The 72,089-nt window shown below is 34.5% G+C and overlaps 5 protein-coding genes and 1 pseudogene across 6 annotated transcripts in view; 3 read left to right on the forward strand and 3 right to left on the reverse strand.

Moving 5' to 3' along the window:
- LOC124825749 (DDT domain-containing protein DDR4-like) overlaps positions 1 to 1,940 on the forward strand; it is an 8,665-nt gene extending 6,725 nt beyond the window's left edge. The window contains exons 10-12 of the mRNA XM_047298446.2: positions 224 to 266; positions 430 to 630; positions 715 to 1,940. Coding sequence (XP_047154402.1) covers positions 224 to 266; positions 430 to 630; positions 715 to 1,498 — 1,028 coding nt within the window. The 3' untranslated portion in view covers positions 1,499 to 1,940. The remainder of the gene's footprint in view (positions 1 to 223; positions 267 to 429; positions 631 to 714) is intronic.
- Positions 1,941 to 14,458: 12,518 nt separating this feature from the next.
- Positions 14,459 to 17,964, reverse strand: LOC124825750 (hydroxyproline O-galactosyltransferase GALT6-like). Its single transcript, XM_047298447.2, has 7 exons — positions 17,045 to 17,964; positions 16,398 to 16,630; positions 16,016 to 16,306; positions 15,802 to 15,930; positions 15,528 to 15,701; positions 15,117 to 15,224; positions 14,459 to 15,005 (listed from the first exon to the last, which is right to left on the reverse strand). The coding sequence occupies exons 1-7, from the start codon at positions 17,838 to 17,840 to the stop codon at positions 14,796 to 14,798; spliced, it is 1,941 nt and encodes a 646-aa protein (XP_047154403.1). The 5' UTR covers positions 17,841 to 17,964; the 3' UTR covers positions 14,459 to 14,795.
- A 9,481-nt stretch (positions 17,965 to 27,445) lies between these two features.
- Positions 27,446 to 30,003, reverse strand: LOC148203448 (uncharacterized; annotated as a pseudogene). Its single transcript, XR_015784177.1, has 4 exons — positions 29,548 to 30,003; positions 29,334 to 29,447; positions 28,723 to 29,013; positions 27,446 to 27,764 (listed from the first exon to the last, which is right to left on the reverse strand). The product of XR_015784177.1 is annotated as an uncharacterized LOC148203448 (transcript).
- A 468-nt stretch (positions 30,004 to 30,471) lies between these two features.
- On the reverse strand, positions 30,472 to 31,896 carry LOC124823298 (transcription factor MYB35-like). The gene is made up of 3 exons (XM_047295487.2): positions 31,664 to 31,896; positions 31,448 to 31,577; positions 30,472 to 31,376 (listed from the first exon to the last, which is right to left on the reverse strand). Exons 1-3 carry the CDS (start codon positions 31,791 to 31,793, stop codon positions 30,677 to 30,679), a joined length of 960 nt encoding a protein of 319 aa, XP_047151443.2. The 5' UTR covers positions 31,794 to 31,896; the 3' UTR covers positions 30,472 to 30,676.
- A 19,003-nt stretch (positions 31,897 to 50,899) lies between these two features.
- Positions 50,900 to 52,076, forward strand: LOC148203449 (transcription factor MYB35-like). The gene is made up of 3 exons (XM_088105636.1): positions 50,900 to 51,066; positions 51,153 to 51,282; positions 51,354 to 52,076. The coding sequence occupies exons 1-3, from the start codon at positions 50,937 to 50,939 to the stop codon at positions 52,051 to 52,053; spliced, it is 960 nt and encodes a 319-aa protein (XP_087961762.1). The 5' UTR covers positions 50,900 to 50,936; the 3' UTR covers positions 52,054 to 52,076.
- A 647-nt stretch (positions 52,077 to 52,723) lies between these two features.
- LOC124825751 (uncharacterized) lies at positions 52,724 to 55,283 on the forward strand. Its single transcript, XM_047298449.2, has 4 exons — positions 52,724 to 53,179; positions 53,280 to 53,393; positions 53,715 to 54,005; positions 54,964 to 55,283. Exons 1-4 carry the CDS (start codon positions 52,739 to 52,741, stop codon positions 55,162 to 55,164), a joined length of 1,047 nt encoding a protein of 348 aa, XP_047154405.2. The 5' UTR covers positions 52,724 to 52,738; the 3' UTR covers positions 55,165 to 55,283.
- Positions 55,284 to 72,089: the final 16,806 nt, after the last annotated feature.

Raw genomic sequence — 72,089 nt, forward strand, 5'->3', positions numbered from 1 at the left:
TACCCTGCATTGATGATAGCGGAATCTGGACATTGATAATTTCACAGTTTCATTGTGCATCCAGGATGTAACTTTACCTCAGCTTCCTGTTTAACTTTAATTATGACAAAAATTCTCCTGAACTACATAATTTTTGGTTTGGTTGGACAAAAGTAAACTCATTTCTTGAGTGTCAGTATTTGAGGCTTTAAATTGACCTAACTTGACATTGCTGTCATTGCAGATGATTATGATCGGTCCATCAACGAGGCAATTAAGATAACCAAGTATGGATTTTGCATTTTGATCTTACATTCTTGTACCTCTATTTGGCTGTTCTAGATATGTATGTAATTTTTGTTGTTGCATATATTGAGAGAACAGGAGCCAATCATATGCATTTGTCATGCTTTGTACTCATGACATGGTCTCTTTTTCTTTCTATATCAGACGGAAGCCACCGTCCCCAGAAGCTATACCGAGAAGAGAACCAGGATCAAAACCGGAAGCTTTATCCAATGGTAAATGGAGTGGTCCTTCCCCTTCTTATGACCCTCAAGAACTAAATTTTGGCATGCTGTCTCCAAAATCACCAGACTTCGATGATATGGAGGAAGATAATCAAACTGACATAATGGACTTGGATAGAAGGTTTGTGGTTTTGATTTTATCCCTTCAAATATGTTCTGATGACTTCTATATCTTACTTCACTGATAATTTTTATTTCACATCAGCAATCGACGAAGACAGAAGCCTAAACGGTATTCAGAGAAAGAGTTTGTTGAAGCATTGTCAGATAATGAGGCTGACTATGACAGTGATGATGATATTGTGGGAGAAGCAGTGTATTCTGAAGAGTATCTTCAGAAACGCAAGCAGAGAAGGAAGGCTTCTAGTAGCTCTGGCTCTGAAGGAGACGAAGAATATAATTGGAATGAAGATAACATCGAAGATGAAGAAGAGGACGATGAAGAAGATTCCATGAGTGTCAGTGAGGAGAGTGACAAGCCCCGTAAATTCAAGCGACTGGCGGGCCGAACTAGGAGGGAAACTAAACTAAGGTCTGTGGGTGAGATTCAATCAGGTCTAAGACGCAGTAAGAGGGCAACACAAAAACGTATAAATTACCGGCAGTTAGAGATGTCTGATTCAGAAACCGAGTTCGTTAAACCTGACAAGTCTAATGCAAATGCATCAGATGATCACTCAGATCCTTCTGAGAATGGAGATTATATGATGGAAAGTGAAGATTCAGATGGCAATGACGATGAAGAACAAGAAACCAAAGATGTGGAGCCTGTTACTTACCCTGCAGAAGGGAACAACCAATATCCTGCTGTAGAGGAGAATGAACAAAGCAAAATCCAGCCTCCTGAAAAATCTAGTAGTCCAGGACAGGAGGAAGTTGAAGGCACCACAAAGCGACGATTCCTTGATTTGAATGAGCTTGCCCCTAGCTCAGGTTTTGATGATGCTCCAAATACAACAAGCAAAGATGAAGGCAATGAAGATTTGTGAAGGTACCTCTTTCTTGAAAGCAATGATGGTAGTTTGCTATCAAGGAAACCAAGTGACATGTATGATAATAGAACTATAAATTTTGTTATGTGCCTCAAAGGGAAGTTAAGGGTAGATCTCTTCCTGTGGCAACCTAAGCAGCCCTTGGTGCATGATTTTCCACCAGAAGCAGCAGCATGATACTGAGTTGTGTAGATTAGGTAGTCATTTTTTAGTATTTAGTATTTCTACATCAAAGGGTCTACGGAAGTGAATGAGAATTTGTTGGGCGTTATTTGGCCCATCCAATCCAATCGGTGTACAATAACTGTTAACAAGTACTGTAACTTTAAATAGATATATGGCTTTTGATTATCAAGCCCTGTAGTTCTATTTTTTTTTCCTCATGGACTTATATTGATCAGCTTCTCAGCAAATAGGGTTAACTGTTTTTCTTTCTTCATCTGATCAGATAAAATTGGTCCCACTTTTGATTTCTCTACGTAATCACTAACCTTTTTGTGCTTAATTTGTCTGTTCTTGCATCCAAAATAGAAGTTTTGATTAGTTTGCCACATAATCTACTATTTTAAAAGCTGGCAATTAATTCAAACCATTAAGATTGATAGCGTGGAAAGAAGATTTTAGGACAAAATTAAGTTCATACTTTTTTTTATTTGAAATTTCAACTCTTTCCGTTTGAAGTTTTTAATTTTATGAAATAAAATACGGTATTCTTTGTAAACGTAAACAGGGAAAAACTGTGTAAAATTTTAAAAATATTACAGGGAGTTCTGTTCTGACTTGATTTGAGTCTAAGTTTTTTCTTCTATGTTTTTGTTCCTGTACCTCTTCCCACCCCTTTCCATTAGGATGGAATAAAGAATCAATATTTTAATATTTTCTATTTTTTGAAAAATATGATCCAAAATTAATTGAATTCAAATTTATATATAACATTACAAAAATATAGTATAAAACAATATAAAAGACTTATCACTGACATGATATGATAGAACAGTTGTAATTATTATAGTATAAAGTCTAACTTATAGTTATCCAAAAACAACTATAAATTTAAAACTTTATATACAAATTCGATAAACCAAAATATGTACAAAGCTAGTCTAAGTTAACTACACTGCAGGATCTTCTCCATCAAGCGCTTGTTCCACAAAGATCTCATCTCCCTCTGCTCACATCCACCGGATGATCATAGCCAAATAATATACATAGCCACATACAAAGACAAGCACAAATAGAAGGGTAAGTTAGATATAAAATATTCATACATTAGTATAACATATACCCATACTCAATTCATGCATATAGAATAACTAAATTCAAACATCCTAAAGTCATCTCGCTTAGCTACCTAGCTCGTTGAGCGAATAAAACTCTTAGTGGTACCAGACCCTAACCTCGCACTCAATGACACAACTTGCTAGGCGAATCTCCCAAACAGTGGTCCAGACCCCCAACTTACTCGCTCAACGACCCCATTCACTGGTCGAGACCTGAGACAGTAGTTCAGGCCCTTCAAACACTCGTTCAGCGACCTTATTCGCTGGTCGACTAAAACTCACAGTGCTCCCAAACCTCACCCTCTCGCTCGACGACCCAACTCGCTGAGCGAATACTAGAACAATGTGCCAGACTCTACCACCACTCGTTGAACGACTCTACTTGCTTAGCGAGTCTGCATAATTCTGCAGCACTAATCTGCAGAATTACCCAACCTACACCAAAAGTTACCAATTCCAAATATTTTCACTAACTTCTAATCCTCCTATATTGTGTTATAGTCTTAATTAGACTTCTACAAGTGTTTCTAAACCTTACTAACATCAATCTAAAGTGTTTCCTAACCACATTCCACTCCGAAATCTACAAAACTTCAACTTATGAACCCAATTTGCGTTCTACCACTTTTGTCACTATTTTGAGCAACTTAGGGACTCAAGCAAGTCCCGTTTAACTTACGAAAGCTATCCTAACACCAATTGAGCAACTAATCCCAAATTTATATTTTCACTACTCCACTTCCTCAAAACTAACCTTAAAACATGACAAAGTGCCTCTAATATTAAAAAACCAACCTTATTATAGATTTCACACATTTCATGCATTTAATTACAACCAAAACATCATTCTACACAATTTATCATCACAGTTCATCATTTCATACTCAAAACAATCAAATTGCACATTTTTCATCTACCCTAGAATCATGAATTCAACTCAACTAATTCAAGAATCCTACACTACCAAACATACAAAAGTAATTACTAATTATAGCAAATTCTAGCTTCCCTTACCTTAGTGTAATTATGCACAACTCTAAAAGAAACCTCGACTGCTGCTTGCACCATAAGGAAACTTTAGAAATACCTATGAATCACCGATTGGTGATAAAAAACAACCCTTAGAACCTAAATTGAGTCAGGAATTGAAGAAGAAGAACTCTTGATCCATGCAAACAAAACTCCTTTACAGGATTAAGAACCCTAAATACCAAAGAAAAGGGTTTACCATGTACCTACTCGATTCAACTAATTGATCAGTCAGATTAGTAGCCCTCGACGCAAGGATTGCCTAGACACTTCCTGATCGTTGAATAAATGAATGAGGAGTAAGAAATTGTAGAGAGAAATGAGAGAAAACAAAGAGGATAGTGTTTTAGAGAGATAGAAGGTATTTAGACAATAAGACGAATTTTAGAACATTCTATTTATATTATAATATTATTTTAAAATAAAATACTTGGTCTCATTATTTTAATACACCTATCAACTCTAATACTCTATTTTCTACATTCTTACCTTATACGTTATATTTTTTTAAAAGATGTATTGCAAAATTGATTCTTAGATTACTTTATATATAACAATTAAAAAATTATATTAGAGCATAAGCATTCCAAAATATTTAAAATTTATTGCGGAAAAGTTCAATAAACGCATAATAAACACTTGGACATTTTCCCTTACAAGTCCAAAAATATTTGTCAACCTCCCATTTTCAACTCTAATGTTTTTATTGAAAGGAGGGACGTGAGTTGAACGAGATCTAAATAACGTAAAATTTATTTTACAAGCTTCTGAAATCCTTAAGAATAAATTTTGATTAAAATGTTTAAGACTGAAGGAAAGTTTATTTATAAAATACTTTCCAAAATTCAAGTTAGTAAGAACCATAATAGTGAATAAATGAAGAGTTGAATGAATAGACGTGAATAATGAAAAATATATTCAATTTACGAAATAACGCTTGAATACCAATTTTCAGTTTTCGACATCTTATAATTGTTTTATTTGAATGAGTCTAAGCGTGTGTTCGCTTCTATCGATTTTACTATAGAAAGCGATTACCAAAGACAAAATTGAGTGTGACGTTGTGTTCGCTTTCGCCGATTTGCAATGATGGAATTGAGTGAATTTACGAGATAAGTGATTTTAGTATCACTCGCATATATGAGATGATTTGCAGTGATTGTAAAGCAAATGTCATGTTTACCCTTAGTAGATTTGATAATACCAGCAGAAGCAGTAGGGAAAAATAGGATATTTGATTCTTACATGTGATAATCGATTCCAGGCAGAGTTAATATATAATAATGCACGTTAATATGATACATTGCTTCCTACATCACGAATGTTACTGTGGCTGAAGATGGGTTGAAGAGGGGCAAGAAAAGCTTGAAGCAAGAAGAGCCGTTGAAGATGGAGAAGCAAAGGTTGAAGATGAAGTTCTATATTCGGTTCCAGACGCTGTATTCGGTTCCAGACACTGTATTCGGTTCCATTTCTCAGAACAAAAATAACGAATGCAGTGTATTCGGTTACGGGAGTGCGCATTCGGTTACGCTGCAAAGTTATAGGAATGTTGGGTGGTGTATTCAGTTCTTAGAAGGTTGTATTCGGTTCCAGGTTAGTGGTTGAGCGTGGTGTAGACCTGGATTCGGTTACGGGCTGCGTTATTGTGCTCCACCAGCTTGAAGGCGTGACAGAGTTTTTCAACCTCTTTGGACTGAAAATCTTTTTCGCGGTAAAAAAGAGTGCACCGTTCTCACAGCGTTGCATCAGCTTCTTCTCGCGCTCAAACTGCTGAGAGTGCAGCGCAATGCAGAGGTTCTTGAGAGAGAGCGCTGAGGTTCATGGAAATAAATGTGGACGTGTTCACAGAACGTGATAAGGAATTGAGGGAGAGAACGGAGAGCACTACGGTGCCGAAGATCTTTTGTGATGAAAAGGTGATAGGAAGGCTGGTGGAGCTCAACACACTATAGAAGGACGACAACAAGGAGTTGGAGAGACAATTGAAAGACGCAAAAGGAGAGGGGTCGGTGACTCCAATGTACGGTTTCAATGAAACGGCGGAGGAAGTAGTGAAGGAAGAAGCAGCCCGAGGAGACTTTGAAGGTAGTTAAGGTTTTAAGGCTGACGTTGCCAATTCAAGTGTTGAAAATGAAGATTGCAAGGAACTACTTTGTAGAGACTGAGTTGATGGAGTTTTTGGTTCGCAACCATGGCTACGCTCCTACCAAGGTATGTCAATTTGAGTTTTATTTTATTTTACTATTTTTTATTTATTAAATTTTGAGTTTAAATTGAATTAGGATAAAAATAAGAATGAATTAATTGGGACATCAATTTTATATATATATATATATATATATATATATATATATATATATATATATATATATATAAAAAGACATAACACTTTATTTTTAGATTTTAAAAATTAATTTTATTATAAATTTATTTTATTAAATTATAATTTTTTTAAATTTTAGAAATTAATCTTATTAATTATTTTTAATTTTTTACTTTTTATAAATATTTTTACAATTAAATATAACCTTAGCAATTATCATTTTATATTATTTTAATAACTAGGAGTATTTTGGTAATATTTAATTTCTACCAATTAAACTAATTTTTTAAATCTGTCACATCAATAAAATCCTACACTAATTCTCACAAATTTTACTTCTAAATCCATTCTCAATTATCCACAAATTCATTCAAAAGAACAACAAAAAATTATCCTCAAATATACTCAAATCCATTCAAATCATCTTTTCAAAATCATCTATTTCAAGTCACTTAAAAAAAAAAAACAAAGCATAAGTCTTTATAAGTAATCATGATTATGTTTTCAATACTCATATTCACTGAAAGACCTACTGATAGACCTACAGTGACATGCCTATGTGTATACGAGGGTATGTAAGTGAACCTTCTGATTTTGTTAAAACAGTTAATAAATATCCGAAAATATTTTATTTTGTCCTTTCTAATTTTTAATTTTATATATTTGAATATGTTAATAGTTATTCTATGATAAATTTGTATCTAGGATGACAACCGGTGAACATGAATGAATAATATATATTTGTTACTTAATTATAATAAAAATATTATTTATTTTGTTATTAGTTGGATAACTATTTAAAATTATCTATAAATATTTTAAAATTCATGATATACGTAGATATTTACAAATACTTTTTTTAAAAAATATTTTATAAATTTTTAAAATAAAATTTAAAAATATAAAATGTAATATAAATTAAAATTTAATTTTAATTGAATTTAATTTAATAAAATATAAATTAATTTTAATTTTAATTAAATTTAAGTTAATAAAATATAAATTGATTTTTTATTTTTATGTTTTGTAAATAAAAATACTTTATGTCAATTTTTGTTAGTTTATTTATAATCATGATATCTCTACAACAATAATCATATAATAAATATATATAACAATAATCATATAATAAATATATATAATTTTGACGTGAAATTGATCATTGATCGCAAAAAAAAAAGAATTTGCATAGGAGATGGATGAAATTGTTGCATTCAAGCACTTGTTTGTAATATAACTAAGATGGAAATAAAAGTAACAATGAAAAATTGAATAGGAAGAAAACCAAACCAAAATCATATTGATCAAATCTTCATGAAAAAATTATAAAAGAAATTTTTTAAATCCCATATAAAGTCCTCATAATATATAAAAGTAAAACGTAAAACATTTTAGAAAATGATGATTTAGCAAGCAATATTTTCTATTTTGATATTAAATGTGTATTGTTTTTAGACCTTTTAATGTGAAAATTGTGATTTGCGTATTAAGTTAAATTGTGACTATGAGAATTGATGGTCAAGTTTGTTGAAGACGAGGAAAAATTAATTTGTAAAAAAGATTTCAATGCACAAGTAAAAAGTAGTGTCGTCAAAATGGGTTGAAACCTGTGAGTCAACCCGGCTCACCATGGGTTTGAGCCGGGTTAGGTTGGAAAAAAATGTAAAAATTATGCGAGCCAATTTTGACCCGGCTTACTAAAAACCCGGCTCACACAGGTTGAACCTGTGGTGGGTCGGGTTGGCTCACCAATCCACCTAGTTTTTTTAATTAAATCAAATTAATTATTCAAATCCTATTTTTTTATTGAAATCAAATTAATTAAATTAATTATTCAAAACGCACAACCTTTACTTAACAATAGAGTCTTTCGCAGCATTGCTGTCTTTCCAAAAGTTCCCCTCTACAAATAAAACCCTAAGATTATAGATTGGATAATATTATAGATGGAGATAAAGAAGAAGATGCTTCAAGAGAGCATAATACTGTGGATTTATCCATTCAACACTCCAATTTAATAAATGGATAATATTATAGATTGGATCATTCAAGAATATATCATTTGTTTTATCTTGTTTTAAGACATATCTACAAGCATGACAATTTTATCTTGTGCTATATATTTTTGTTAACGGCTATATGTAGTTTCTTGGTTAAACGGTTGTGTATGTCTCATTAAACTAAATTGGCAAAATTTTATGCTTGATAGCTTAGAATATATATAACAATATATTTCTTTTGTTTCATTTTCTTTTATATCAGTTGGTCCAATTATTACTGTTTCAATTTAATCGATCAAAGTAACATGATATAAGAATCTCAGAAGAAGATGGTGAAAAAAAAGTTAATTAAATGAGTTAATGAGTCAACCCGTTTAACCCACCAGCTCGTGGTGGGTCGAGTCAGGTTCAAATTTTTTCGGCTCGATAATAAATGAGTCGGGTTGGGTTGGCTCACTAAGTGGCCAACCCGTGGTGGGTCGGGTCGGGTCGGGCCGGGTTACCCATTTTGATAGCTCTAGTAAAAAGGATAAAATGAAATTATAAGTATAAAAGTAAATGAGAATGAATCCTAACAATGTTATCTGATTCGACTTGAAGTTAAAACATTAATGTCTTCTATCATTAGTACAAAAACAACGTATAACGTTATGCATTCAACGTCCCACCACTGAATAAACAACGTTAAAAATGAACGGTGACATTTTTGTAAATAAATAATCAACATTAAAAATGAGCGCTGACATTTTTGTAAATAAATTCAATTATTAAACGTCATGATATATAACGTCGAATGACTTTTAAATTCGACGTCAAAAGGTTAGTAAATTCAATAAAAATTTAAGCGAGAGATTGAAAATTCATTCACTTTATCTTAGCGCACGATATTCTCTTCTCTTCTCAAACTTTTCTAGAACGAAGTTTGACGAGCATCAAATGTAATCTTTCTTTCATTTGATACAAATGCATGTTAATTAATTACTTTATGTATGATTTTTGTTTGTTTTAACCAGTTATTTTCATGCTCTTGTCCTTCGTAGGCACATTTTGTTTTCTCTCTCACTGGTGACGAAGCTTTATTCCGACGAACCCACCTTTTGAAGGTTAGTTTTTGTTTTCGTTTTGAAAAACTTATTTGTTTGTTGTTTTTTTTTTTGAACTTTTTTGATGTTGTTGTTTGGTTGAACTTGTTTGTTGTTGTTGTTTGATTGAACTTGTTTGTTGTTGTTGTTGTTTGATTGAACTTGTTTGTTGTTGGTTATTATTGTTTGTTGTTGATACTACATTACAGATTCATAGTTCATGCTTTATAAAATACCAAAATATGTTGTTTTTTTGCTTTTTAAGTCTTGTAGAGTTTTAAAAGAGGATCACAATTAATTAAAAAAACAAAAAAATTAATTAACATCGAATATTGATAAAATTCGACGACTGTCGAATTTTTTATATTCGACCTCAAACTTACGTCTCCCGCTGTGACGTCGAACTCGAATGCGTCGTTAAAAGCCAAAAATATTCGATGTTGTACTCTATTTTTATACTAATGTATGATAATAAAAACAAGGCTTAATTACCTACTTAGTCCCCATGTTAGGAGGTAATTTTCTGTTTAGTACCCGGTTTTAAAAATGTAGGCATTTGGTACCTATGTTTTGAAATTTGTATCAATTCAATCCTATCCAGTTAACGGCGTTATAATTGATGCGAGAAATTAAGGACGTTAATGAAGATGCATTCAAACATTTGATAGTTATTCCACCCAGGCTATCATTAACGTCCTTAATTTCTCGCATCAATTATAACGCCGTTAACTGGATAGGATTGAATTGATACAAATTTCAAAACATAGGTACCAAATACCTACACTTTTAAAACTGGGTACTAAACAGAAAATTACCTCCTAACATGGAGACTAAGTAGGTAATTAAGCCTAAAAACAATATTTCAAAGTCAAACATTTGTTTTTTAAGGAAATAGATATCCTTCAACCTCGATTAGAAACTTATTCTCAATAGTTTTAAGTAAATGACAATTTAAATACAATTTCCTAACTCCTTAAAATATATTTTAAGAAAAAAATTCAAATAACTAACTCTATCTTCTCTAACCTTAATTAAGGAATTCAAATTTCTATAAATACATTGATTTATTTGAAAGTATACTCAATTATTTTTACTAACTTTACAATTATATTTTAGTATTGTCTTTGAATTCTTTTGGACTCAAGTATTAAACGATCATTTACCAATTATCTCTTCTCAATTTTTACAACAACTCGACAATAAATCATTAAAATTATCTACTTTGATTCTCTTAATTATCATTATTTCCACTTTTGAGAAGTTACATTCTCATTGGATGAGGACTCTTTGATTTCTATATATAGATATGGTAAAGAATGATTTTTCACAACTCTTGAAAAAAAAATACACTCTAAAAATCTATATATAATAGATAAAGTGGGTGAAATTCATAAAGTACTTTAATTTAAGTAAATAATTGATGTATTAATCGTAACTTAATGGTGCAATCACTTTTTCTCACAAAAAATGTAGCTAAATTAGAGAAAGATAATATTGATGATAGTTTAAAGCAATTCAAACCCTGGATTTTAAAACGACACCATAGTTCATTTAAATAGGCCTTTGGACGTTAGAAGTTCAATTATTAGATCGAATATGTAACTATTATTGCATGTTTTTTCACTGTCAGATTGAGTTAAATATATATATATATATATATATATATATATATATATATGTATGTATATATATAATCGACATTAAAACTAAAACTATTTAAATGTATTCTTTACCTGTCAAACATAAACCCAAAAATCCTACCTCAAATAGAACACATACTTTTATTTTATCATATGACAGACAGAAGAATAATGGATGCTGGAGATGACCCCCAAAATTATAGCAGCATTAGTGATACACTCAATCCGATCGAACTCAAAAAAATTTGAAGGTTTAATACCTCTTTTGGTCCCTCAAAAGGGGGTCAATGTTCAATTCGGTCCTACCTTTTCTTAGAAGTTCAATGTGGTTCCAACTTTTGTAAAAAGTGTACAATCAAGTCCTTTTTGGAAACGGCGTTGAGTTTTTAACGGAACAGCTGACAGGGTGGACTGAAGTTAGCTACGTGGCTGTGTGTGGGTAATACGTGGCTGTGAGAGGGTGATACGTGGCTGTGAGAGGGTAAATGTGATAATATTACTAAGGTTAAGAAATCAGAAGTTAGGGTTTGAGGAGTTGCAGAGAAATTGGTGTTTGAGATACGAATGGCTTCTTCTGAAGGGTGTTCGTCGTGTTCGAGAAGTTGGGGCAAAGGATCTTCTCGGTGGTCCCATGGTTGTGGTGTGAGAGGAGGTGGGATAATCCCTACTTGTTACTGTGGTGAGGTGTTTGCAGCGTCTAATAATTCATCTTCTACCTTGTCTTGTTCAACTTCGAAAGTCAATGGTTATGCATCGAGCTTCTTGAACAAAACGCCAGCGAATAATACACAGACGAAAAGTCTGGTGTTTCTACCGCCGTCGTCTTTGCCGTTTTCTACCCCCAAAAGTGCATCTTCGTCTGCATCTGCATCTCCGGCTGATAATAGCGACACCACCAATTAAATAATTGGTGATTTTTCTATGACCAACTACTGTATTTTATTCTTGGATTATTGATGTAATTAATTAAGATATGCTAAGTAAAATTCAGCACAAAACACGTAAATAAATTATGGACATATTTACTCCTTTTTTGTTTTATATTTTTTGGATGAAATATACTTTATGAAACTGAACCAGAAGCTACTGCATTTGATATTGACTTGTATGAATAAGTCAGTAACTGTGGGTTCCCGATTGGATGCATGCTTTTGCTTTTCAATTGGGGAAAATTAAGTTCTATTTGGAATTTATTATTTAAGTTGTTTTGATTCATGTTTTGATGGGGATGCATAAGTTTAGAAGTTATTGTAGTGTAACTTCTTTATCAAACATAAACCCTAACCTGATTTGTGGTTTCCAATTTCAGTTTCAGATTTGCAGTATCAAATTCGCGCTTCAGATTTCAACACACTTCCTCCACGATGATAAATCCCAAATTACCAATTTCTCTATAACTCCTCAAACCCTAACTTCTGATTTCTTAACCTCAGTAATATTATCACATTTACCTTCTCACAGCCATGAATCACCCTCTCACAGCCACGTATTACCCACACACAACCACGTAGCTAATTTCAGTCCACCCTGTCAGCTGCTCCATTAAAAACTCAACGCCGTTTCCAAAAAAGACTTGATTGTACACTTTTTACAAAAGTTGGGACCACATTGAATTTCTAAAAAAAGGTAGGACCGATTTGAACATTGACCCCCTTTCGAGGGACCACAAGAGGTATTAAACCAAATTTGAAGTAAATTTGAGTAACAGTAAAATTGGATTGGATAAATAAATAAAATTGAGTAAAATGAATATGATTAGGTTTGGATATCAACTTGAAATTTTATGAATATTTCACTCGACCCAAATTTATATTTTAATATTTATAAATTTATTAATTTATTTATTAATAACTTATATCAATTTATGAATACAATATTATTATGTTAAAAATTTAATGATAAGTTGTATAAAATTATTATTAAAGTTATACATATATCTTTTTATTTAAATATTTACTATATTTTCGTTATTTATTCAAAACAAAAAATGCCTTTTTTTAAAAAGATAATAATATAAATTTGATTTTTGAAAAATTTAACCGAATTAACTTACAATCCAAATAATCTAATTAATTCGATAAATTAAATGGTTATACATAAATTTTAAAATATTAAATTTGAATTATTATGAAATCGAATTCCATCAATCCGAGCTGACAGTCTTTCATAGATGTTTTTCAAGTTGGAAAAAAAATATATATTTTACTATATAAAAGATAAAAAAGTAACACAAGCACAAATGTCATTACCCGTTTACATTTACTAATTATACATTTACTATTGCTCTAGAAGTTTGATTAACTTGGAGCTTGTGTAATAATATTTTGTCTTGTAATCATTAACTCTGATTTATTAAATCTAATTTTTTCTTGTGATGTGTATAGGAGAAGAATAATACGAATAAGATATTTATGAATAAAATACTTCAATTTTCAAGAAAAGTTTTGCAATATATTATAAAGAATCTAATTGTGAGGAATTGAAGAAAAAGAAATCTGAATTTCACGTTTATAAGAAATTGAATAATAAAAAACTATAAATTTATTAATTTAAAATTTTGGAAAAAAAATAATATTATAATTTTTATATGAATTAATGAAAAGAAATGTGAAATGTGAAAGAAAAAAAAAAGTGAAATACCATGTTTTAAGATCATTCCTCCACCTGTGCAAATAAAAGAAACTGTTTTTAATAAATTAATCAGTTATTCTGGATTAAGAATATTTTGGATTATAAAAATTCAGTGAACAATTAAAAAAAAATTATTGATCTGGTTCACACGACTGAGAATGCGACCAGGCATGGTGTGTAGTGTAACCATCATTCGTGTGCGCAAACAAATTTTAGTAAGATCAATATTCTATCTATTATGAAAAAGTTGTTAATAAATTTTGTCTGTCACTTTCAAAATAAGTAACTTACTTACTGTAATATATATTAATCACAATTCAAACAAACATGCCTATTTTCTCTTTTTGAGAATGGACTTAACCCATCAAAAGGCAAATTGCTAATTCATGGCCCACCCTTCTGTGCGTTGTCAAATATTCTGTTTAACTTTCCACAAAAATAAATTTAATTTATAAAATCGGTAAAAAAAACCGAAATTTTTAAAAAATCTAAAAAATTTACAAACTAACTTCTACAATAATTCATTTTTGTTTATGTTTTTATTTTCTCTAAACTCTTTTACAAGTAATTAGATTTTTTTTTCTGTACTTCACAAAATTCACGATTTTACTTCTTAATTTTTGTAAAAAATTTTATTTTAACTTGTAACTTTGATTTTTTTCATATACAGTGTACTTCTTTTCATTAACTTGAGTTATAACTGTTTATTAATTTATTCAATTTTCATTCCGTCTGCTACCTAGTCAATTCTGTAGACATTCCAATGTCATACATTTTTGTACTGCATCACATCTAAAATAAAAAAAATTACAAATAATTAAAAACTAAAGAATCAAAATTTCGTAAGAATTATTCAATAACTAAAATTGTGAGAAAAAATAGGCAACTTGGGAGGGATTTTACCCAATAAAGCAAACCAGGTTAAAATAGCGGTGGAGTGGAAAGTTGAAAACAAAAATAGACTGAGGACAGGCAAAAAGCACCAGCTTGGTATAATAATTGATCTATATTTTCTATCCCTCAAATGATTTTACAGAACTTGTAACATCATCATCATCATGATCCAATTCCAATCCCAATGCCGAGCCAAAAGAATTGAGGACCCCAAAAAGGGTGTGAGAAAAGAACAAGAAAACCAATAATATTATAAACTGAGAATAAAAAAGGCCATTTTATACAGGGCGATGTTTAACTAACCAAGCTCCAGAGTTATATACAATATTCGAGATGGTATATGGCTTCACTTCAAAACTTGTTTTCTCTGTCCTTCTAACGGAATCAAAGATCAGAACCTATGTCTCTTTTGTCATCTCATGTCACAGCACTGAGGCCTTGTCTCCCTTTGCAGTTTATCCCACAGACACATCATCTGCCTAGGCGATTGGTAATGGGCTGTGTAATAGTCTTCTATGCAACCAAATTGGCAGAAGTTCAAGCTATGAGAATAGTGTACAGGTTTTGAGCGGTTAAATTGCTCTACCCACATTCCCATACTCACATCTTCCATCTTAAACAACTGCATAAAGAGCAAATCACACATTCAGCCAGAGTTTCAAATGAAAGGAATTCACTCATTAAGGTAAGGATGAACACAGAAAAAAGCGCAATGTAAATAATGTTTACTAACCCTTAGTTTATGCATTTCAAATTCAGATACAATATATCGTGCAATATCTGATGACAAAATATAACCCGGGCCATTAGCATAGGGTGGGTAATCCTCTTCTGGCCATTCCTGGAAAAATAAAAGAAACAAAACCATCAATATTTTAACACACCAATATTTTTCCTGCAACTTCCTAGTTAAATCAGTCACAACAGTATGACAAAACACACTTAAGGACCACGATACACAGTTCATAAATTCACACAGCCGACCGAGGGTGCAACTGCAATTTGGAACTAAGAAAACAGGGTAACTTCAGGCCTTCTTTGGATTAAAATAGACATTACTAAAATAATCATTATTTCAAGAGTATTCTCATTCAGAATTTTTAAGGTTTGAACAAAAGCATTTCGATGGATGCTCATTACTTACTTCATATGTCACTGCCCATTTCCCATATCGCAAGGGTTTATGATAGTAATTTATGTTACCGATATAAAAACTGGTATCATCTGGAACCTTCCTTGCTTCACTGATAACAGCATCCACTCGAACAAAAGTATCATCATCCCCTTTCATGATATACTTAGCAGAAACCGTATGAACCTGTGAACAATAGACCACATCTTATATTCCATAAAAAAATCTTAAATATCACTCGAAAATTGGTAGTTCATAGCATGATTATAGTTAATCAATAACTCACCCCATATTCACAAATGGCCACTGTTTTCAAGACAACAAGATCATAGTTATCTAAGTAGGGCACTATAACAATATCACCAAAAAATTCTGCTTCCTTCTTCAACTCTACATTAATTTCATGTCTTGCATGCTGCCAAGATTTCAATAAAATAGTAAGAAAGAAACGCCAGCTGAACATCAGAAACGAAATAACAACTTCAAAAACAAAAACCAACCAGTGCAACAAAGAATCGAGCAACCACTGCTCCAGATTTGACAAGCCTATGCTGCATCCATGACTTCCTCACAGCCATCCGCTCAGAAAAATGGTTTCCAGCTGAGAGGACACCAACAAACAATTCTACGCCAGAGTCAGGAAGTGGCTGGGCACGCCACCTGGTGGAAAATTCAAGATGCCGCTGTGGGGAAAAACTGGGATGCGATGAAGGCAAAGACGCTGCAAATACAGAGTGAACATCAATGTCTCCAGCCAACGAAAGCCCAGTGGCATCCTCAAGAGTAAAACCCTGCCAAAATCAAAATGCAAAATCAAGTGATTAAGCAAATCAATCTTCAAGTCCAGGTAGTTAACATCAAGGCGATAGATATATCACTTACAGCACGATAAGGAAAAGATGCTACATGTCTCCCATCAACGGTAACATGATACCCCTCCAACCCAGCACTAATAGTAAGAACAAAAAGCTTCCCCTCAGAAAATGGGAATGGCCAGTCAACGTTTACTTTCTTGGTGCGCCCTATAAGTCTTTTCAACCACCACGTCGACTTAGACTCCTCTAAGTGCTGTTCATCATCTCTAATCCACTTCTCGCACTTCACCATCCTATCAACTGCACCCAATGTAAGCAATAACTCAATTCAATTCAATCAACCACCACAACCAGACACAAGCAGCCTCACCACACAAGTCACAAATTTCTTCAAGAAAATTACACTTTTAATTGGGCAGAAAATCAGACATCTAATGAATCATCTTTGGATGACATTTGTGGTTGAATAGCGTTAAAAAATTTCATTACGTTCTAAACAGTTTCTCCAATCCAAAGAACGAAAAAAAAGTAAATATTCAGAAACAAAACCAAAGCAAAGATCAAAGAGAACCATATAACTGAGAACACATTAAAATGACTAGTAAACTTCCACATCGTAAAACAGTTCCTAATCAACCAATTCCAAATTAATCACGTGAAATCAAACTTCCAAACAGGCAAAAAAAGTAATGTGATTTCAGTTTCGAAACTCACCGGTATCATCATCGGCCTTGGATTTCCAACCGTCGCACCTGAGAGCGGAACCCCATTGCATGCGATAGCATGTGTTGAGTTCAATCACAGGCTTCCCACTCCAATCCCCCATCAACCTCGGATTGAAGTGAAAAACCCTAGGAGGCTCTTCACCGTCCACCGTCTTCAGCCCCTGCAACTCCACCACGAACTGTGACACCATCACCGGTTCATTCTCCTTCACAACCGCTATATTCGACTCGAAATCCGGCCGCGCCGCCAACGGCTTCCCAACGATCGTCACGTGTGACCCCAATGTGAGCCCACACGGCAGCGGCACGACGCCCAATGCATCCTTACCTGACAGAGAAACCGAACCGGGACACGAACTGGACCGGTTCTCGGGCTTCGACACAACGGTCCGCAAATTTCCAGATTCAAGGTCCGCCCAGAGTCTCCGTCCCATCTGGCGTGCATGCTTTACGAGCTTGTAGAGCTCCAACGACCCGTCGTTGCCGTTGGATTCGAACACGGCGTCGTTCAAGACCAGCCCCGAAATAACGCTGCGGCGAGCGAGTTGACTCGGCGAGTCAGCGTTGGAAACCGTTTTCAAAGGACGCGCCGGGGAATCCTTCAGTAGCGAGTCCTCCTCGCTGAGGAGCTTGTGGGTGCGCGTGGCGACGGTGGTGAAGTCGGTTTTGAAAACGAGAGGGATTTCGAGTGTGACGAGTACGAGGTAGAAGAAAAACGCACCGATTAGAAACTGAATCGATCGCTTTCGTGTTAACATAAACAACGTTTGAAGGTTTCGCTTCATGTTGCTCTGTTTACTTTTCTTTTTTGCGAAGATTCTTCAAACGCTGTTTCTCTCTCCCCTCAGTTATGGAGAAGAGAACAGAGACGTGAGAGAAGGAGGAGGTGACCGACTTTATGGAATAATAGAAAAATGCAAAAAATTAAATAAGAAACGGCAACGGTTTGAAGTTTTGAAAGGAAAATTAGGAAAATAATAATAGTGGAATTGAAATTTCGTTGAAGTGGCCGAGGCTGGCCCACTCACCATTAAACTTTCTTGCCAACGGATCCTTTTGCTTTTGTGTCACATGAGACGAATTTTTCTGTATCAAATTGTTGTTCTTTATATGATTATTTAAGGAACAAATGATAAAATATTTGGTGTGTAAATTAATTGTTTAATCTAAGTTAATATTAATGTTTTAAAGAAATTATTTCTGGTTCTGTTTCAAAAATTTAAATGAACCTTAAAACTGAAAATTAGATTAAAAAACTCTAAACACGGAGTATTCTGTAATTTTAAACTTACTTCAACATTAATTAATAACTATTAAGATATGAGAATAATTACATGGACTACTTTCAGTTATATTTCTAAAATACTATTCAGTTACAATAATATCGTTACACTTGGTTTAGTAACTCAAGAATAAGTTGAATGAATTAATTTCAATTTTATCATTTTATTTTATTTTAATTAATAACTTAAATTAATGAAATATGTATGTATATTATTTCTCTCTTTACATATATTCCTAATTATTGTAATTATTTCTTCTTTATATTAATATATTAAAAATAAAGATAGAAGATATAAAAAAAAGTAAAATAACTTTTACATTTCATGAAATTATACATCTATTCTTCTTTTTTGACTTTTCTTAAGATAATTATTATGTTTAAAATATTACAATATTAAAATATAATTAAGTGTAAATATTAATATGGAATATATACTCAAAATAAGGAAATTTGTATTATACATTATTTAAGTAAGTTATAATTTAATATTATCTTTTAAGAATTAACTACTTTTTAGAAATATATTTTTCTGTTTAATTTTTATGGAATATTGGGATAATTCATTATTATTTTATTTAGATCTTCCGTTAGTATAAACATAAACTAAAAAGTAATTTATTTTGACAGAGATTCAAAATAATTTACAAAAGGAAATATGTATATTAATTAAAATTTTTACTATTATTATTATATTGTCATATGATTATTATTCCAATAACGTGATGAAAAATAAGAAATAAGTATTTCCAATATCTTTTACATAATAATAAAGATAAATAGTTATAAATTTGGTTTTAATATAATTAAAGAATCACATATCTAATATTTTGATTTCATTTAATTTTTATTAACAATTATGGTAATTGAACTTTTATTTATCATTATTATTATACAAGTTTATTAAAAAAAATTAATAATAATAATAAATTTATAATATAACATCTAAATTATATAGTATTAAAACGATAAAGTAGACCTATTAATCCCAAAAATATAAAGTTAATTTATAATTATTTAACATAATTATAAAAACAAAATTTAACAAAATTTACATGCGAAGTACTGAAATCAAAATTATACACAAAAATTGTATCTAGACCATCAAAGCTAAAACATAAATAATAAGGATAAAAGCACTAAAATTTCTAAGTCTCTAGGTCAACTTCACCTAACGCTTGTTCTAGTATCACATGATCACCTTCTTCTCACACTCACTAGATGATCATCGTTAAGACAGACAACACATAAGAACGTCCCAACAAGACAAAAACAAACAGGGTAAGCTAGTTATACAAAACAAATTATAATATGCATTAACATTTAATACGTGAGTCATATTTCACATACAATAATCCAAACATCTTAATTATGCCAAAACCTAGACTGGACTAGATTTAGTATGAATGTCGAGCTATGGCAGGTTGTGCACTTGTGGTGGTCTCTACTACTCTGCAAAGTCATTGTCAATGGGTTTCACCCTACCACACTTACAAGGTTAGTTTGTACCATATCTTAGGTCATACTAGAAGCACTAGACTAAGACCTCATGCTACTCTCACCACATGAATCTATCATCTATACTTGAGAATAATCATTAGAGTGTCAAGATAACCCCAAGACTAAGCTTCATGCATTCATACCAACAATACTTTGATACAACCATTAAGAATTCTCCCTAGAACTCTTACACACCTAATTCCATTCGAACATATGTTCCAAACCTTACCACAAATCATATAACAAACCATGATAGCTTTTTTAAAATCATACACATAAAAGAAAGAATTCATAAACACCCAAGAACTCAAACCACTCGCCCAACAAATAGCCTATGCTCACCCAACGAGAGGCAAAACAGCAAGCCTCCCAAGCTAAGCGAGTTGGCTCGCTTAACCTCTACAACTCTCTGTCAAACACCTCAAATACCTGTCCAACGAGTTCCAAAATAGCAAACTCCCCAAGTTGAGCGAGATGGCTTGCTTAGCCTCTGAACTCACTGTCAGAACTCTCCTCAACTCGCCTAACGAGCCCATTTTGCTCGGTCGACCTCACTACACAATTTTGCAGCGCCAAAACTGCATAACTAACAGTCCTAAACCGCCGATGACCTATTCTAATAATTTTGACCAACTTCTAACACTCCTAGATTGGATTATAAACTATTATAGACCTAAACAAAAGTATTTTACCTAACTTAAACTAGTTATCAAATTATTTTACCATAAGAGTTCACTTAAAAACATCTAAAATCTTTCGTTTGAGACTAAAATTGAATTCTACAAGTTCTAGCCCATTTTAAAGTAACTTAAGGACTCTAACAAGTCAAAAATGACTTACCAACACACCTCAAACCTTCCATTTGAACACATAACCTTGATTCAAAATTTCATTAGTCCAAACCCCAAAATGTACTTTAAAACCAACCAAAACACCATTAAAATACTACTAACTCTATCTAGACCAGATTTCAATTAATTAACAACTCTAACAAGTTTTAATTTCCTTATAAACAGATTCTAAGACTGAATTCGTTATTTTTAACCTTTAGCTCAAAAACTCACATACCAAAACTCCATATTTTGACCAAAAACACCTACTACTCCACCTAGTTTCATTCTCCTCCATTTTTAACCACATACAACACAACCAAAACAACTAAACACCATCATTCATCATACACTTTGAACTTAATATGAAATCATTATGCATCAGCAATCATCATGTAATCAAATTCACTTACTCAACAACAATAACACTTCAATCATAAACATTCAATATTTACCAACTACACATCCTAATGTTATCAATTCATACTTTATAATTTAACATGAAATAGGAACTAGCTTCTTTTACCTCAAAGGGAACTACTACAACTCTAAGAACTTCTAACATTTGCTTCAACCGCAAGGAATCCTAGAAATGCCTACAAATCACCGAATCGTGATCAGAATAAGTCATTAAAACCTCAAATTGACAAAGAACCAGGAATAGAAGACCAATGACACATGCAAAGGGGTTCTTATGCATGATCATGGACATAAAGCTAAAAGGAAAAAGGGGTAGAAACTTACTTACTCTTAACCAGAAATTAATCGGATAGGAATGGAGATTACTCTGTTGTGATCTCCTCAACATGTTCTAATAGTCAAACATATGATTGAGGAGTTAGATTTCTTAAAGAGAATGTGGAGAAACTCAAGGAACGAGTTTTAGAGGGATGGTTTGTGTTTTAAGTAATGATACGAGTTTAATAAATTCTATTTATATTATTGAATTACTTTAAAACTAACATACTCGATCTCGTTATTTTAAAACACATATCAACTCTAATACTCTAATACTCAAAGTTAATTATAGAATGAAGCATGTTTCTAGTTTTTAATTTTGATGAGAAACTAAAATTTATAATTGTCTAAAATTTTGATACATTTTGGTCCTCAAACTTTAAAAATGAATGGATATAAAAACTTTATTTTTTTTTACATGTTAAAATCGTTGCCAATAAAGACCTAGAAAATGAATTTTAGAAGTGACAATGACTTAAAAATATTGAGACACAACTATTTTAATATAAAAGGATTTTAATATAAATAATTTTGTTATGGATGAGACTTATATTTTTAAAACATACCATGATTCTAGGAACTACTTTTTTAGAGTTCTTCATAGTATTGATTCTTCCAGCGAGTTTTTCAATTTGGACATATCAACTTCTTCATTTGTATAAGTTGAGTTTCAACCCCTTTTCTTGGTCTTTTCCTATTATCTGTTGAATGTGGACCTTCTTTCACTTATATGCGTCTTTATAGTCATCTATGTGAGTATTTTCTTATTAGTGGTTCTAATAGTTGTCCTTATCGCGTTTGTGTTGTTTCTAGATTCTATGAGCTGGAAGGGATTTGGGATTCTTTAAAGCAAGTTCATTTGTCTCTCAAGTAAGGGAAGTTAATTGCATTGTTTTTAAGTTATAGATACTTTAAAATTTTTGAATATATGATTGTATGGTTAATTGACTAATGATTGATGTGTTGGTATGTATGATATGTTGAAATTGTGGTTTGAATTATTGATCCTTGAATCTTAATAGTTTGGACTTGGTTTTGTGAGTTTAAGAGATTTATGATCTGGACAATTGATCAAGTGGTGCAAGTTTTCATGTTTAAAACTGTTTTGGAACTAATTCACTAAGAAAGGAATGTCATTTTGATCAATTGAATAGGTATAAGTTCCCTTAAAAACACAAAAAATACAAGTGTTGATAGTTGGTATAACGTTGAGTGACTCTAGGATGTCATTAAGTCTCCAATTTTGTGAAGGGTTGAACATTGAGTGGTGTTAAGGTATCATTGTGCGTCATTCTTGTATTATATGTCTGAAGCTTTTTCACTCCAAGACACTAGGCGTTAGAAAGTGTAGCTAAGCATACCTTTTTGCGAAAAGAGTGGTGTTGAGCGCCATGAGTGACATTAGGCACCACCTTTTGTGAAAGGTATGACGTTGGACTCCACCTTTGAGCGTCATTGTGTATGTTTGGATCTATTTTCTTGTTTGACTATTTGAGATAGATTTATAATGGAATTTATGTATGTTTATGAGTATTATGATGACTTATTGAGATGATGTTATTTTTGTGGATATGCATGGTGATGATGTTGAAAAAATTTCAAGGAGAAATTCTTTGTAATGATGATATTAATGTATGCATTGACATATGAGAGTCAGAACGGATGTATCCGGAACTCTAATAATTATTCACACATAAATATAATAAAATGAGTTATGTGGTGAGAGTCGCAAAAGGTTTTAGTCTACGAAAAATGTTTGATCCTAGGTGCGAAAGGGGACTACCCTTGTAAGTGGTAGGGTGATAATCCCTTGTTTATGACTTTCCAAAGCATATACTACTACAAGTGCACGCTTATGAGTATAAATAACAACGGGTTGGGTCAGACATAAATAGTGCTTACCTGTTACTTGACCCGCAACAAAAAAATCCACATGTTACCCGTCCTCTACCTACGTGGATACTCGTATAAAAAAATACTCATGAGTATTTTAAAACATGCATATACATGTGGATACCCCACAAATATTTAAAAATATATTTTATAAACTTTAAGAATAAAATTTAAATAAAATTACAAAAAAATATAATATAAATTAAAATTTCATTTAATTTGAATGAAATTTAAACTAATAAAATATAAATTAATTTTAATTTTAATTAAATTTAACTTAATAAAATCTTCACTCGTCCGGTTTATAAACGAGTATTAAAATATTCGCTATCCGCGAATACCAACTATCCATCGTGAATTTTATCTTCAACTACCTGCGAGCACAAGTATTTTTGTCATTCCTACCTACGAGAAAACTTTATATCAAAAACATGTATCTGAATAATTGAGTTTAATGTCAAGTGTTTGTATGAATATATATAATTTATTATATTTTTATGCATGCTTAGTTTATAATCGATATAATTTATTATATTACACTTTCTTTTATGTTATTTTGTGTATGTGTTTTTTAACTTTACAATAATTATCTTATTGGTGTGATTGGATGAAGGGTAAATGTTAATGCGCCTATGGTGGAAGATGATGATGACCAAACTTTTTTATTTTTTCGTTTTGTGATAATTAGCATGTATAGGAGTTTTATAAATTCTAAGTTATCTTTAGATGTTTTATATATATTTTTATAATTATTTACTTTTTGGATATCGCTGTATTAATTCTATTAATATGTTTTATTTTAAATATCTTGCAGTGTTTTATTTTTATTAGTTGCAAACTGCTAAAATAATTTAATATACTTGAATTAATAACACTACATTAATTTTTTTTAAGTTTATAATCAAAATATATAAAACTTTTAACAACAAATGTTAGTTTCATGTCAAAATTAATAAAGTAAAAAAACCTTACACATATTAAATTTTGTTTTAATGAACAAATATAATAATTGTTAAAAGTCAAACACATATTAAATTACTTTAATAACAATGTTTAAATAAAAAATTAATAAAAATAAAAATTTTGTTTTAAGATTTTAATTTTTTTTCTTATTATATTAAAAACAAAATAAATATTTGTCATATTAAACCTCTTATTTACTTTACTAGTAATAAAGATGAGAGAGAAGAAAATAAAGAATACAATAAATGTAGTACACATATTTCTAGAGATAGAATATTATTTCTATATATTAATGTGCACTTATGACTCTTTAATTTGAGTTCATAACAGAAAGAGAAATTCATTTCAGTTATTTAAATGGACTCCCACTCTTTATTATAACATCTATATTCTTATATAAAATTACACATCATTTCATAACTTCCTTTGATATAATTTTTTTTTTAATTTGATAACTTTACTCTTTAATAAATGTCAATTTAATTTTTATTAAGAAATAAGTAATTGAATACTTTTTTATTTTAAAATAAATAAATGATTTCTATTTTTGAAAATAACGATCACATAATTTGTTAATATTATTTTTAGAAAATTATCATTTCATCATTATTATAGTTGATTCCTTTAGTTCATCTTTTAATTTGACAGTTTTAACCTAAATAAATAAATAATTATTTATTAGTTAAATACAAATATCACATAATTTTTTAACAATATTCGTGTACAACTATATATATATATATATATATATATATATATATATATATATATATGAAGATATATATTCTTATATATTGTTATAATTATAAACTTAAATATAAATAATTATCAAAACTTTATTGTAAATATTTTTATTCATTTTTAGGTAGTTTTATAATGAAAAATGGTTAATTTTAAAAATGGTCAAACTAAAACATATCGGTTAAATCTAAACAAAACTGTTAGTGTAAAATTCATAAAATATTTATTTTAATTTAATTTTTTTTATTTAAATAGTAAAATTGAAAAACAAATGTAAACATAAAAATGTAAAATCTCTTTTTATATATACTAATGAAATGTAAGTTCACTTTTTTATATTTATGAAAAATCATAAAATTATTATTGTATTATTATTGTTATTATTAATTATGAAATTAAATTAATTATGAAACTAAATGTAAATGATTTTTGTAATTTTATTATAAATACCTTTTATTTTCTTTAGTAATAGTTTTATAATTAAAATATGGTTAAGTTTAGAAAAACCATCAACTAAAAAAAAGCTAAATTTGAAAAACGGTAAAATTGATGATATACTTATCTTAATTTAAAAAAACTATATTATTTAAAAAGGTAAATTTAGAAAACGTGGACAAAAAAAGAATTTATTTTTTATTTTAATTTAAAAAACAAATGTGGATAAAAAAAGAATATATAGGTATAGATTAACAAACTTTTATTTAAAAGATAAATTTGAAATACAAAGGAGGACACTAAAAAGAAGAATTTCTTTTTTATTTTAATTTAAAAATTAATTTAAATGATAAATTTAGAAAATAAATATGGACAAAAAAGGAATATTTTTATATCTGTATTTATTTTTTATGATAAAAAAGTAATAGAAATATAATTACGAAAATAAATATAAATAATTTTTGAAATTTAACTGTACATAATTTTTATTTATTTAATTTAATAAATAATTAAATATAAGAAAACGGTTAAATTTTAAAACATAACTACGTTAAGGATAATTTTTAAAACGTGGACAAAGAAAAATTATATATATAAGGATATTTAATGTCAATTTTTTAGTTTTGAGAATGAAAATTATTAAAATATCCTTAATTTTAAGATTTAGAGTCCATCATATATAAAGATATTTTTGTCTACTAAAACGCGGTACACATTGCTAAAATGTACCAACTTAAAATTAAGCGTGCGCGTTAGCAAACCCATATATATATATATATATATATATATATATAAATATATAACATGTACGGTAAAATCTCAGGAAATTATATTTTAGAAGCGGTGATAGTATAAAAATAGTGAGACTCGATTATTTTAATATTAAACAGTTTTATTATAAATAGTTTTGTTATAAATAAATTTTATTATTTTAAAACGTATCATCTCTCTAGAAATTACTTTTCTAGAGTTCTCTACCTTCTCTTTAAGAGTTTTTGATCTCAAATCATCTGTTTGACGATGAGGAGGTGCCTAGACGATCACGGCTTCAAAGTCTACCATTCTATCCGATCAATTTGGTGTTTATAAACAAACGGAAAAGTGAAGTGCAACACAAACCATGAGGACCAACAAGTTCAAGAAATGACGCAAACAAGAATACCCTTGTTGATCAAATGCAAAAGAATATTTTGTAGCTCCTTGATCTAATCATGACCCCTCTATCACAATCAATTTCCCTTCCAATATTTCAACCACCACCCCAACCTTACAATTACCAATTTAACCCACCCCCACAAACACTCTTTGAAACTCACCTCAATAGTTAAACAACCCTCTCAATCATCAATTTCTTGCCAATTACATTAAATTTTTAACACACATTTCCAACTAACATTAAAACAAGAACGTATCAAACATTAGAAGCAATTTAAATGTTAACCTAAAACAAGTTTGCCACATAATGTTTTTTAACATAATTAGATTAGAAAGACTATATTAATTTATTTTTAAAGTTTAAAAACTAAAATGTGTCAAAGTTTCCAACATAAACGAATTCTAATTTTCTATTAAAGTTCAAAAACTAAAAAAATATTTCACTCACTAATTTATGACTATTGAGCTTTTAAATCATTTCACTTATCAAATGGATCATAAATTCTCAATTAATTGAATAGAAAATAATATTTTAAAAGCTTGAACAACAAGGAAATCGACAAAACTAAATTTATTTTAATTATAAAATGTATACCTTTATTTAATGAAAAACAACTTTTTTCCAAACCAAAAAAGGGTCAATTGAACCGAAAAAGAGTGCAGAAATAATCACCATAAACCCAGGATATTTCAGCAATGTTCCTAATGACAACCTAAACCTGTATGACAAGTCAGCAACATTCATGTTTCAATGTTTTTTAGAGGACAAGTAGATTATGACTAGAAAATCCTGCTCGAGAAACAGCAAGATAAAGAACCAGCCTGCTAGGCAGTTAAAAAAAAATGCATAGAATTCTCCGCACAGAAACAGAGGTCTTCTTATCATTACTCATTAAGAAAATTATATACATAAAATCAGAGTATAGAAATTTCGATTGATAACATATGACCAATGATAAAAACCAAAACCTTCTACTTCCAAGGACTTGGCTGTCGAGCATCTCTGAAAACAGAAGTGCCACCAGATGCGCTGGGGAAGGGGATGATGCAATGTAACTAGTTCCTGACACTGACACTTGTGGTAGATTCGCTGGATTTCCCTGATGACCTGAGAGAGCAAAGCGTGATGGACTTCCAGCAGCTCCCAAATTTGCTCGAGAAGGATTCGAAATCTTCATAGAAAAGGTAACAACTAAGTACGTCAAAAGAAAACAGGGCAATTCAAGGAAGTATTCTACTTATGGATTCGGGCTTGACCTTTACTCGTATATTCAGCTTCTTAACACAGCATAACTACTAAAGCATAATTTATCTCATTTGCAGAACATATATGTGTATGCATACATCAAGCTATTAAGAACCTTATTGGTTTTTTATAAGACTCTTGCATTATAGATACTCTAAGTAATTAGCTAAAACAGAGAGAAAGAATAGATTGAAGAGTTAAGAAAAAGAGTGACATGAATGCAGCCTAGACTCTACAAGATTGCAAGTGTACGATTATATTCAATACAAATACAAGCTAGTTCTTAGAATCATAACCATAAAAAGTATCGAACAACAAAGTACATGAAACAAGACCCTAAATTCAATTTAAAATCTGTAAATTGCAGTTTATAAAATTCAACAAATTAGGTTCAACCTAATATTTACTTGATTCAACCCTTCTCAAAACTGAGTCAGTAACTAGTGCAATGAGGCTAGTTCAAGTGCGCAACATTCAAGGTTCCGTTATAATTTGGCTTTAGTTACGCTATGTTAGAATGATGAAATGAAGTGAGCTGGAAGTAATGGTATTAGATTCTATTGTTTGGATTGTTTAAAATTGAAAGAATGGAATGCATTGCAATTTAGTAAGTATGGACCCATTTTTTTTCCCGCTGCTTTATTGCAAAATAACCAAACAAAGGAATAACTTACTTCCGCAAACTAATATCAAAATTTCAAGCACATATAACTCGAACTAGCATGCCATTCTTGACCGTCCTACTCCTACATGCACTCTATAACATATATAATTAATCACAGATTCATTCCACCAAAACAGATCATAGATCCAACCACAAGACAGTTATACAATCCGAAGCACATCAACAACATGAATTAACTGAAATAGCTAATATACGTTACCGCATTTTGTTGAACACTAGGGGTCCTCCGAAGAGGAGATTCTGACGAAGGTGACATGCTACTTGGCCGAAGTATGTGGCGAGAATGCATGGTATGGTTAGCTAAATCATCCCCGTCACCACCATCCACATCACCAGCAAGATTTCCCTCCGATCCCAATCTAGGGGGCATGTGCCTAATCATGGATCCAGTATCGTTGGTTCCATCCCCTTGAACTGGACCCGAAGGACCACGCATCCCAGCCATTTGCATACTATTTCGTCTCTTAAACTCCTCCTCCGCATTCAATATCTGCCAAGACCAAATTATCATTCACAACATGCAAGGGATACACACAGACACAATCATGGTTTTGAATTTGACTAGGGTTTCAACATGACACTTGACATTGCAGGAAAAGACATGGACATAAACACAACAAAAACCAAAACAAATAACACCTTCGCTAATTAATACCAAACCCTCTGCACACAAAAAAAAAAACATTTCAGACATTTTATCATTCAACAATTAAAAGTCTCAGACTTTCAAAACATATTCTATATCAGACGGAAATCAAGGAAGATCAATACGTCGATACAAACTAGTGTCAGTTATGCAGTATCATTTACCTGCTTCAATACCAACACCAGGTTATGTTTATTCTCATTCAAGCCGTGCAACTTCTCCTCAATTTCCTTTTTCCTTTTCGCCTTTTCGTCAGGCAGATCAACATTGTCAGTGACCTAGCCAAAATTACAAACACGTGACAATCGCAAACAAACAACGCAAAATTACAATAAACGATTTACGAAAAATAGAAAAAAAAAATCCAAAACCGGTTACCGGCTCAATCTGTTTTTCCGTCGAAAGGTCAGCACCGTCAAACGGTTTTTTCTCGGAAGCCTCAGCAATCATTGCATCGACAGGCGAATCCGATTCGCCGAGCGGTCTTTTGGCAGAACTGACGGCGACCAGTAGCGGTTCTTTGCGATCTTCGTCTTCTTGGGAGACGGCGGAAGGGCCCTCGGCGTGAGCAACGGTGACGGCGGCGTCGGGAGGTGGTTGAAGATGGGAGTCGTCGGGGAGAGTGTTGTTAGGGTTAGGGTTGGAGGCTTGAAGGCGAGATAGTGCCTTGGAACGGCGAGCGAGAAGACATTTGAAGTCTTTGAGAGAGATTTTGGGGGCTGGCATAGGCCATCGGCGAGGCACTTCCGGTACTCGGTGAAGGTTCCCTCTGTACAGTGAGATTGCCACCATTCTTGACTCCTTTTGGATTTCGTTCATTTTTGGCAACACAATTTGGGTTCTTATATAGGTTTCCTAAAGAATTTTAAATATTTCAATTTTATTTTTGTTTGGATTAACTAACATTCATCTTCGGTATCATCTTTTTATAGCTATCACTTCGTAAATTTAACGTAATTTTTATATACGTCATCCTTTTCAATTGATTTCGTCATTATTGGGTAACACCAAGCATTTTATAAATCAAATCAAATATATTACAAACTATAATATAAATGACTAAATTTTTTGTTAGAAAAAAAACAATGAAGTTGACAATAATGTTGTCTAGTCTTTTCATATATAATTTTTCTTACAATATCATGGTCTTCTTTAATTTATATATTTTTAAAAATACGTAAACAGAGAATGTAATTAAATATTTATATATTTTTTATTTTTCTTACACACTTTTATACAAATATATATATATATATATATATATATTATTTTATTTATAATTGAGATGTCGTTATAATTAAATAGTAGTGAAAAATAGTAGCAATACACATGATGGGGAAAATGAAAAATACTACTAATCATTCCCATGGTAGAAGATTCATGGTGAGACTTGATGTATGATGTTTGCTTGAAGGCAAGAAAGAACAAAAGCAGTAACATGGTAGTCCAGAATACAGGCAAGATAAGGTAGATGCGTTTCGACATTGGGGAATTATTATTTGAAAATTTAACTCAAGTTGGATGGTTCCTCCATAAGGTGTGGAAAACTCAGAAACATTTCATTTTCTTGATCAAGCATGGCTTCTATGAATGAAGTGTGAGAGGATGATGAAAATTGGAAGTCACTACTACCCGAGGCATGTTGTGACTTCACCTCTTTGCTATTCCAACTCTGTATGGTCACCACATTCTCCTTTGAAACCAGGGTGTCTGTTTCCTGGTAGTCAAGTGGTGTAAAATCATCTTCTAGAAGAAGGAAGTCATTCCAACTAAAAGCTGAAGTGGAACAAGTAGAAGGAGTAGAAGGGGATGAAGTTTTTGACAAACGATCTTCCCCTAACACAGATCCTGAGATCATCTCATTCTCAAAGTCCATTGAGAGATTATCACCATGAGCTCTGTTGAATAAAAAGTTGTTTCTAGTGGTTTCTTGGTCATTTATATTTGTAGATCCTTGTGGCATGGTTTGATGGGGTTCTGATTTTAGCATCATTGCGCTCTTGAAGTCTTTATTGATAGACCCTATTCTGGTACTTGGTTTCTGGCAACCCCCGATGTTTCCATAGTCAGCAATGAGTTTAGAAAAGGGCTTGTGGGTAACAGGATCAATCCCCATTTCAGAGAGTTTCTTTTTCAGCTTTGTGTTCCAGTAGATCTTTACATCATTGTCTGTTCTCCCAGGAAGCTGTTGGGCTATTATAGACCACCTGTCACAAAATGATTCAGAAAAAAAAGCAGAGAAGCAAGAACAGTTGAAGAATTAGGCCACAATATTCACCTGCTACCTATGGCTGCGTGAAGCTTAATGATTAGATCTTCTTCTTGGGTTGTGAAATTGTCGTGCTTAAGATCATTCCTAAGGCAGTTACTCCATCTAAGCCTACAACTCTTTCCACACCTCTTGAGCCCTGAAATGATGTCCCCAAATGCAAAACTTTAAGTAAGGAAGTGCAAAAATTGAGCTTTGGAAGTTTAAAAAATAAAGTTGTCTAACTTGTTTTCCTGGGGACAGAAGTCCAGTTACCAGATCCATGCTTGGAACCAAATGCAAGCTTCTTTGTGTCTTCTTCTGTGGCCCACACACCCCTTTTGACATTGACTTTTTCACAGGGAGACCTCACCATGTCTTTTATTATGATCCAAGGGTTTTAAAAAAGCATATGAAAGAAAAAAGAAAATGACATAAGAGAAGGAGATAGAGATTGAGAGATGTGTCGTGCAGCTTCAAATAACTATGTTCTGCAAACACTCTTTGCGAGGAAAGAGAGAATGGAGGAGATGGGTTTAAAGGTAACACAACTATGGAGGCAAGGAATGCATGAAACATTGTTATGAATTAAACTTAATTTGCATGATGATTGTTATCATTCACAACAAACTTCAGAAGAGAGATGAAATAAAGAACACCACTTTGTAGCACAACAATATTACTTACATGCTTGTATCGAATGCATTTTTAAGATCAGGTTTGAATCCGGTGAATTATTTGGTTAAACTTGATTAAATTATGGTTGATACAAGTTTTATGAGAGTATTCAACTAATTATATTGATAGAATTAATACAACTTTCCAACTGTATTTATGCAATTAATTAATTAGAAAAAGTAATTTTTTATAGTTATAAAAAAAATAGATATCAAGAGAATTTGATGGATTGTAAAGGTTTCATTGTTCTTATATACACAATTTTTTTTGTTGGAAAGTTGTGACTACGCGTGCGGTCGTTGAACTATCGAAGTGTCCCACCACATATACGTGCATGTTACATGCCAATTGTGTTTTTCGTTTCAAGATCAAATCACCCCGTTACTCTATTTTATCTTAATTTATGTTATTATTGCAATACACTTATTGCGTTTCTAACCACTTGAAGAAAAAACTACACTTATTGCGTTTCTAACCACTTGAAGAAAAAACTATCTTTATCAAGCATATGGTAAATATAAGTGACAATTGATTTGTTTGATAAGAATGAGGTTGCTATTAAATGAACAAGTTGCAAGAAGCATCATCGTGTCATCCAAAGTGGGTGGCATTTGGCTAGCTATTGGCAGTCTTGCACTTGTCTCTTGCCTTGGAAACTTCTATTTTTTTATACTTCACATAGCTAGATTTGGCTGTGTGCCAGATGTTAATTAGAAACACAACAAACAACCATGTATATGTCTATATCATTGCACAAAACAAGTTTAGATTTTTCACATAAATTCTTCATTGTTACTTCGTTATATTTTTAAAATATATTAGTATATTAAAATTTGGTAATATGTTCTATAATATTAAAGTTAGTATATTTTGAAAAAACATTTAAATGGACAACTCATAAACACAGCAAATAGATAAAAAGAAAAACCGTAATATTACCTTGATTTCCACATCTCTATAGTGCAGTGGATGTTGTCGATGTTAATAATTAATTGGGTTAGAATCTTAATTACGCTTTCCTCACTTAACTTAGACTATTCTTTTTTACAAATCTAGGTAATTTCTTTTTTATCTACACAAATACATAAGTTCCGTCGTCCCACCACAACTTCAAACGAAAAAGTTGTATAAAGATGCACGACTTCTACTTTGATACGAGAATTTATATCATTGTATTAATAATTTCTTAATATTAATAAATTAACTATATTTTATTTTTATTGTTATCTTTTTGTAATCATTTTATCAATTAATAAAATAGTTTATATTTGGTTTATGAATTTACTTATAAAGGTTTTAATTTATTTTTAGTTTAAGACAATGATACTTGTAAGACCCTAGATAATTATCTCTACAAAACATCTGTCCAATCAGATTTAATGCAATTAAACCACTCTGCCGTGCATTGAAAGACGCACCCACGTTATTACTCAGACCATTAAAATCCATTCACATTCTCTGCCACCCGTCCGCCAAGTGTCACGCTGGAACCTTCTGAGTCTGCAGTGGAAAACAGGTGTCCACATGAGAGTGCACGTCCGGTTGACCTTGGGAAGAAAACAAATTTTTCTTAAAATACTTCTCCCACTCTCTGCAAACACCTTCTTCTCCACCAAGACTCTGACCTTTCTTCTTCTCCAACTTCTCTCTAGAAACCCTTCTACTTCTCTCTATTATTACTCATTCCTTTCTACTCCGATCAACTTTCAGAGACCGTAGGGACGTTCACGGACCAGTGAGCTTCATTTTGAACCAAACCTCTTCCGATTCTGTAACCGGTAAGTTTCCAAACCATACGCTCGTTCTGGAGTTCCTGCGAACCCTATTTCAGTTGCATGCAAGGATATAAACTGAGTTCTCTGAGTTTTCTTTGGTTAGACTTATTAGTTAAGGAGCGTAAGAAAGATCTTGGAGAGTAGAAAGCCATAGTTGGGCAAATTCAAGATATACTGTTAGACGTACACTGCTATCCAGGTAAGGGAAGCTTATATGTTTAATTTATACTTGCATGTTGTATGATCTGATTTGGATGTATAAAACGTATGCTGTTTGAGCTGTCATGAACGAGCACTGCTTGTATGGAATTTATATGTTTTCTGTGGGTTGAAATGCATGTTGATTTGGATACGTATGAACGGTGTATGACTATTGTATAGTTGGTTTTATTAAAATGATGAAATCTGTATGATGATGTTGAATGTGAATTAATTTGGAAATGAAGGTTATAAAGTTTATAAATTTGAAAATCATATGAAGCATAAAGTATGAGTTGAAATGTTGAAATCTGGAAATCTGTTAAGGTTGAAAAATCTGAAACTTAAATCATTACCTATGATAAAATACGCTCGTCACCGTACGGTCTTATACCGTTCGGTTTTCCTGGAAATAACTTAGAATGGAATTCTTTCATTTGGAAAGGACTCCGCTCGAGAACGAGCGTCCCCATTTGAATGTCTGAGCGTTCGGTTCAGCTCAGCGGTATATAAATACTTTAAACTTTAAAATACGTAACGTTCGGTCTTATACCGAACGTTCGTTCTATATAGCGCTCGGTCGTATACCAAGCGTTCGTCCTTAATAGCGTTCGGTCTGATACCGAACGTTCGTCCTTAATAGCGTTCGGTCTGATACCAAACGTTCGTCCTAAATAGCGTTCGGTCTTATATCGAACGTTCGTCCTGAGTAGCACTCGATCTTCTACCAAGCGTTCGTCGAAATTGATGCTCGGTCATTTACCTAGCGTTCGTCATAGTCAGTGCTCGGTCACATATTAAGTACTCGTATTATTGAATAACCACTTGGATAAAATAGCGTTCGTTCAAGTATTTGAATATTCACATTCTTACGTTCGTTCTAATACTAGTATCGGTCTTCCATGTGCAAATTGCTTCAAAGAAAATTTCTAAGTATTATTAACCATCCTTCTTATATTGAATCTGGTTCAAAATCTTTATTATGAAATTTTCTAAGTATCAGTACTCCTTCAAATTGAGTCGTTTCATTTAACTGACCAAACAGATAGTCACGTTCGTCCATCCAGTGCCTTATTTGAACGTTCGTCCAAATCCTTCAAAGGACTGAACGTTCGTCCTTTTATGCTCTTAAAGTTAAAGATGAGAATGATGATAAATGATAATAAATTACAGAGCGAACACTATATTGAGTGATTTTATGATGATGGAATCTGAACGAGCGTTCCATGGAGGAACGTCTCTTATATATATATATATATATATATTTGAATATTAAATTTGGTAAAGTATGACTGTGGATAAGCTACGCCAGGCTTGGTCCATCCTGATATTCCGTGACACTCATCTTCACGTAGAGGGGAGTAGTTCATGTGTGGGAATGGCAGGAGGTCCTTAGTCCATAAGTTAACATGGGCGACGTAAGAACGGACTAACCTCGAGTGACAGCTGATTAGGTATATCCCGGCTATTACATCACTCGGGTGCGAGGACGCTTGTAGCTACACGGTTTCATACAGTCCGGACGGTCGTCTTATATATATATATATATATATATATATATATATATATATATATATATACAATGTTACATGATGTTATATGTTAAACTATGTGATTGTGTGGAATGATATGTCCATTGTATGTGTTGATGTATATCTTAAATTATATAAGCTTACCCTTGCATTTCCATTGTGTTGTCTCCTGTCTATGTACGTTCGTCCTGTCTTGCAATGATCATCCGTGTGGATGTGAGCAGAAGGTGAGGCCACTCTGGAGGACGTCATCCAAGAAGAAACCTTAGTTGAAGTGGAAGTGAAAGCGGAGCAGTAGGACGTCCGTCCTTCATTTTGATTAGGCGTTCGTTTCGTTTTGTTCTTCTGTTTTGGACGTTCGGTTATTTCTTTTGTAAAACCGTTCGTTCTAGTTTATTTCCTGTTTTTGTGTTACGCTCGTTATTTTGTATCCAAGCGTTCGACTTTTGAACCTTAATCTATTAATGTAAAGACTGCATGGTTTTACTGTTAATTGTAATTAATTCTGATTTATGGTAATTACTATATTTTGGGATGTTACATTAGTGGTATCAGAGCAGTTTTGTTCCTTAAGGAACGCTGTAGGTTATGAGCATACTATGTTTGTGCTGTGTACTCAACATTCGTTTGATGAGTGTATCAAACCGTCAAAATTTAACTAATGATTATTTTGTCTGCTTATCAGAGAGAACAAATGACACCAAGAGCACATCCTCAGCCTGCCGAGCGTGATGCGTCTGACCACATCAGGCTACTGGAATCCATAATAGAGGCGCTTCAACAGCAGAACGCTGCTTTGATACAGCAAAACACGGTCGCCTTGCAGAGTTTGGAGACTGCGAGGGCACACTCTGAAGCTACCCAAAGAAAGCTGATGGAGATCATAGAAATCACTAGGAATAATACTAACCCATGGATGAAGCCTTACGTTCGTCCAGTATTGCCATTTATTTCTAAGGGGTCTCAGTCACAATCTTTGGGGACGGACGGTTGGTTGGGACAGAAAAAGACCGTGAAATGTTTCAAGTGTGGAGGACCACACTTCCGATCGTCGTGTCCTCAAATGGTGGAATCAAAATATTGCCTTCAATGTGGGAGACGCGGACATGTCAAGAACGAATGCAACATGGGAGGACGAGCAGGGTTGGGGCCACAAAATGCTGGAAGAGGTCAACCAGGAAGAGGTGGCCGAGTACAAGTGGGATGAGTCTATGTCTTAACGGACGCTGAAGCAACGAGCTCAGGTACGATCATCACCTGCACTTTCTTGCGGAATGAATTGCCCTACTGTACACTGTTTTATTTATTGTGTTAAGGAAGCGGTTCGGTCTGATAATGTGAATGTCAGCAATTGGATTAGTTTTAATATTCGACTGTGAGATAGATGCTTATTATTATATTAGTGAGAGTGTAATTTTCTAGAATTGACTAACTTAGGAGAATACTTTACTAAAATGGTGTGTCGACGTTCGGTTTCTTATAAGTTAGAACGTTCGGTATCAAGAAGGTAACTGAACAGTAATAATAAATGCTTGGATTGGTGAGTCTTCCTGAAACGACGTCACGGCCATCTACTCAGAGAAAATTTTGAGTCTCTTTCACACTTATGCTAGGTGTTAGATTAACATCAGTAATTTTTTTACAAAGTAGCTTTTGCAGAGTGGATGGAACCCAAGGATCAATTAAGTGAGTGGAACAATTCGTTATGTAGTACGCACTTTTTACTAGCATACAAGAAGGATGAATCAGAATGAAGCATTTGAGAGCATTGCTAGGAGTATTAAGGATAAGAAGAGTTGTGTGTAGAACTGTTCGAAGTATGAATTACTGGATAAGCAATATGCAAACGCTAAGACGGGTGTAAGCAGTGATAAACCTAAATTTGGGTTTCGTTGAGAGTTTCAGTAATTGATATTATAAGTAAGGATACGAACGTTAGTAGAGAGTGAAACGATCGGTAGAACCGATCGCTAATACGTCTAAGATACTATTAGATTTACTGAGAGTAGATTGAACAAGAATTTTCGCTTTATAGTTATTAGTTTGAGTAGTTAATGATAAGGATTGGTTTCACAGGACAGCATGGAAGTGGTTGGATTGTTTAGAATACAATTTAGTAGCACTCCAGGTAGAGATTTTCATTTCATCTCTTGGATCTGTGCAATCATCTAAGAGTAAGTTGGGTAACCAGTTGAGGATTCGTTCAACTTATTACTGCAGATGAACGGCCAGACGGATAGGACAACCCAAAAACATGAAGACCTGGAGGTATGCTCGTTTTGAATCGAATTGGGGTCAGAGGTGAAGTCTAGTTTTCTCCAATGACCAAGAAAATCCACTCTCTGCCTAAACCTAAAATGTTTGATACTCCCTTTAAACCACTCGGGAATTCCTTATATTCCCTTCTTCAAACAGTAACTGTCATTTAGAATCAGCCTTATATTTTATTCATTGCGTTTCTTGTGATTAATCGTTCGGTTTTCGTCTGACCAACGTTCTCTTTCTTCTAAACGTTCGGTTCTTTTGGCTGCTCGGTTTCATTCGTTCTTTAGCGTTCGTTATTTATGTCCTTTATTTGGATTAACTATACAAATATATATAGTTCACCTTGTCTTGTTTTTCATTAATAATTCTATTCCACGATATTCAGATTATTCGTTCGGTGTTTCTCTTCTCTGGTTCGCTGTTTCATATGTTTCATTGTTTCACACTCGACTCCAATAGAAACAAACTCCCATATTAATTCTTTTCCTCTTGAAAGACTTGTGACTTTTCTTAATAGTGATTTTTCTCGTTCGGTAATAATGTTACCGATCGATCAACCTTTCAAAGCCATTAATTCCTTATTTAAATGTTATCAACCGTTTACTTACTTCAGAGTTCTTCTGTAGTTCACTCTCTTTCCATAACCATTCAGCCTTGAATATTTACTAAAGACGCGCGCGGGTAGGTAGAGTCGTTCGCCTTAAAAGCTGTTTCTCAAATTCATTAGTATTACCAAATCTTAAATAGAATCTGGCGAGTTGCGTATGAAGATATCATTGCCTCCTCAATAAACGAATCATCATCTAGTTTTCACGCATCACCTCTCTGGAAGTATAGTGGAGACTCGTCTAATGTGCTAGATCTAGAAAACGTTCGTATTTAGGAATACCGATTTGTATAGATCCAACCAGTATGTATTGGAGATACCCCAACCAAGTGTTTCAAGAGAAAATCCATCAGATGGGTGAGAGTGGTCTGGAACGAGAGAAGTTGAAGATTTGCAAGCAGAGACAAAGTGTTCCCGCCTACCCTTTAGTATCCCTTGATTTTCGAGGACGTGTGTCCTATATCACATGGGCGTTTGGGATGAAATTTTGCCGCTAGTGGAGTTCACGTACAACAATAGCTATCAGTCTAACATAGGAATGGCGCCGTTTGAAGCTCTCTATGGGAGGAAGTGCCGAACGCCACTCTTTTGGTTCCAAAAAGGAGAGAACGTGCTAACTGGACCTGAGCTCATCCAGCAAACGACTGAGAAAGTGAAGTTGATACGGGAGAGATTGAAGACGTCCCTGAGCAGGCAGAAATCATATGCGGATAGAAGAAGAAGACCTTTGGAGTTTGCTGCAGGAGACCATGTCTTTTAAGACTTAACCCGATCACTGGAGTAGGCCGAGCCGTTCGTCCAAAGAAACTATCACCCAAGTTCATAGGGCCGTACCAGATTTTGAAGAAGATCGGACCAGTAGCGTGTGAACTTGCCTTGCCTTCTCAACTATCAAATCTTCATCCAGTCTTCCACGTTTCCCAACTCCGGAAGTACATAGCCAACCCTTCTCATATATTGGAGTTGGAAGACGTTCCACTACGCCAAGACCGAACGTTGGAGATGAAGCCAGTTCGTGTTGAAGACGTTCGCACCAAATACTACAAAGGAATAGACGTTCGGCTAGTGAAGATGGTGTGGGACGCGAAGACTGGTGACTCAACGTGGGAAGTAGAGAATGCTATGAGGGACTTGTATCCTCACCTATTTCAAGGTAAGTGCTAATTTTCGAGGTCGAAAATTTTTGTAGTTAGGGAGAATGTAAGACCCTAGATAATTATCTCTACAAAACACCTGTCCAATCAGATTTAATGCAATTAAACCACTCTGCCGTGCATTGAAAGACGCACCCACGTTATTACTCAGACCATTAAAATCCATTCACATTCTCTGCCACCCGTCCGCCAAGTGTCACGCTGGAACCTTCTGAGTCTGCAGTGGAAAACAGGTGTCCACATGAGAGTGCACGTCCGGTTGACCTTGGGAAGAAAACAAATTTTTCTTAAAATACTTCTCCCACTCTCTGCAAACACCTTCTTCTCCACCAAGACTCTGACCTTTCTTCTTCTCCAACTTCTCTCTAGAAACCCTTCTACTTCTCTCTATTATTACTCATTCCTTTCTACTCCGATCAACTTTCAGAGACCGTAGGGACGTTCACGGACCAGTGAGCTTCATTTTGAACCAAACCTCTTCCGATTCTGTAACCGGTAAGTTTCCAAACCATACGCTCGTTCTGGAGTTCCTGCGAACCCTATTTCAGTTGCATGCAAGGATATAAACTGAGTTCTCTGAGTTTTCTTTGGTTAGACTTATTAGTTAAGGAGCGTAAGAAAGATCTTGGAGAGTAGAAAGCCATAGTTGGGCAAATTCAAGATATACTGTTAGACGTACACTGCTATCCAGGTAAGGGAAGCTTATATGTTTAATTTATACTTGCATGTTGTATGATCTGATTTGGATGTATAAAACGTATGCTGTTTGAGCTGTCATGAACGAGCACTGCTTGTATGGAATTTATATGTTTTCTGTGGGTTGAAATGCATGTTGATTTGGATACGTATGAACGGTGTATGACTATTGTATAGTTGGTTTTATTAAAATGATGAAATCTGTATGATGATGTTGAATGTGAATTAATTTGGAAATGAAGGTTATAAAGTTTATAAATTTGAAAATCATATGAAGCATAAAGTATGAGTTGAAATGTTGAAATCTGGAAATCTGTTAAGGTTGAAAAATCTGAAACTTAAATCATTACCTATGATAAAATACGCTCGTCACCGTACGGTCTTATACCGTTCGGTTTTCCTGGAAATAACTTAGAATGGAATTCTTTCATTTGGAAAGGACTCCGCTCGAGAACGAGCGTCCCCATTTGAATGTCTGAGCGTTCGGTTCAGCTCAGCGGTATATAAATACTTTAAACTTTAAAATACGTAACGTTCGGTCTTATACCGAACGTTCGTTCTATATAGCGCTCGGTCGTATACCAAGCGTTCGTCCTTAATAGCGTTCGGTCTGATACCGAACGTTCGTCCTTAATAGCGTTCGGTCTGATACCAAACGTTCGTCCTAAATAGCGTTCGGTCTTATATCGAACGTTCGTCCTGAGTAGCACTCGATCTTCTACCAAGCGTTCGTCGAAATTGATGCTCGGTCATTTACCTAGCGTTCGTCATAGTCAGTGCTCGGTCACATATTAAGTACTCGTATTATTGAATAACCACTTGGATAAAATAGCGTTCGTTCAAGTATTTGAATATTCACATTCTTACGTTCGTTCTAATACTAGTATCGGTCTTCCATGTGCAAATTGCTTCAAAGAAAATTTCTAAGTATTATTAACCATCCTTCTTATATTGAATCTGGTTCAAAATCTTTATTATGAAATTTTCTAAGTATCAGTACTCCTTCAAATTGAGTCGTTTCATTTAACTGACCAAACAGATAGTCACGTTCGTCCATCCAGTGCCTTATTTGAACGTTCGTCCAAATCCTTCAAAGGACTGAACGTTCGTCCTTTTATGCTCTTAAAGTTAAAGATGAGAATGATGATAAATGATAATAAATTACAGAGCGAACACTATATTGAGTGATTTTATGATGATGGAATCTGAACGAGCGTTCCATGGAGGAACGTCTCTTATATATATATATATATATATATATATATATTTGAATATTAAATTTGGTAAAGTATGACTGTGGATAAGCTGCGCCAGGCTTGGTCCATCCTGATATTCCGTGACACTCATCTTCACGTAGAGGGGAGTAGTTCATGTGTGGGAATGGCAGGAGGTCCTTAGTCCATAAGTTAACATGGGCGACGTAAGAACGGACTAACCTCGAGTGACAGCTGATTAGGTATATCCCGGCTATTACATCACTCGGGTGCGAGGACGCCTGTAGCTACACGGTTTCATACAGTCCGGACGGTCGTCTTATATATATATATATATATATATACAATGTTACATGATGTTATATGTTAAACTATGTGATTGTGTGGAATGATATGTCCATTGTATGTGTTGATGTATATCTTAAATTATATAAGCTTACCCTTGCATTTCCATTGTGTTGTCTCCTGTCTATGTACGTTCGTCCTGTCTTGCAATGATCATCCGTGTGAATGTGAGCAGAAGGTGAGGCCACTCTGGAGGACGTCATCCAAGAAGAAACCTTAGTTGAAGTGGAAGTGAAAGCGGAGCAGTAGGACGTCCGTCCTTCATTTTGATTAGGCGTTCGTTTCGTTTTGTTCTTCTGTTTTGGACGTTCGGTTATTTCTTTTGTAAAACCGTTCGTTCTAGTTTATTTCCTGTTTTTGTGTTACGCTCGTTATTTTGTATCCAAGCGTTCGACTTTTGAACCTTAATCTATTAATGTAAAGACTGCATGGTTTTACTGTTAATTGTAATTAATTCTGATTTATGGTAATTACTATATTTTGGGATGTTACAATACTTCTCAGAATTAGATACCAGTTCATTTATCAATTGCAAAATGTATCTACTTTGAAATATTTTAAAAATTACCTTAAAAGAAATAAAGAAAATAGAGATAATTGGACTAAACAAAAACAAAAAAAAAAGAGGGTGAATAAATGTCAATGTAATCAAGAGGGTGAAGAAAAAAATTCATCATAACCTTTTTATACATAAACACCTTTAATTTCAACAAATTTCTCCTTTAGTAATCGATTACCATAAGCCCGTAGTCGATTATCAGAGGTTTCTTCTCGAGTTACAATACTAGTAATCGATTATAGCAGGAGTGTAATTGATTACCAATAAAATCGTGATCTTCCTGCAAGACTTTGACACAGTTCCTGAAAACGTGTGAGAGGTGCAAGCCTTTACTTTTTCTTGTATGTCAAGGTAGAACATGCACCCTCTACAGAACCTTTTTATTTGAAGTTATATGAGGACAACATGACTTTTCTATTTGCATAAATAAATAAAAAATGTCCACATTAATAAAAAAAACGATTTACTTTTACCTAGATCCATAAAAAAACCTCACTCAACTCTTATCATTGTCTCTCCAATTAGTCACACAAGGTGTCTATTAGGCATTTATTTTATTTAAAAATAATTAAAAAATATGTTTTTAATTTCTAAATTTGGATATAAATTAAAATTAATTTTTGATTTAATTTTTATTTTAATATATTTTATTTATAAGTTTTAAAAATAAATTAATATAATCATTTTAACTTAATAATAAATAATTTTAAATTTGTTATATATTGAAATATATTTTACATATAAAATATTTAACAAAATGATTAAGTTTATTTAATTTTAAAAGTTTAAAATATTAATATTTAAGATAATAACAAATTTTAGTTTTTCATCAAAGTTTAAGAATTGAAAACATTTTTTTATGTATTGAATATTCTTAAAAATGATATCTATAAGGTTTTTTATACTATATATATATATATATATATATATATATATATATATATATATATATATATATATATATATATATACCATTTCTACCTCTTACTTTGTTTTTTTATGGTAACTTTTTTCTCTTATAAGTACTTATAAAATGATTAATTATGTTTTTACTTTTAAAAGTTAAGATAAATTTGTTTTTGAGTTTTAAATTGAAAATCACTCTAATTTTTGGAATTTCAGCAACTTTTACTTTCTGCGAACAAATCATGAAAAAAAAAATATGCACAACAATTTTAGCATTATAAAAATTAAATATTTTAAAATCGTAAAGATTATTATTTTTTATTTAAAAACTAAAATATGTATTTTTTTTAGTACAGTTTGATTTGTTTGGAACAAAAACCAAAGTAGATTTATGTAACGTTTTCAAGACTTAAAATTTAATTAAATTTTTATACAAAATTAACTAAATAATTACTAGGTTGTTATGATAAAGCTATTAAAGCAGACTATCTCATTCAATTCACCACAAATTAGTCACTTAGTGAGTCAATTCAATTTGACTTACTTATTAGTAAGTTTAAAAAATTAAAATTCAGTGTTATCCATCATGGGTGATGACATACCCCTAGTTATGACCAAACATACTTAAGAAGTATTGCAGTCATTTGTGAAATGTATGCGCTCAAGCTCTTATCATCATGGACAAGTAGTGCAAGATTTTCTTTTGGACTTTGTATAATAGGCCAACTAGTATAAGGTTTCTTTGGGACCTTTTATTTGAGTCTTGGATTGTAGTGTAGGGTTTTAGGCCTAGAGGAGATGAACTCTAAGAAAACACATGGATCTAGGGTAAAAACCTAGCTTGGAAAGCAAACCTTTCAGAAGCTTATGGGCCATTGGCTAGAGTGGTCTCCAAGTTGCTCTCTTTTGTAGCACATGCTCTTGCCATTTGGCATAATCCCAATGGAGATGATTTTTCCTTAGTAGTGATAACGTGTCATCATCATAATGGAAAATATTTACCTTGGTCTCTAAGTCAGAGTATTATGATTTTACTTCTACAATTTAGAGACACACTTAGGATTACATAAGCTTACAAATAAAGGTGTTTCCCCATGTAAATTCACCTTTGAATTGAGTATGGTTATGGTGTCAAAATTGTGTTATACTACTCAACTTAGGTCACCAAGGCTAGTGTTGGATACAAACAAAGTCACACATCAGATAAAATAAGAAATGAACATGAGTTTATGTACACATAAGATATCTCCATTGGTAAGAGGCATTTTGGAGTGGTACCAAAAGCAAATCCGTGAGGGTTTGGCCCAAAGCGAACAGTATCTTACCAGTGTGGAGATCTATGTGTATATGTGTGTGTTGTCCCTCCCTACAAATGGTATCAGAGCCCATGGTTCAAGTCTGGTGACTAGGCTCAATCGAGTACGTCCCTCCTTGATCAGGTGAAGCCATGGCAGGTGGCCAGTGGCAGATAGCCAGATGAGTCATGAGAGGTGACGGACAATATCTTACCAGTGTGAAGATTTATGTGTATATGTGTGTTGTTCCTCTCTACAGCTAGAATATCTATTCTCACCAACCATTAAGCCTCTGCAACCATCAACTTATTTGGAAGTTTCCATCTTACTTAGAGTCCTATATATTGGAGGAATTTATTTCATTAACAAGTTAGTGAATTAAACAAGTTGTCTCACTTATTTATAGTTTTATTTTTCTTTAATAAAAGAATTATGAATATTTTCTAATGAAAATCTGAAAGTTGAATCCAAATACAATGTAAAATCACAAAGATATAATATAATTTAATTATATTTAACAATAAAAAAACATTTAGAATTTTTGTTTCTTATATAATTTAATATTTAAAATTTATAAACGTGAAAGTGAATTAACCTGCGTGAAAATTTATAATTTTTTTAATTCAATCTGACTTCAAGATTTGACTTGCTGGTTTTCGTTGTCCAGCCATTTTAATCCAATTTTACGACTGTAGTTGGGCTCGGTAACCCTTTTATAAGATGAAAAGAATTGTTTTTGAAAAAGTCAGAAGCAGGTCAACGAATGACTTAATGGCGAAGAGATTTCATTCTAGACACCTATTCTGTGACAATAAACAACATGGAAGAAAAAACACGTTTTGCTTTCACGTTTTGAAAAGTTTCGAAAGTGTTAAAGTGGGGTGTTAACCGACATTTTATTGATAAGTAACTAACAGTTGCTTATGTCAGTCAATAAAAGGTATTGTTTAAAAAATAGGGGTGAGCTTGTAGTTACACGTTAAGAAAATGTTTTTCTCAACAAAATAAATATATTTCAGTTTATTATATGTTTATTTAATTTTTTATTTTAAAAATAAATATTTTTTTATATGTAAATATTATCTTCTTTTTGGTAAGTGATTACTTATAAACTATTTATTTCATGTGACGTTTATTTGTATGATATTATTTAATTTATTGATAAAATTTATTTTATATTAATGTAAATTATTTGAAAATGAAAAATAACAGAAACAAAAAATAAAAGTTAATTTTAGTACAAAATTTAACCATATACAATTTCGTATCGAAGATGAATAAGATTGACGTTAGGTTAATTTCAACTGAATACCTAATGCGTCAAAGATGAAAATAGGTTAAGGTGGTTGGACTTTGATATCTTGGTCGATCAAAAAACTACGTTTGAATATGTTTTTGTGATCGAGTTTTCAATTTTGATTTGTGTGGACTTATTTGTGCAATGGAAGTCTCATTCCACTGAGAATATCCTTCTCATTTGTATTACTTAATTTGTCTTCATGACTACTGCTGCTATTTTTGTTAGTGAGATTTATATTAATAATATATTAAAATTTATCACCACAAAACCTTTAAAGCTATGTAAACAAGCCTTCCAATCAATGGTAAAGAGGATTTTTGCTGTTACAAACCACACTACGATTCTAAATTCAAATTCTCTAAGATAACATAATTTATTTGAGGAATTTCTCGCATTTGAGTTCCATATTTACTACCATTATTATTTGCAAAAGACATATTACTAAGTTTAAAAGAAAAGGATATTTATAAACTATTTTTAACCTCCACTTTCTTAATATAAAGAACTTTTATCTTATACTTTAATTAGATGATCTTATCAAGATGCGTAATCATTTGTTAATTATCAAAATTAAGAGTTTATAATTATCTTCACTTTAGCATATATAAAACATAAATACATGTGTAAATGAATAGAAATCTATAGACAAGTAACATCTTATTTTAAAATATTTAAGGTGGTAAGTTATGAGTTTATATATTTACATTTATATCTATAACTATTAAAAAATTAAAAAAAATACAAAATTAAAAATTAAACAAAAAATTAAACATTAAAAAAAAAGGTGAGTCAACCTATCTATTCATCTTTGAATAAGATGAATCAGAAATTCTAACTCGTTTTGTAATGACGAGCCAACTTAACCAACTTATTTTTTACGAGTGGATGACAGACAACAAAAAATGGACTGAGTAAAAAAGGATTAAGTTAGTCTATTTTACAATTTTATCTTATATAAACCTTTGATGTAATCATCATTTTGTCAAAATGTTCTAAATAATCCCTTCCTTATTTACATGTTCTTAGGAGTCATTATATATCCCTCACGATTTCACACCAACATTCCCAAAATATAGCACAATCCATTCTTAACAAAGTCTTAACATCTTTTAATCTATTTTCTTCCAAAATTAATTCTATGGAACTATTTTCTAGAGTTGTTAATTTGAATCACTTCACAAGATGACCTGGTCCTAATCCACATGGATTGAAGTAAACAATGTCCACAGGGCCAAAAAATTTCAAATTGGAAAAGTTCACATGATCGCCCTCAAAAGCTTTATGGGTTAGGATCAATAAATAGACATTTTTTAAAACATAAAGAACTATACCGTATGCCCGTACAGGAAATTGAGAGATCGCCCAACCCGAGAATAAGGCGATTGAGTGATCCTAAATCCTATGCAACCTTAAGCACAGTCTCTAATCAAGTTTACTAGTAAGTCTTAATTATTAGGTATTGGACCGAGATTATAGTTGTGCTAATCATAAGCCTATCTCGAAACCTATAAATATAAGTACGAGATAAGGAGGTGGGTGATCTAATTTATTACAAATTTAATATTTTAGTGTGACACCCGATCAATTAGATTACTGACTTGAGCGTCGAAGTGCCTTTAACAGGTACCCGTATGTACGGTTTGAAGGAAAAACATTGAGGACATAGAAGAATTAGACTAAGTATACTCAAGATAACATAAACTGACCATAAGAAAAGTGTAAATGAGTGTTTGATAGGGATACTCGACCTCACACTCGAAACAAAAACATTAATATTTTAAAATATATTATTTTGGACTTTCAATTCACATTGGTTCATCTCGATCTTTGGCTTAAATCAACTAGTATCGACCTAGGGTCCGGACTGGCCATGTCTTGGCCTTTGGTCGGACTAGCCATTCTCGAACTTCGACATAGGCCAACCTATCTTGACCTTTGGATTGAGCTGACTCACCGATAAGACTCGTCTTGAATTTTGGTTTGGGATGGTCTGTCTCGACCTTTGCCCCGTTTTGACTTGTCTAAACCTTTTACTAGGCTCGAGTCGTCTTGATTTAGGCCATTGTCAACCTATTTTGACCTCCGAAGCAAGAGTGCTTATCTTGAACTTGGGCTTAGGTCAACCCGTCTTGACTTTAAGCCTCACGTTACCTGTCTCAACCATAGGCTCGAAGCAACCCATCTCAACCTTCATCTTAGACTAACCTGTCTTAACCTTCAGCCTAAGACGAATCATGTTGATCTTTGGCCTAGGCTTGGCTGTCTCGACCTTCGGCTCAAGAGATCTCGTCTCGACTTTCGGCTTGTGATATCCCATATTGGCCTTTGACTCGACACGATCCGTCTTGACCTTCGGTTTGGGATGGAACATCTCGACCATTGGCCCAAAATGATTCGTCTCAACCTTCTTGCAGGGTGGTCCATCTTAAATATTTGGCTCAAGTTTGACTATCTCGACCTTTGGCTCAGGCTGATCTGTTTGGGCCTTCGGTCCAAGTTAGGTTGTCTTGACCTTCGATTAGGACCAACTCGTCTCGATTTTCAACATGGACTAACCTGTTTTGACCTTCAGCTTGAGATGATCCGTCCCAAATTTTGGTCTATCTCAACCTTAGACTTGGGTTGGCCCGCCTCGACCTTTGACTTGAGACAATTTGTCTCGACTTTTGATTTGGAATGGTCCAACTTGACCTTCGGCCCGAGAGGACTAGTCTCGATCTTTGGCTTGATTCGTCAATCTTGACCTTTGGCTTGGACGAGCCATTCTCAACCTTTGGTTTAAACCGACTCGTCTTGACCTTTGATCTAGAACAATCTGTTTCGACCTTCGATTCAGGGCAGTCCATTTTGATTTTTGACATCGATCGACTTGTCTCAAATTTTGAACCGACCAAAATGATCTATCTCAATCTTTGGTTAGGACTGACCTTTCTTAACCTTTGACTCAAAATAGCTCGATTCGACCCTTGATTCATACTGAAAATATTCTTTTAAAAATTAATTAAAATTTTGTAGTGAAGTAAAACTTTCATTGACTTTACTTTTAACTATCCTTAATAAAGTGTTTTGTGGATTGGATTTTCTTTTACTCTTTTTAATTTGATGACCCTTAAAAAAACTTATTTAAAGATCTATTAGAATTAACTTCACAATCAAATTCACAACTTTATAATTTACTATACATTCTTAACAAAGCGTTTGTTGGTCATAATACAACAATCTCAAACTATTGTTGTAGTAGACTATTAGAAATTGTGACAATAGAAAAAAATTTGTTGGGACAAAGATAGAGAAATAAGAAAATAAGAAGTGGAAATTAGTGATGATATACTTTGAATTGAAATTTTGAAAATCAAATCTATTTCTAGATTTTTAATATTTCAAAAGCTTAGTATTAACGATCAACCAATCATATTCATTTAACTATTGATTTGAGGAATATTAATGTTTACTTTAAGAATTTCAAAAACCTAAAATTAATCTTTTATATTTTTCATTATTAGAAAAAATGAAGGCAGACAGATGTATGTGTTCTCAATCTTTTAGTAAGCAGATTACTTTTTGTAAGTGTTTAAATATTAACTGTTTATTAGTCTACACATTTTACTACCTATTTTACCTTTATCAACATAAAATATTTTATTATTTTTCCTTTTGAAATTGAAATAGTTATTGATAATAAAAACCATTTGCACAATAAAAGAATTAATTATAATAAAATTATAAAACTTGTTTATTTTTATAATTATTTTTGTAGAAATTATCTTATATTTTAATACTATTTTTTTATTTCAGTAATTAAAAATTATTTTATAATTTAATAATATATTTTATTTAAAGAATTATTGATTTGAAAATATTTTTTTTATAATAAAGAAAAAGTGGACAGCACCTGTGTTTCCAATCATAATAATAATAAAAAAAAGTAATAATAAGTAAGTAGATTATTTCTCTTGCATATTTAATTTTAGCCATTTATCCTATGTTCAAAAGCACTATGATAGACAATGCTGCCCCCTTCTGTATTTATAGTAGCTTTATACTTTGAACTCAAACTCTTCTTCATTAGGATTCCTAGTTTTTTTACACTAGTTAATCTCTAATAAACAATGAACAAAAGAGACTCGGACATTATCTCAACGTAATCTAATTAATCTAATTGATCTAATTGAATTCTCAACCAAATTTAAATCAATCTACACTTTGAAGAAAACAATTTTATCTTATATATCAACCTTTGATATGTAGTCCATCTTTCAAAAACCTAAAGTCAACCATCATCCAAACATATTCATTTATAAATATTAATATTTATTTGAACTATCGGTTGCATTCATTTAAATCATAATCTAATTTTAAACTATAAGGAATTTGAAAACCTAAAATTAAGAATAAAACCAAATAGTATCCTTATCTAAGGTCCTTGAATGCTGAAACTATTTCAACTAATAATTTGAAAAGCATTAATATTTGTTTAGTTGTATAACATTCTCATGCTTGGATTGATTTAAATTAAAGATTGGTTACACATCACTCGGAATACAGTTGGAAAGTTGTATTAATTCTATCAATATAATTAGTTGAATACTCTCATAAAACTTGTATCAACCATAATTTAATCAAGTTGAACCAAATAATTCACCGGATTCAAACCTGATCTTAAAAATGCATTCGGTACAAGCATGTAAGTAATATTGTTGTGCTGCAAAGTGGTGTTCTTTATTTCATCTCTCTTCTGAAGTTTGTTGTGAATGATAACAATCATCATGCAAATTAAGTTTAATTCATAACAATGTTTCATGCATTCCTTGCCTCCATAGTTGTGTTACCTTTAAACCCATCTCCTCCATTCTCTCTTTCCTCGCAAAGAGTGTTTGCAGAACACAGTTATTTGAAGCTGCACGACACATCTCTCAATCTCTATTTCCTTCTCTTATGTCATTTTCTTTTTTCTTTCATATGCTTTTTTAAAACCCTTGGATCATAATAAAAGACATGGTGAGGTCTCCCTGTGAAAAAGTCAATGTCAAAAGGGGTGTGTGGGCCACAGAAGAAGACACAAAGAAGCTTGCATTTGGTTCCAAGCATGGATCTGGTAACTGGACTTCTGTCCCCAGGAAAACAAGTTAGACAACTTTATTTTTTAAACTTCCAAAGCTCAATTTTTGCACTTCCTTACTTAAAGTTTTGCATTTGGGGACATCATTTCAGGGCTCAAGAGGTGTGGAAAGAGTTGTAGGCTTAGATGGAGTAACTGCCTTAGGAATGATCTTAAGCACGACAATTTCACAACCCAAGAAGAAGATCTAATCATTAAGCTTCACGCAGCCATAGGTAGCAGGTGAATATTGTGGCCTAATTCTTCAACTGCTCTTGCTTCTCTGCTTTTTTTTCTGAATCATTTTGTGACAGGTGGTCTATAATAGCCCAACAGCTTCCTGGGAGAACAGACAATGATGTAAAGATCTACTGGAACACAAAGCTGAAAAAGAAACTCTCTGAAATGGGGATTGATCCTGTTACCCACAAGCCCTTTTCTAAACTCATTGCTGACTATGGAAACATCGGGGGTTGCCAGAAACCAAGTACCAGAATAGGGTCTATCAATAAAGACTTCAAGAGCGCAATGATGCTAAAATCAGAACCCCATCAAACCATGCCACAAGGATCTACAAATATAAATGACCAAGAAACCACTAGAAACAACTTTTTATTCAACAGAGCTCATGGTGATAATCTCTCAATGGACTTTGAGAATGAGATGATCTCAGGATCTGTGTTAGGGGAAGATCGTTTGTCAAAAACTTCATCCCCTTCTACTCCTTCTACTTGTTCCACTTCAGCTTTTAGTTGGAATGACTTCCTTCTTCTAGAAGATGATTTTACACCACTTGACTACCAGGAAACAGACACCCTGGTTTCAAAGGAGAATGTGGTGACCATACAGAGTTGGAATAGCAAAGAGGTGAAGTCACAGCATGCCTCGGGTAGTAGTGACTTCCAATTTTCATCATCCTCTCACACTTCATTCATAGAAGCCATGCTTGATCAAGAAAATGAAATGTTTCTGAGTTTTCCACACCTTATGGAGGAACCATCCAACTTGAGTTAAATTTTCAAATAATAATTCCCCAATGTCGAAACGCATCTACCTTATCTTGCTTGTATTCTGGACTACCATGTTACTGCTTTTGTTCTTTCTTGCCTTCAAGCAAACATCATACATCAAGTCTCACCATGAATCTTCTACCATGGGAATGATTAGTAGTATTTTTCATTTTCCCCATCATGTGTATTGCTACTATTTTTCACTACTGTTTAATTATAACGACATCTCAATTATAAATAAAATAATATATATATATATATATATATATTTGTATAAAAGTGTGTAAGAAAAATAAAAAATATACAAATATTTAATTACATTCTCTGTTTACGTATTTTTAAAAATATATAAATTAAAGAAGACCATGATATTGTAAGAAAAATTATATATGAAAAGACTAGACAACATTATTGTCAACTTCATTGTTTTTTTCTAACAAAAAATTTAGTCATTTATATTATAGTTTGTAATATATTTGATTTGATTTATAAAATGCTTGGTGTTACCCAATAATGACGAAATCAATTGAAAAGGATGACGTATATAAAAATTACGTTAAATTTACGAAGTGATAGCTATAAAAAGATGATACCGAAGATGAATGTTAGTTAATCCAAACAAAAATAAAATTGAAATATTTAAAATTCTTTAGGAAACCTATATAAGAACCCAAATTGTGTTGCCAAAAATGAACGAAATCCAAAAGGAGTCAAGAATGGTGGCAATCTCACTGTACAGAGGGAACCTTCACCGAGTACCGGAAGTGCCTCGCCGATGGCCTATGCCAGCCCCCAAAATCTCTCTCAAAGACTTCAAATGTCTTCTCGCTCGCCGTTCCAAGGCACTATCTCGCCTTCAAGCCTCCAACCCTAACCCTAACAACACTCTCCCCGACGACTCCCATCTTCAACCACCTCCCGACGCCGCCGTCACCGTTGCTCACGCCGAGGGCCCTTCCGCCGTCTCCCAAGAAGACGAAGATCGCAAAGAACCGCTACTGGTCGCCGTCAGTTCTGCCAAAAGACCGCTCGGCGAATCGGATTCGCCTGTCGATGCAATGATTGCTGAGGCTTCCGAGAAAAAACCGTTTGACGGTGCTGACCTTTCGACGGAAAAACAGATTGAGCCGGTAACCGGTTTTGGATTTTTTTTTTCTATTTTTCGTAAATCGTTTATTGTAATTTTGCGTTGTTTGTTTGCGATTGTCACGTGTTTGTAATTTTGGCTAGGTCACTGACAATGTTGATCTGCCTGACGAAAAGGCGAAAAGGAAAAAGGAAATTGAGGAGAAGTTGCACGGCTTGAATGAGAATAAACATAACCTGGTGTTGGTATTGAAGCAGGTAAATGATACTGCATAACTGACACTAGTTTGTATCGACGTATTGATCTTCCTTGATTTCCGTCTGATATAGAATATGTTTTGAAAGTCTGAGACTTTTAATTGTTGAATGATAAAATGTCTGAAATGTTTTTTTTTTTGTGTGCAGAGGGTTTGGTATTAATTAGCGAAGGTGTTATTTGTTTTGGTTTTTGTTGTGTTTATGTCCATGTCTTTTCCTGCAATGTCAAGTGTCATGTTGAAACCCTAGTCAAAATTCAAAACCATGATTGTGTCTGTGTGTATCCCTTGCATGTTGTGAATGATAATTTGGTCTTGGCAGATATTGAATGCGGAGGAGGAGTTTAAGAGACGAAATAGTATGCAAATGGCTGGGATGCGTGGTCCTTCGGGTCCAGTTCAAGGGGATGGAACCAACGATACTGGATCCATGATTAGGCACATGCCCCCTAGATTGGGATCGGAGGGAAATCTTGCTGGTGATGTGGATGGTGGTGACGGGGATGATTTAGCTAACCATACCATGCATTCTCGCCACATACTTCGGCCAAGTAGCATGTCACCTTCGTCAGAATCTCCTCTTCGGAGGACCCCTAGTGTTCAACAAAATGCGGTAACGTATATTAGCTATTTCAGTTAATTCATGTTGTTGATGTGCTTCGGATTGTATAACTGTCTTGTGGTTGGATCTATGATCTGTTTTGGTGGAATGAATCTGTGATTAATTATATATGTTATAGAGTGCATGTAGGAGTAGGACGGTCAAGAATGGCATGCTAGTTCGAGTTATATGTGCTTGAAATTTTGATATTAGTTTGCGGAAGTAAGTTATTCCTTTGTTTGGTTATTTTGCAATAAAGCAGCGGGAAAAAAAATGGGTCCATACTTACTAAATTGCAATGCATTCCATTCTTTCAATTTTAAACAATCCAAACAATAGAATCTAATACCATTACTTCCAGCTCACTTCATTTCATCATTCTAACATAGCGTAACTAAAGCCAAATTATAACGGAACCTTGAATGTTGCGCACTTGAACTAGCCTCATTGCACTAGTTACTGACTCAGTTTTGAGAAGGGTTGAATCAAGTAAATATTAGGTTGAACCTAATTTGTTGAATTTTATAAACTGCAATTTACAGATTTTAAATTGAATTTAGGGTCTTGTTTCATGTACTTTGTTGTTCGATACTTTTTATGGTTATGATTCTAAGAACTAGCTTGTATTTGTATTGAATATAATCGTACACTTGCAATCTTGTAGAGTCTAGGCTGCATTCATGTCACTCTTTTTCTTAACTCTTCAATCTATTCTTTCTCTCTGTTTTAGCTAATTACTTAGAGTATCTATAATGCAAGAGTCTTATAAAAAACCAATAAGGTTCTTAATAGCTTGATGTATGCATACACATATATGTTCTGCAAATGAGATAAATTATGCTTTAGTAGTTATGCTGTGTTAAGAAGCTGAATATACGAGTAAAGGTCAAGCCCGAATCCATAAGTAGAATACTTCCTTGAATTGCCCTGTTTTCTTTTGACGTACTTAGTTGTTACCTTTTCTATGAAGATTTCGAATCCTTCTCGAGCAAATTTGGGAGCTGCTGGAAGTCCATCACGCTTTGCTCTCTCAGGTCATCAGGGAAATCCAGCGAATCTACCACAAGTGTCAGTGTCAGGAACTAGTTACATTGCATCATCCCCTTCCCCAGCGGCATCTGGTGGCACTTCTGTTTTCAGAGATGCTCGACAGCCAAGTCCTTGGAAGTAGAAGGTTTTGGTTTTTATCATTGGTCATATGTTATCAATCGAAATTTCTATACTCTGATTTTATGTATATAATTTTCTTAATGAGTAATGATAAGAAGACCTCTGTTTCTGTGCGGAGAATTCTATGCATTTTTTTTTAACTGCCTAGCAGGCTGGTTCTTTATCTTGCTGTTTCTCGAGCAGGATTTTCTAGTCATAATCTACTTGTCCTCTAAAAAACATTGAAACATGAATGTTGCTGACTTGTCATACAGGTTTAGGTTGTCATTAGGAACATTGCTGAAATATCCTGGGTTTATGGTGATTATTTCTGCACTCTTTTTCGGTTCAATTGACCCTTTTTTGGTTTGGAAAAAAGTTGTTTTTCATTAAATAAAGGTATACATTTTATAATTAAAATAAATTTAGTTTTGTCGATTTCCTTGTTGTTCAAGCTTTTAAAATATTATTTTCTATTCAATTAATTGAGAATTTATGATCCATTTGATAAGTGAAATGATTTAAAAGCTCAATAGTCATAAATTAGTGAGTGAAATATTTTTTTAGTTTTTGAACTTTAATAGAAAATTAGAATTCGTTTATGTTGGAAACTTTGACACATTTTAGTTTTTAAACTTTAAAAATAAATTAATATAGTCTTTCTAATCTAATTATGTTAAAAAACATTATATGGCAAACTTGTTTTAGGTTGTCGCAACCGGAATCGCGACGGGACGACGATCCAAATAGAAAACGGGTTTTGAAAAGAGATTTGGAGTCGCCACCATAGTTTATTATGGAAAACTATGGAAAAACCTCAAAACGATAAAGCACGGTCCACGAAAACCAAAGATTGGGTTCGCGAGTCGGTTAAGCGTGGGGAAGGTGTTAGCACCCCACAACGCCTGCCCTAAGGCAGTACCTTTAACTAAATGCACGAATATGATGTGGTTTTTCAAAATGTTTAATTATCCCCTAAAATAAAATTCTAAATAAACAAAACATATTTTTTAGTTTTTTGGGCCCGACAAGGATTGACCTTGCTCCTACGTATTCTCATTCAAAATGAGAAATCAGGGTTACGTAGTTCTAGCTGAGAGATTACTTGTAGCTGGGAATATTTTAGTATTTTTAATAAAGAAGGAAAAGGTTTTCTAGCACAAGGGCTACGCGAGCGGTCGCACGTGTGCTTAAACCTTTTCAAATATTTTTTGTAATTTTTATGGAGAATGAAACAAACAAGTCTAACCGATATAAATAAAACAAAAGCGTGTGGACTATCATAAAGGGGTTACATGCAATAAAAAACTAACTAATAAAAAGAAAACAAAAGCATAAAAGTAAAGCAAGAGAAAAGCCCAACATGAATAGGGGTACAGAAATAAAAACCAGAGGTGTGGAGTGAAATTGAGGCTCTTTAATTTGGACCAAAACCCTTTTCTCCAACTTTGTATTTGGGTGTAAGGACGAAATTTGGGGGTGCCATTGGGTATTTGCTTGTCTGGCCCAAAGCCTCTTTTCGTTCCCACATCAGAAATCCTAAGACCTAAAGTCTCTCTCCCAAACGAGCCAGCCAAAGGAGGGACGTGCCTCGTCCTCCAACGCACATGCGCCGCCGCCTCCATCGAAATCGGCCACCGCGCCACCACCTCTTCCAGTCTTGGCGTCGGCGGCAACCCCAAACGCCATCGGAACCGTTTCCAACCGCAGCGCCACTGCCTTTCTCTCTCGTCTCTCTTCGAAAATGGCAACCCGAGAATAGAAGCAACAATTGAAAAACTTAATGCACTGGAATCATATTTTAATGCAAGAAAAATGCTTGAACCAATTAAATGCAGGGGAGGAATCAATTGCAATTATCCTATTAAAACATGCAACTATTAAACTAGAGAAATAAAGTGGGTATTGTGGTCTGGAAGCACCAATGCACATCCATCACCATGCGCTCTCCAAAACAAAAATGCTTTCTCTTCTTCCAACGTGCAGCTGCCCCTTTCTCCATCATCAATCACCGTCCTCTCCTTCTAGCAAAATGAGGCAAACCTTTTTCTCTTTCAATCCATCACCGTGCTCTCCGCACACGCTTCACTCAAGTTTCATGAAGCAAATGAAATAAAAATAAATCGGCAATGAGTAATCAGCAATATAAAACTAAAGTAGAGCTTTTCCTAACACCGTAACATCATTCACATCTTTTTCTTCAAAAATAAAAACGTTCCAGCAGGCCAAGACACCACTCAAAATGACTCATCCCCTTGTGCTCTCCGCTCCAGCTCTATGTGCGGCTGGAGTCCCCTCTCTAAAAGCTACCTTGGCAGCTTCTAAATCCAAAATATTGGAATATGCGTGACCCATTTCATGCTGAATGAAAGCAAAATATTGGAATGTGCTACAGGTGGCGGCAGGGTCATCCTCCACGTCTCTCCTTCCAAAGTCCAGGACCTACTTCCATTTCCACATGCTGCTGCTGCTTCCAGCCAAAATCAAATGTGCATTCTCTCTTCAACCGTAGCCTTCCATATCTCCCTCTCCGTTCTTCCTTTTTTCTTTCTCTACCTTACATCACTCTAAAAACCTCCTGGTTCTCTTCATTCAAAACAGCGTTTCAGCCAAAGAAAAGTTCAAAAACCAAAAGCCTAAAAACCAAAGACCGAGAGAGTGATGGGAGATGTTACAGGGATGGGTGATGAAGGTGTCCCCTTGGGTGGTCCCCTTTTTAATTCAATGCTCAATCCCTTATATATGGTGGCTGCTCCCCCACGAGACCACATCATGTGCCCTACTTAAATTCAAGAAATGAATGCCCTCTGCCTCATTTTCGGTGATCGCTGGACCTACCTCCCAAGCTGCTGGACTTGTGTGGGACTCTGGACACTCACCAAAATCCTTGTTGCTGGACCGTGTGAAGGCTGGACTTGTTTTCAAGCATCTTGCTGTATGTAGCAAGTATATGTTGCCCATGGGCTGTAACATGCTGCTGGAAGTAACTCTTTAATTTGTTGGACGTGGCAGCTTTCTCTTTGCTATTACTGGGTCGTGGGCTTCTCATTCTCTGGCTTCAAAGACATGGCAGTCACTCTTTTAAAAGCCCATAAATTCCTTCAACTCGTGACACCATGTGCTTTTTATTCCCCACGCAAAAATATCCTAATCCTACATCATGAAGCACTCTCACAGTCGTAACCTAGTGTGCCTTTAATTTCTCATGTACCATTTTTCCAAGAAATAAAATCCAATCCATCACCGTGCAGCACCTCTCCAATTTAAACACCATACTTTTTTCTTTCCCCTTTTTTTTTACCCCCCCTTTTTTTTTTTGTTTTTTTTTTCATTTTTTTCTTTCTTTCTTCTTTCTTCTTTTTATTTTGCTTTTCTTCTTTTCTTCTCTTTTATATATTTTTTTTTAGAAAAGACTAAATAAAATACAGTGAAATAAACTAATATAATAATATAAAACGAAATAATGTATATAGTAAAATAAAATTAAACTAAAGAAATAAAATAATAAAATAACATAAAATAAAAATAAAAGAAAATAAAATAAGGCAAAATAAAAAGAGACTCATTATTTAGTCAATCCGGACGAAATTGGGTGTTGACAACTGCCCCTCTTTACTTAGCTATTACTGGATAATATGAAAAGTTGATATTTTTGTATTATCAGAGTAAAAGCTAAGTAAAGAAAGAAACACTAATTTCGTCTGGATTTCCAAAAGAGAAAGATGGAAGAATAAAAAACTTATCCAAGCAGATACGATAATTGAATTCAAAGAAAAGTGTCAAAATCAGAGGGCCAAAATCAGAGAACAGAAACCTGGATTTGACCATTGCCTCGCAGAGGGCCAAACTCACAGAACAGAAATTTAAATCCGACCATTGCCATGCAGAGGGCCGATAACAGCAAACTAAAACCTGGATTTGACCATTGCCTCGCAGAGGGCCAAACTCATAGAACAAAAATTTAAATTCGACCATTGCCATGCAGAGGGCCGATAACAGCAAACTAAAACCTGGATTTGACCATTGCCTCGCAGAGGGCCAAACTCACAGAACAAAAATTTAAAACCGACCATTGCCACGCAGAGGGCCGATAACAGAAAACTAAAACCTGGATTTGACCATTGCCTCGCAGAGGGCCAAACTCACAGAACAGAAATTTAAATCCGACCATTGCCATGCAAAGGGCCGATAACAGAAAACTAAAACCTGGATTTGACCATTGCCTCGCAGAGGGCCAAACTCACATAACAGAAATTTAAAATCTGACCATTGCCATGCAGAGGGCCGATAACAGAAAATTAAAACCTGGATTTGACCATTGCCTCGCAGAGGGCCAAACTCACAGAACGAAAATTTAAATCCGACCATTGCCACGCAGAGGGCCGATAACAGAAAACTAAAACCTGGATTTGACCATTGCCTCGCAGAGGGCCAAACTCACAGAACAGAAATTTAAAATCTGACCATTGCCACGCAGAGGGCCGATAACAGAAAACTAAAACCTGGATTTGACCATTGCCTCGCAGAGGGCCAAACTCACAGAACAGAAATTTAAAATCTGACCATTGCCATGCAGAGGGCCGATAACAGAAAATTAAAACCTGGATTTGACCATTGCCTCGCAGAGGGTCAAACTCATAGAACGAAAATTTAAATCCGACCATTGCCACGCAGAGGGCCGATAACAGAAAACTAAAACCTGGATTTGACCATTGCCTCGCAGAGGGCCAAACTCACAGAACGAAAATTTAAATCCGACCATTGCCACGCAGAGGGCCGATAATCACAGAAAAACTAGAGGCGCCAGACAAGACTGGGCTTGAAACACTGAACCAAAACCGTGCTTGAGGGGAACGAGGTGTACACACCTCGTGGAGGGTGTACAAACCCTGAACAAATGATGTGAGGTGTGCTAACCTCGTGGAGGGTGTACAAACCCTATGGATGAATGATATGAGGTGTACTAACCCTATGGATGAATGATATGAGGTGTACTAACCTCGTGGAGGGTGTACAAACCTTGTGGATGAATGATGTGAGGTGTACTAACCTCGTGGAGGGTGTACAAACCCTATGGATGAATGATATGAGGTGTACTAACCTCGTGGAGGGTGTACAAACCCTGTGGATGAATGATGTGAGGTGTACTATCCTCGTGGAGGGTGTACAAACCTTGTGGATGAATGATATGAGGTGTACTAACCTCGTGGAGGGTGTACAAACCCTGTGGATGAATGATGTGAGGTGTACTAACCTCGTGGAGGGTGTACAAACCCTATGAATGAATGATATGAGGTGTACTAACCTCGTGGAGGGTATACAAACCCTGTGGATGAATGATGGGAGGTGTACTAACCTCGTGGAGGGTGTACAAACCCTATGGATAAGTGAATGAGGTGTATCATTGGGTTCGACCATTGTCTTACAGAGGGCTGAAATGCAAAAAGAAAAACTCTAGGTTAGGGTGCCAGACAAAACTAGGCTTAGGGTGCTAGGCGAAACTAGGTTTGGTGGGCCGGTATGGAAATTGGGCTTGGGGCCAGTATGGAAACTGGGCTTGGGGGCCAGGCGAACTGGGCTTTCAAATTTTGAAATTCTAGTAATTTGTAATTTTGTGAAATGGTTTTTTTTTTTTTTTGTAATTTTTGACAGAAATTTGATTTTTGAAAAGGCGTCAGTGACTACTCCCAAAGCGAGGGTCCAGAGGTGAAGATGGGAGAAACAAGGTGTAAAGACCATTTTAGAATGCTGAAACCTAACTTAAAAGCGATGAACAAAAGTTGTGAGTGTCAAAACCCCAAAATGAGAGAAAAAACATGATCAACATGAAACAACATGACTTGAAAGAGAAAACCATAATGTTATTCTTTTTGTATTTTTGAAGAAGGATTCGACAACCATTCATATCAATGAAGAGGGTTTCGATCTGAAAGATTTTTTTTGATGGATGAATGCACACATATGGAAAACATTTGCTTTGTTTTGTGTTTCGCTTGTTTTTTTTTTTTTTGCTTGAGTCAGTCATCTTTCTTGCAATCATCATACTTATTCTTATTTTCAATATTTTGTGAAAGAGAGGAATGTCATACATCTCGAGGTCTAATGTCCAATATGATTATATGTTTGACTTTCTCTTTCTCGACATCAATGCACACATGCTTGAATCGTAGACAAGTGAAAAATGTGAGATGTTTAGAAAGGTTTGGAGAAGACTGGGAGAGTCATGCGGGCACGTCATTCCTTCTATAATCCTCAAAGGATATGTAGTATGTGTGTGCCAAAGCGAAACACGAGATACCTAAAAGTTGCCCCAGTTTGGTGTTTGGGAAAATGAGCATTAAGTTTGGATCCATGATAGTTCAGGTGAAAAATTCATGTAAGACCCGCAAAGCTGTTCCAGTCTTGGGATTATGGGTCAATGAGTTGCAAGGTGAAGAATTCGTGAGATTCACAAATCTGTCCCAGTTTTTTTTTCGAGTATGGGTTCTTTCCTGGAAGAGGTAGTGGGCATGAAAAGGATAAGCTAAAAGGATCGCCCCCAATTAGTTTGACTTTTTCGCATGCTTCTGGCTAGTTGGCAGGGAGATCCCCTCTTCTTGAGACATTACTTTTTTCTCTCTTTTTTTTCATTCATTTTCAAATTTTTTTGTTCTTTTTGGTTTTTTTTTTTTTTGGACACATTGCAAGTCATTTCGTCTTATCGCAAAATTAAGCTTTATGAAAATTTGAGCAAACATTATTCAATCTGTGTGGACTTTATTAGGCTTGTAATGTGGCTAGGGCTAGAAGGTATCGAAAGAAAGGGTTAAAGGCCCAAATGCATGCTCGTCGGTTATTTTTTTTTTTTTTTTTTTTTTTTGAAACAAGGGTTATCATCTGGCATTGTGTCAACTATTTGATCTTTTGAGCACTCTTCTTTTTTCTTGAACTTCGTTTTTTCATTCTTTTCATTTATCACCACTTTGTGATTTTTTTGTTTTTTTATTTTTGTTTTTCGTTTTTGTTTGTTTACCCTTTTGAAGGATTCTCTCGTTTGATCATTCAGTGCTCTTCGTATGCTTCTCAAATCGACTCATACTGATGATAACCCTTGCTTGGGAATAATTTTGAAAAAGAATTTATTTTTGGCTCAAACGGGGTAACAATGGTTATAGTTTTTGCTTTTTGGATAAAGAAAGAAGGCCACACATCATTTTGAACTCTGATTGCTTTATTTTTCAAAAGATTAATTCTACGATTAGATGACCTCAACATGAGTCATTTTTCTTTTTCCTTCTTTCAAGACCGCCCTTTCGGGTTTTCAATCTAGTGGACTTATTCTCCTTTTGAAAGTTCTTCTGTTTGTCTCAATGGATTCAGGGATCACCCAACTAGCGCAAGTGAGGAAAATTTTGGCCAGGCCAATCTGCCCTAGTGTAAAGGTTTTTGTTACTGAGGGAAGTGACAATGTTTGTTGGGGAAAATCCTTTATTTTAGAAAGGTGAAGGGTGGAGGTTTTCAAGCAACCCGTGCACAAACATCTCGAAAGAAAACTTCAAATTGTTATTTTTAAACATTTGACCTCAGAAAAACTTGACATCCCAATTTTCTTTTTGATTATTCATCATTTTTCCTTTTTTCTATTTTCGAAAAACAAGAGTTTGACGATTCACAAGAAAGACAAGTGACTCAAAACTTCCTTCATTTTTTATTTTTTCAATTTTGTTTTCCTTTTTTTCCGTAATACCCTTTCAAGACTCGATTTCCAGCACTACTTGGAGAAACCCTGTAGTGAATGGTCGCATTGCAAGTCATGGATGAGGATGTGATACCAATGAGCATACTTCTCCATAGCAAGACACTTCACAACATTGAATTCACTTATACAATGACTTATGCTTTCTTATGTGGTTTTGAAGACAACTTCATTTCTTCATGGCATTTGTAGAGGCATTCTCAAGCCTTGCCTCAGTGTTGGGTTAACTTTCTCCACACTTTAATCATCTTGAATGAATCAAAGTTTGCCTTTGTGCTTGAACCACCAACACTTTTGGTGGAATGACAGATAGCCACTCCATTGTAATCACCTTTTATATATGATGCATCACGAGTCTTGAGGTATTTAGGCCTTAAAGGCTTCCTGTAACAAGTAGAGACCAAGCCTTTTTATGTAGAAGACTTGGAAGAAATGTTGCATAAGTCATATGGATATGAGTGAAACTCGTAGGCCTTTTCTCTTGATCAAACATTTTTCTACCTGACAGCTTGGTGGGAAGTTGAGTTTGGGTCGAGTCCAATTTTGTCTCAGAGCGGTTTCAAAGGGTAGGCCAACGGTATTTGAGTAGTGGTATGTGATTGAGCTCTTTCTTCTCTCTTTATCCCAAGCTTAGACCAGACTTGTTCACATTTGTTGTCATGGTAGGACCTTCTGCGATCTTTTCAGTCTTCACACCAATTTCAATTCTTTCTTGGATTATCACCAAGTTTGAGAAGTTTAGGGAAACACTGCTCACCATGGCCTCACAGAAGGGTGATTGCAGAGTAGTTAGGCATGTGTCAACCATCTCGTTATCACTCATAAGAGACTTTCCTTGAGCAACAATCTCTTTCCACCTTTGGGCGTATCCTTTGTATAATTCATACTCCTTCTTCACCATGCTTCGTAGTTGTAATCAATGAGATGCCACGTCCATGTGGTATTTGTACTACCTCAAGAGAGCATCCACCAAATCTCCCCAAGACCGGATGCACGAAGATTCAAGATGAGTGCCCCAGTTTGGTGTCATGCCAGCTAATCTACCTTAGAAGAAACGAATTGACCACTTTTCATCATAGGAACACACAACCATTTTCTTTCTGTACATCATGAGATGGCTCTTGGACAAGTGGTGCCTCTGGGTAATTTAAAATTTGAGAGGTATCACCGCCTCTGAGACTAAGCATAGCCCTGCAACATTTCCAGACTTAGAGCTTCCTCCCCCTTCCATGACTCTTATCCTTTTTCCAGTATTTCAAATTTAAGCTTGTCAGCATCAACATCCACTAGTGCAACGACATGAGGGAAAGATTTCAACTCGGGTTGCTTCGTCATTATCTTGCTCACAAGGCGTGGCTGAATCATTTCCTAGGGGACCATGAAAGTGGTTGCCCCAAGCTTGTTTCTTCCTTCAACTGCGTTATTTTATGCCTTTTGAGTGTGAACATGCCTCAATTCCACTCCCAAGGGTGAAGTGTAATGTGGAGGAAGACCATATGAGGAGAAAATTTAGGTCTCTCGAACTTTGTATTGTAGTCGTGGTGCACATGAATCTCCAAGGCTTTGTAAGGCATTCAGAGCCTCTAGGATTTGGCTCATTTATCCCTTCAGTTGTTGGATATCGACTTTCATCCCTTCTTGAACTTCTCCTTGGTTCTCCAAGATTTATTAACTGGTTCGAGTCCTTTAGGGTATCTTGGATGTTTAGTTATATTTTTTTTATAGATGAAACAATTTAAGAAAATGAAAATGAAAATGAAAAGAAAAAGAAGAGACAATGTAGTTCAAATACTCTAGTCAGAAATTATGAAGCTGTGAAAACATCGCTCCGATAGTTTGGAAATTAACATGAAACAAAGTCAATAGGGTAGTTCATCACTCAGAAGTTCCCAAAATGTGAGGCATAGGCAATCTGGGTCAACTACCTCGGGCCTCATCCATCAGATTCTTCACTTGTACGATCAGCTCTTGCAACAATTGAGGAAATTTTCAATCCCCTTAGGCGGGTTAAATATCGGCATTGCAGACTCAGCATCAGCCAATAACTTCATAACGTCTTCAAGGGCTCCATTAGCGAGGGAAGCTAGTTGTGAGAGACTCCTCCTTCAGTTCCTTTGTAACTCGCCCTTCTTCAACGACATACTCTTTCACCTGAATCATCAATGCTTGATGTCCCCTTTTAGCTCAATGACATTTCTTCTCCAGTTTTGCCATTGCTGCTTTCACACGGTTCATCACTACGAAATTGCTTTTCACAATTTGGGTCAGGGGAGATTAACTTGAATGACAACTGGATTATCTTTACTCTTTCTACGATCCACTGGCTGAGGGAATCTTTCATTAACAATCCATGATTTTGGGCCTCTCTCGAAGCGAAGAACATTGCCCCAAGCGTCCTTAACTTGATGAAGCATTTCAGCAAAGGTTCCTTCCTTTGAAGGTCTACGATATGGCAAGAGATGTAGGCGTGGGCGTTACCCAGATTGCTTTTGTTCTAACACAGTATTGTGATTAGTACAACATCGAATACCCATGAGGGGTACATTAGGGAACTTCCCGCAATGATATATGATATGCGGTCTTCGCTGCCAAGAAAGCACATCATTAAAACCTTTCCTCCTCTGAGGCTGCACAGAGTTGCACTCATTCATTTGCCTCTTTCATCTTCGGTTTACACTGCAATAACTCCTCCATGTGACATGTGGCATTCAAAATCGCCTTACTTATGCGAGAGATCTTCTTTCTACATGGCTCATAACCTTGACTAAGGGTCCTGGAAACTTCAGTTAGGACAATACTGACTGGATTCTTTAGAGCGAACTTTGTATCCCACAAACACATTCATGACAACGTAGCCGACAAAATTCATGATATTGGAAAAGAGCATGACACCATAGAGGATAAGAGCTAGTACATTCGTAATTGTTTCCAATTTTCAACGCAAGTACCACTCTAGGTATCCTTGACAAAGGCCCTTCACCTTACCCTTAAGTGTGAATTCACTCTCCAACTTCATAGGGGTACTTTTATAATTCTCGCTCGCTGCAAGACATGGGTATACTACCCAAGATAGTTGCATAGAGTTTTTTTCCTCGGGAGGTGTATTTAAGATTTGCCCAAATTCTTCCCCTCTAACAGGCTCACCAAATTCTTATACCCCTTCTTGAATGCATCCTTCAAGGTTATCTTTTTCTCACCAGATCCCCTGATCCACCAGTAATACCGTCCTTTGCTTTGATGTATATCAAAATGTCTGAACTCGAATACCCCCGACTCAAAATCCCATGTTAATTTCCAATTTATCTCAAAGGCTTAATCACAAATTTATAATTTTCTGACTAGAATCAACGACAAGACCATAAAAATGCATGAGAAAAAGAAAGAAATAAAAGAAAAAGGTGTATATATAAAAAAAAGTATAAAGATATGTACAAGGTGCTTGATTTTATTAAGCAAAAATGAGGGTTATAAGACTGCACACATCTCCCTTTGTGCCCTAATGAAGGTTGAACACTTAAGATCTAAGGTTAAGTATATGGAATCTCACAAGGATGGTTACCTGAACCTAAAGATCAACGTCCACTAGAGCTATGGCCCCCTTTATAGTATCTCCACAACAGTCGGGTAATCAACTAGGTGTGGAAACACATATGAAGAGAACAGACTCTAGCTGGAGTTCTCACGATAGCCAAACAGGAAGTACATCCCAGAGTGACACCGCTACACAACTCCTCTAATTCTAAGTTACACTCAGACCCGGGTATAGGGCCCCACTCATGATATGCCGAAAGTGTGTGTGTGAAGGGAGAACATCATGCACATCCAAACCCTCACCTGCAAAACAACCAGAAAAATTCCCAGGCAGATATGAACATATTGTCTACCCTAGGGTTCAATATTCAACAGTTATTGCAGTTATTCCAAATATCAAGCATAGATAGAGAAAAGGGAAAGAAAAGCAAAACCACATCGAATTCGCGCATCTAATTAAATGGCTCGACTCTCTAGCAGTCCCCAGTGGAGTCGCCATCTGTCGCAACCGGAATCGCGACGGGACGACGATCCAAATAGAAAACGGGTTTTGAAAAGAGATTTGGAGTCGCCACCATAGTTTATTATGGAAAACTATGGGAAAACCTCAAAACGATAAAGCACGGTCCACGAAAACCAAAGATTGGGTTCGGGAGTCGGTTACGCGTGGGGAAGGTGTTAGCACCCCACAACGCCTGCCCTAAGGCAGTACCTTTAACTAAATGCACGAATATGATGTGGTTTTTCAAAATGTTTAATTATCCCCTAAAATAAAATTCTAAATAAACAAAACATATTTTTTAGTTTTTTGGGCCCGACAAGGATTGACCTTGCTCCTACGTATTCTCATTCAAAATGAGAAATCAGGGTTACGTAGTTCTAGCTGAGAGATTACTTGTAGCTGGGAATATTTTAGTATTTTTAATAAAGAAGGAAAAGGTTTTTTAGCACAAGGGCTACGCGAGCGGTCGCACGTGTGCTTAAACCTTTTCAAATATTTTTTGTAATTTTTATGGAGAATGAAACAAACAAGTCTAACCGATATAAATAAAACAAAAGCGTGTGGACTATCATAAAGGGGTTACATGCAATAAAAAACTAACTAATAAAAAGAAAACAAAAGCATAAAAGTAAAGCAAGAGAAAAGCCCAACATGAATAGGGGTACAGAAATAAAAACCAGAGGTGTGGAGTGAAATTGAGGCTCTTTAATTTGGACCAAAACCCTTTTCTCCAACTTTGTATTTGGGTGTAAGGACGAAATTTGGGGGTGCCATTGGGTATTTGCTTGTCTGGCCCAAAGCCTCTTTTCGTTCCCACATCAGAAATCCTAAGACCTAAAGTCTCTCTCCCAAACGAGCCAGCCAAAGGAGGGACGTGCCTCGTCCTCCAACGCACATGCGCCGCCGCCTCCATCGAAATCGGCCACCGCGCCACCACCTCTTCCAGTCTTGGCGTCGGCGGCAACCCCAAACGCCATCGGAACCGTTTCCAACCGCAGCGCCACTGCCTTTCTCTCTCGTCTCTCTTCGAAAATGGCAACCCGAGAATAGAAGCAACAATTGAAAAACTTAATGCACTGGAATCATATTTTAATGCAAGAAAAATGCTTGAACCAATTAAATGCAGGGGAGGAATCAATTGCAATTATCCTATTAAAACATGCAACTATTAAACTAGAGAAATAAAGTGGGTATTGTGGTCTGGAAGCACCAATGCACATCCATCACCATGCGCTCTCCAAAACAAAAATGCTTTCTCTTCTTCCAACGTGCAGCTGCCCCTTTCTCCATCATCAATCACCGTCCTCTCCTTCTAGCAAAATGAGGCAAACCTTTTTCTCTTTCAATCCATCACCGTGCTCTCCGCACACGCTTCACTCAAGTTTCATGAAGCAAATGAAATAAAAATAAATCGGCAATGAGTAATTAGCAATATAAAACTAAAGTAGAGCTTTTCCTAACACCGTAACATCATTCACATCTTTTTCTTCAAAAATAAAAACGTTCCAGCAGGCCAAGACACCACTCAAAATGACTCATCCCCTTGTGCTCTCCGCTCCAGCTCTATGTGCGGCTGGAGTCCCCTCTCTAAAAGCTACCTTGGCAGCTTCTAAATCCAAAATATTGGAATATGCGTGACCCATTTCATGCTGAATGAAAGCAAAATATTGGAATGTGCTACAGGTGGCGGCAGGGTCATCCTCCACGTCTCTCCTTCCAAAGTCCAGGACCTACTTCCATTTCCACATGCTGCTGCTTCCAGCCAAAATCAAATGTGCATTCTCTCTTCAACCGTAGCCTTCCATATCTCCCTCTCCGTTCTTCCTTTTTTCTTTCTCTACCTTACATCACTCTAAAAACCTCCTGGTTCTCTTCATTCAAAACAGCGTTTCAGCCAAAGAAAAGTTCAAAAACCAAAAGCCTAAAAACCAAAGACCGAGAGAGTGATGGGAGATGTTACAGGGATGGGTGATGAAGGTGTCCCCTTGGGTGGTCCCCTTTTTAATTCAATGCTCAATCCCTTATATATGGTGGCTGCTCCCCCACGAGACCACATCATGTGCCCTACTTAAATTCAAGAAATGAATGCCCTCTGCCTCATTTTCGGTGATCGCTGGACCTACCTCCCAAGCTGCTGGACTTGTGTGGGACTCTGGACACTCACCAAAATCCTTGTTGCTGGACCGTGTGAAGGCTGGACTTGTTTTCAAGCATCTTGCTGTATGTAGCAAGTATATGTTGCCCATGGGCTGTAACATGCTGCTGGAAGTAACTCTTTAATTTGTTGGACGTGGCAGCTTTCTCTTTGCTATTACTGGGTCGTGGGCTTCTCATTCTCTGGCTTCAAAGACAAGGCAGTCACTCTTTTAAAAGCCCATAAATTCCTTCAACTCGTGACACCATGTGCTTTTTATTCCCCACGCAAAAATATCCTAATCCTACATCATGAAGCACTCTCACAGTCGTAACCTAGTGTGCCTTTAATTTCTCATGTACCATTTTTCCAAGAAATAAAATCCAATCCATCACCGTGCAGCACCTCTCCAATTTAAACACCATACTTTTTTCTTTCCCCTTTTTTTTTACCCCCCCTTTTTTTTTGTTTTTTTTTTTCATTTTTTTCTTTCTTTCTTCTTTCTTCTTTTTATTTTGCTTTTCTTCTTTTCTTCTCTTTTATATATTTTTTTTTAGAAAAGACTAAATAAAATACAGTGAAATAAATTAATATAATAATATAAAACGAAATAATGTATATAGTAAAATAAAATTAAACTAAAGAAATAAAATAATAAAATAACATAAAATAAAAATAAAAGAAAATAAAATAAGGCAAAATAAAAAGAGACTCATTATTTAGTCAATCCGGACGAAATTGGGTGTTGACATAGGTTAACATTTAAATTGCTTCTAATGTTTGATACGTTCTTGTTTTAATGTTAGTTGGAAATGTGTGTTAAAAATTTAATGTAATTGGCAAGAAATTGATGATTGAGAGGGTTGTTTAACTATTGAGGTGAGTTTCAAAGAGTGTTTGTGGGGGTGGGTTAAATTGGTAATTGTAAGGTTGGGGTGGTGGTTGAAATATTGGAAGGGAAATTGATTGTGATAGAGGGGTCATGATTAGATCAAGGAGCTACAAAATATTCTTTTGCATTTGATCAACAAGGGTATTCTTGTTTGCGTCATTTCTTGAACTTGTTGGTCCTCATGGTTTGTGTTGCACTTCACTTTTCCGTTTGTTTTTTTGGAACAAGATTGGACCAAATCTATTATGCTAAGTAGTGGAGAGTGTGATGGTGGCAATGAGAAAGGGTAACAAGGTTTGACTTCCAGAGAATTAGATGACCCAAAGAATGCATGTTTAGACTTTAACTAGACAATATCTCTTGCTTGAGCTTCAACTTTAGCTCCTACTTTAGGTTTGGCTTCAACTTTTGTTTTAGGTTAGGCTTTAGCTTCATATGAGCTTTTAACTCTTTCTTCTCATGATCAACTTTGTCTTAACATTTATGACTTTCCTGAACCATTTATTGTAGGATAGTAAAGATGGCTACGATAAAGGTGAGGTCGTAGAAACATTCGACAAGAATTCCCGAAGGTACATAGTGTTTTATGAGATTACGAATGATGGGTATCATCTCTAAAAAGTTATGTGCTCATGTCGTTGAAGTGCATCAGAAATAGATGATTTATAGAAAAGGGTTTGTCACGATCGTCAGGTGTGTTTAAAGGGTTCGTCCAAGGATGCCTTAATTATGGTCGAAAGTCGAGGGGTGGTAGACGGCGAGCAATCCATTATGGGTACCACCAAAATATAGTATTTAGGCCAATGTATTTTAGAAGCGTGGGGTTTCAAAGGTAAGATTGAATGAAAAATTAAAAGAGTTTTTTAGAGTGTGTTTAAGGGTAGGTATATTTTTGGGTGGTCAATGGGTACTAGAACAAATTTGGGGAGGTGTGGAAAGATGTGAAGTTCGTCCAAGTGTTGATTGACAAAAGTGTTAAAAAATAGTTGATTGTGATAACCGAAAGAAAATAGAAAATTTAATCAAGTTAAAACCAACAAAAATATTCAAAAATAAAGAAAACGCCATACTAAATGTCTCATTTCTAAGGTTCTCGTTTTGAAGACATTAGAGTGTTAAAAAAAAATGTAATCCACACAAATAATTAGACTCTTCAATTTATTGTGGTTAATTTTTTGTGACCTTGACAACCTTTAAATAGGTGTAAATAGAATCCTGGACCAAATATAAATAATAAAAACTGACAATAAAGTATCAACAAACATAAAATAAAGGTTTAATACATCATTTGGTCCCTACTTTTAGGGGTTTGGTTCAAAGTAATCTTACCTTTAAAAAAAAGTTCAATAAGATCCCATATTTTGTTAAAAAATGTTCAATCTGGTTCTTTCCGCTCACGTCGTTAAAAACATAACGGTACAAATGACATCGTGACATCTCATAAGCACATGACACACGTTAATAGGTGGACTTAAATGATTTTTTAATTAAAAAAAAGTCACTGCTACGTCATCATCACCATCTCTAGACAAACCCTAATTCTCTCCAAGAAATCCTAGTCGCTGCACCATTCAGCGCCATCACCGCCATCCTCATCGGCAGTTGTCCTCTCCAACGCATCACACGTCACCACCAAAGCTATGCGACGAGAACGCGAGAAACCCTAGGTCTTAAAGGTTTGGTTGCAGGTCTGATTGTGGTTGCAGATGGAGGCAAGCAGCGGCGCGATTAGTGGTGGAGAAGAGTGGCGATTCGCAATCTGCAACAGTTGGCGATTTGGCTAGTGGTTAGTGGTGGACGGTTCTGTGGTGGAGATTGGACGTCAGTGCTGCTGGCGCGACGACGATTTGGCTAGTGTGAGGGTGAAAATGGTGAAAATTGGTGGTTGCGGCATAACAAGGGATAACGTTGGCTGGTGGTGCGAGAATGAATGTCGGATGCGAAGGTGATGGAGGTGCAACAGAGGGGAGAAGACGCTTTGGTGGTGGCGCGTGATGTGTTGGAGAGGACGGCTGCCGACAAGAATGACGATGACGGTGTTGGATGGTGCGGCGGCTAGGGTTTCTTGGAGAGAAATTAGGGTTTGTCTGGAGATGGTGATGATGATGTGACATTTGCACCGTTATGCTTTTAACGATGTGAGCGAAAAGGAC

Source organism: Vigna umbellata, chromosome 2 (genome assembly GCF_029865625.1).
Source record: "Vigna umbellata cultivar VRB3 chromosome 2, Vumbellata_1.0, whole genome shotgun sequence".
NCBI classification, from domain to species: Eukaryota; Viridiplantae; Streptophyta; class Magnoliopsida; order Fabales; family Fabaceae; genus Vigna; species Vigna umbellata.

Coding starts and splice junctions, on each gene's coding strand:
- LOC148203449 (XM_088105636.1), top strand. CDS start 50,937: ATGGTGAGGTCTCCCTGTGAAAAAGTCAATGTCAAAAGGGGTGTGTGG. Junction 51,067..51,152: donor TTCTGTCCCCAGGAAAACAA/GTTAGACAACTT, acceptor ACATCATTTCAG/GGCTCAAGAGGTGTGGAAAG. Junction 51,283..51,353: donor CACGCAGCCATAGGTAGCAG/GTGAATATTGTG, acceptor ATTTTGTGACAG/GTGGTCTATAATAGCCCAAC.
- LOC124825750 (XM_047298447.2), bottom strand. CDS start 17,840: ATGAAGCGAAACCTTCAAACGTTGTTTATGTTAACACGAAAGCGATCG. Junction 16,631..17,044: donor CAAGGCCGATGATGATACCG/GTGAGTTTCGAA, acceptor CATTGGGTGCAG/TTGATAGGATGGTGAAGTGC. Junction 15,931..16,015: donor CTCGATTCTTTGTTGCACTG/GTTGGTTTTTGT, acceptor AAATCTTGGCAG/CATGCAAGACATGAAATTAA.
- LOC124825751 (XM_047298449.2), top strand. CDS start 52,739: ATGAACGAAATCCAAAAGGAGTCAAGAATGGTGGCAATCTCACTGTAC. Junction 53,180..53,279: donor CGGAAAAACAGATTGAGCCG/GTAACCGGTTTT, acceptor AATTTTGGCTAG/GTCACTGACAATGTTGATCT. Junction 54,006..54,963: donor CTAGTGTTCAACAAAATGCG/GTAACGTATATT, acceptor TTTTCTATGAAG/ATTTCGAATCCTTCTCGAGC.
- LOC124823298 (XM_047295487.2), bottom strand. CDS start 31,793: ATGGTGAGGTCTCCCTGTGAAAAAGTCAATGTCAAAAGGGGTGTGTGG. Junction 31,578..31,663: donor TTCTGTCCCCAGGAAAACAA/GTTAGACAACTT, acceptor ACATCATTTCAG/GGCTCAAGAGGTGTGGAAAG. Junction 31,377..31,447: donor CACGCAGCCATAGGTAGCAG/GTGAATATTGTG, acceptor ATTTTGTGACAG/GTGGTCTATAATAGCCCAAC.